Below are 72,089 nucleotides of genomic sequence, written 5' to 3' on the forward strand. Positions count from 1 at the left end.
TTCAATCCATGATATCACTTGAAATGGGCCACTATAATACTTTCCTCTATCGAATGGAATTATTATTGGGCCTTCTTGTTTCTTCCACCAATGATTCTTTAAGGATGTAGTTATGGGCCTTGTGATGAGCCCACTATAGACCCTTATTGGACTCCATGTGTACTGGTTCTTATTATTCTCCACTTCTTCAAAAGGATTCGTCCTCGAATCCAAATCTTCAATGAAAGACAAAGTAGGAAGCTCACTTTCTGTTTTATCACGCTCACGGAACTCATTGAACTTCTTCTTGGGATGCTTGACACGAGTTGCTCCAATCTTCATCCTAAAATAAACAAGTAAGGAGATTAAGTCTAATGACACAACATGGAATTTAAACATTCTGAATGGTAATAGTTCAACAAAATTAGACATATTAAATTTAGCCATTTTGTTTGAATTATCAACAAGCACAACATCTTTCCTCCGAGAGCTTAAGGCTAAACCAAACACAAAATCCATGGAAATATCAAGTACTGATTTAGGTGCATTGTGGTGGTAAGTAGCACAATTATGAACATAAGATTCTACATCTTTTTTCTTCTTTGGCCAATGAAAATATCCATGCAAAACATCATCATTCTTTGGAAACAAAATTGTCCCTTATGTGAACCAATAATTAAACCAATGCTCAAACGAAATTGTCCCTTAAACGAAAACCCCTTGAGCAAGTAGTATTTCACATAAAAAGTTTTCAAATGTGCCTTATAACTTCCCAGTGATTCCTTATCTCTATCAAATAAAGTTTTAGAAAAATCAAAATTAAGGAATCTCGGATGTATGGATGCAAACAAATTTCTAACACATCTAGCAAGTAGGTCATTAATAGAAACATGGCAAACAAATCTAGAGAATTTTAATGCATGCTTTTGAAATAAAAGTGAGTAAATAGTTACTCCCCTTCTTTTCTCTTGCTTAATATCCTTTGTAGTTACCAAGAGAAGTTGCACTTTGACACCTTGGGCTGGTCCTTTCCACTGTATCACTGATTGTGGTCCCTTTGTTTGGCTACAAACTGAGTCAGAGGATTGGAGTGGTGATTGCAATTCCAAACATGGAGGTTCCACTTTTCTCTGTTTGATTTCTTCCTTCTTTGATGCTGGTTTGAGAGCTTGCATCAATTTCAATTGAATTTCTTCTACTTGTTTAGGATACAAACGAGGCAAGACATACGTAACTCCATTCATGTGAAACACATAAGTGTTCCTCATTCCATCATAACTTATTTTTCTGTCAAATTGCCATGGTCTACCTAACAAGATATGAGCAGCCTGCATTGAGATATTATCACACAAGATTTCATCAGAGTAACTGTTAATAGATAAAGGAATAATAACCTGTTTGGTTACTCTAGCTTCTCCTGCATCAGTTAACCATTGCAAACAATAAGGATTTGGATGATTAAGCAAAGGTAACTGGAGAGATTTAACCATAGCTGCACTAGCCACATTTGTGCAACTTCTAGAATCTATTACCATAGCACAAGCATTCTCTCTAATTGACCCTTTAGCACAAAATATATTTTCTCTTTGAGACTCATCTTCTTTTAAAGGGTGAACACTCAAAACCTCCTTAACAACAAGAGTATGACTAGACTCACTATCAGCATATTTAGAATCAAAATCTAAAGGTATGAATGGTTCACCATCAACATGTTCATTAGGGGTTTCAAAATGGTCACATACCTCATCATCAGATTTATTTTCAAGACAAGAAGTAAATTTTTCAGATTGTATTGTTATCTTAACTACCCTTTTGTTAGGGCAATCACGAGCTATGTGGCTTCTCTCATTACATCTATAACAAATCAATTCTCTATCATGTTGAGGCCTCGCTGCCTCACTTACCTTTTCCTTACCTTTGTCTCGTGAATCATCTCTTGGAGGAGGATGTTCATCACGCCTTTGAGGGGTGGAACAAGTGTTGTTCCATCTTGATGCAACGTTGTTGGCTTGTACATTTTCATCTCTTTGATTTTTGCCTTAGATTCACGTGCAGCATACAAGGCATCAGAAAGGGTGTCATATCTCTGAATACTCATTCCACATCGAATTTCTAAGTTCAATCCATGTACGAAGCGAGCAACAGTTTTTATCTCTTCTTCCTGTATGTTTCCCTGTTTAAGCAAAATATTTATTGTTTGGTAGTACTCATCAAATGACTTTGTTCCTTGCACCGTTCCCTGCAATTTTCTTTCAAGATCATACCAAAAAGATTTAGGAAGAAAGGTTAGGCGCATATCTTCCCTCACTTGAACCCAAGATTCATAGGGAATAAAATTAGCAACTCTATCTCTATTTCATTTTCGCCACCAAGATAATGCATACCCCTTAAAAGATGTAGCAACTAGCCTAATTTTTGTAAGATCAGAATAGTTCTTTAAAAAAAAAAAGAGTTTCAATAGCATTCTCCCATTCTATGTATTCGGTAGGTCCTTTCTCACCGGTGAAGTTAGGAATTTCAAGTTTAATTTTTCCTAACTCCGCATTATGCTGTTGGATCCTTTGACATCTAGGATCCACTATTTCTACTGGTGGCAGGTGTCGCTCATCATTGTGTGGTGGTTGCACTTGCTGTGAGTGTTGCTCCAAATTAGTCACTCGTTTGAGTAACCTGTCTATTTTTTGTTCTAATCTCTTACGTGTGTTTGGAACCTCTTCAGCCATCTATAGATGAGAAACAAAATCTAAAAACAAGAAGATATGTGAGTATTCATGTTAGTGAAACCAAAAAGTTCGCTCGCTCCCTCACTATTCTCAGCTCACGGGTAAGAGATGGATCATATGGCTCTGGGGGATCACTACACACTCTTACAAACACACACTCCACTCGTGTATCACTCCAGGTGGCAAATACTCTCATAAGCCTTTTTCCAAAAAGAAAAATTTTAGTCCGGAACTCAAGTTGATTTGGATTCAACCTCAAAGTTCAAGAAAACGTACCTTGGAAAACTTCACAAGCCTTTGAGAGTAAGGGTGTATCGCGAGATAGGTAATAAAATTGAGAGCAAGAAGCAAAGAAAAAGGACAATACAAGCAAAGAAACTAAATAAGATTTGAAAGAAAAAGGAAACAAAAGAAGGAAGTATGGCAGAAAGATATGCAAGACCAATATCAAAAGATAGAGACAAATAGAATATAAAATGGGTTCACGTGTACCACAACAAATTAGGAATCATTAAAGAACTCCTTCCAACCTTCATTGTCCTCCAAAATTCTTTTCCCCTTCATTGTCCTCCAAAATTCTCCTACCAGCCAAATTCTTTCCCCAACCTTATTCTTCTTCTTTATTGCTTTCTCTTTTTTGCTTTTTTTTTTTCAAATTTCTTGATTTCTTTGATTTTTTTTTATAAGTAACCTCCAAATAATTACTGTAAATATCAAAAAAAATTTCGGACCAAGAGGATCCACACAACCCCTTCAAAATAGAACCAAGAATTTCAAGAATCACGCAGAAAAATAGAAACGCTGCCCTTACTTCAAAGATCAATATCTCAATGACCGTAAGGAATTAGTAAGTGTGTAATATATCAATAGAACGCCCCAGAAGAGATCTAAAACATATAAAAATTTCAGATAACAATAATCACTGGATCTCGAGATATAGGTCATTCTTTGAAACTGGTCACAGAACACGAAAATCTGGACAGGGTGTGATTGCTACGTGATTGCGCGTAAATGCGCTTTGGATATTGGTAAGGGTGAGATGGGGTTGTTTTCTTGACAGAATGTGTGGTAATATGGTGCTTGGGAGGTGTGAGGTATCATTGATATAGGATGGGAAAAAGGGAAAACTCTTTCGGGATTGTTTTTCAAGAAACTGGAGAACATGTATCAAGATTCAAGAACACAGTCAAGAATGCAAAGAAAATTTTTTTTAGGGTTTTTTCAATGAATAAGACAAGAAAAAAAAATAGTATGTAAGATAAGAACGAGATTAACCTAGGGAACCAAAAAAAATCAAATTTCTAATGATAATGAGATAAACCAAGGCTCTGAATACCAAATTGATATGAACCTAGTCCAAGATTCAAATAAATATGGAATATTGTCCCAAGAATGCTCTCAAAACTAAAGATAGAGATGGATCAAAATACCTCAAACCTCACGAGAAACCCTTTGTCTCGAATCCTCAAAGACTTCGAAGAATCCCATTGTAGCTTCAAGTACTTCGATGAAGCAATCTTCAATCAACTGGAGTCGGATCTAGTTTCCTTCGATTCAAGAACGAGTCCACGAACCTAAATCTAAGGTTGAAGAAAGTAAGATTGATTCGAGTCCACGAATCAATTTGCTAGTTGAGTCCACGACTAGCCACTAATTGAGTCCACAATTAGCTATAAGGTTTCTTACACAAGTGTAAAGAAAAACTTAAGAATTTTATTGAATTGAAGCCTCCTTCAAACTGATATGGATGTGCCCTATTTAAGGTATAGGGCAGCTGTAACAGCCCAGATTTTCAAGACTTTTTAAACTTATAATAAAGGTAGAATCTCATTAAATCCCAAGAAATAAATACAAGCGTATGGGGTGCTATGCCACACCTGGGCTAGAGAACCCAAGTGCACAGGCTAACTAACTACTATCCTCAAAGCGTAATTACGTAGCCGTGGCACGCAGGCCAAAAAGGAAAACTATCTACTTCTATATTCCAAGTTCTAGCGCGCTCCAGTGACTTAATCTTCTGTGCCTGAAAGCCAAATATATCTGTTCAGCGAGAGATGCTGGTAACCCACTCCAACGCGTCGAAATACAATACAAATAGAGATATATATAGGTATACGAAAACCATTTTGAGCATGAAGATATATCCTACGAACTCTAGCTTTAAAACCGGGAATGACTCGACAGATAAGGCCAGACACAAGCAACAGTTATAACGAGCATATGCAGTTTACCACAGATAAGGCAGATAAGGCAAAGCATAAACAATGATCATAACCCAACATGAACAATCCCCAATATAAGTCCCATAGTCACATCTCCCAAGACACTCGTAATCACAACTCGTCCCAGTCACAACACATAACACACTTTGTTGGCGCCACAGGACCAATCGCATGCCCATACATGAGGGTCAGCGCATATAGCTCTGACACGGCCCCGCAGCACCCTGCCCCGTATCGCAACACGGAGGGGTCGATCGCAACCGACCGATGAACCGCAGCTCATCATAGTGTTTGATCGCAACCAAACAGTGGACCGCAGCCCAAGAGAATGTCATCTGACCGCAGCCAGGAAAAAGGACGAACCGCAGCTCGTATAGAAACGTTTGATCGCAACCAAACGGTGGACCGCAGCCCAAGAGTATCAATCTGACCGCAGCCAGCTTCTGAACCGCAGCTCAGGATAACCAATCCGATCGCAACTGAATTGGGGTAGCACACACATAACACATAGCAAGCACATGCAACCCACATTACACATTAGGAAGGGGGAGAAAACGTATAACAAAACCTATGCGTGATCCATCACTTACTAAGAATAGTCCTAAGGGTTTTTGATACTTCTTCCACCTAGGTCAACGGGATACCAGTTCAACTAGCATGCAATATAATAGAATCATAAACCTACGAACGGTACCCGAAACATCACACTAGACATAGGCACGATAAACGGAGTCCGTTGGGACACCACGGGGAACGGGGAACATCAAACGGGGAAGCCGGGATCCCAAGTTGGGGGAATTTCCAGCGGGTAGTCGGTGGGTGGGGGGCCACCCGCCGGCTGCCCGCCGGTTTTTACTGTTCCGGGCAGCTGCCCGCCCGCCGGCCACCCGCTGCCAGGCGGTGATTCTCGGCACCGGGTAGGTGGCGGGTCCCCTACCCCCCACCTACCCCCCACTGACTCTTTTTCATCAATTGCGCCCCGGGAACCGTTGTGGAACCCGAAACCATGCTTAGACACTTCGTAACGCAATACGTAGACAATTAACGGATCAAATACGAGAAACGTACGGCACATAACCTATCATGCTTTTCTAAACATAATCGACACCCAAACATGCGATTTCCCCACCCGATACACCAAGAATAATATCATACGATACAACCTAGGGTTCTAATTACTTTTATAACATCAAGAATACGATTCGTCTTCTAATTACAAGATTCGGTACAAATAACACATAAGCATCAAGAATGCCAAACAATTATCAAGAACGACATATAAACATCAAGAACGTCATATAATCATCAAGAACATCATAATTATCAAGAACCTCTCCTCATCAAGATCACCCATGGAATCATCCCACCAATCATCAATAATAATATCACAAATAATCAATACACAATAATATGGGGAAATTCTAAGAGGGGAATCATAGCTATGAAAATAGGTTTTGTTGAGACATGGGTTACCTCTTAGCCTTAATTTATTCCTTGGCTATGAAGGATCTTTCTTTAAGCTTCCTTGCTTTCTTGATTTCTCCTAAGGGGATTCTTGGAGCTCTTTTGGGGTGGTGGGGCGTTAGACTTGTGGGAGGAGTTCTATGTGCTTCCTAAGTTCCCTATTTATAGATCTAGGGATCTTATTTAGGGTCTAATCCTATTGGGATTAGGGGTTGGGTTTATATAGGAGGGCCCATTGGCTACGGTGGGCCTTTTTCCCTAATTAATCATTATAATTTATTCTTTCTCTTGGGCTATTAATTAATTAATTAATTGGTTTTAGGACTCGTAACACGGGGTGTTACAGCAGCATTGTAATCTAAATACAATGGGAAAAAGAGTCCTAAACCTAATCTAGAAAACAAGTAAATAGAGTTTTATTTAGAAAAGGATTTAAGGAATCCTTTCTAAATACAACTAGTGTTTTCTCTTTTATGCCAAACAATTTAAATTAATGATGACAAAAAATAATAGGGCTGATTTGGGCCTAATTTAATCACCAAAATCAGCACTTAAACAATTATAAAGAGCCTAGAAATCTTCTTAATCTTTTGCAAATGGGCTTGACTTGGATTTCCACCATCTTTGAATATCACCAATGAAGATTTGTCTTAATCGTTTGGACTTGGGCCTTGTGATTGGCCCAGTTGGTACTCTTGATGGATCTTCATTATGTTGGGCCGCATCACGAAGCCTCAAAGAAACATTATTTCGCCTAAGCAGTATATAAAAAGACAAAAGTTTGCTCCTAAATGGAAATACACCAATGAGTCTAGTGCACAAAGCCCTCATAGAAGAATGGGAAGGAATCCAAGAATGGAGGCAGGGAGATTTTATCCCTCCAAACAAGATTGGTTTGATAATATTAAACCATGGACTAAGTCCAGATTTAATGCCTATCATAGGCTCAAACAATCTTGTAACAGCCCAGATTTTCAAGACATTTAAAACTTATAAAATAAAGGTGAAATCTCATTAAATCCCAAAACATAATACAAGAGTACGGGGTGCTATGCCACACCTGAGCTAGAGAACTCAGGTGCACAGGCTAACTAACGAATATCCTCAATAATGTAAATGCATAACCAAGGCACGCAGGCCGAAAGGGAAACTATCTACTTCTACGCTCCAAGTTCTAGCGCGCTCCAGTGACTTATTCTTCTGTGCCTGAAAGCCAAATATATCTGTTCATTGAGAGATACTGGTAACCCCACTCTAACGCGTTGAAATACAATACATATATATATATATATATATATATATATATATATATATATATATATATATATATATATATATATATATATATATATATATATATATATATATATATATATATATATATATATATATACGAAAAGTCATTTCGAAGCATGAAGATATATCCTAAGAGACTCTAGCTTTCAAATCAGGGGACCAACTCGACAAATAGGGGTACACACAATCTACAGTCATAACCAAGTATATACGTTTCTTGACATAGGGCACAGTTATAGATAAACACAACCAATAATCACAATTAAACATGTGTAGTTTACTAGCAAGAATCCTACGGTCACGTTTTCCATAACAGTCACAATGTCAATCCTTCTTATCTCATCATATAGTACACTTTGTTGGCGCCACAGGACCAATCGCATGCCCATACATGAGGGTCAGCGCATATAGCTCTGACACGGCCCCGTAGCACCCTGCCCCGTCTCACAATACGGAGGGGCCGATCGCAACCGATCGATGAACCGCAGCTCTATATAATATTTATATACCTGACCGGTCTTTACCAGCCTGGTTAACAGTTGGGATGGTTCTCAACCCATTCAACTGCCCGTATAGTGGACCTTTGTCCTATATAATATTTATATACCTGACCGGTCTCTACCAGCCTGCTTAACAGTTGGGATGGTTCTCAACCCATTCAACTGCCCGTATAGTGGACCTTAGTCCTATATAATATTTATATACCTGACCGGTCTCTACCAGCCTGGTTAACAACCGGTATGGTTCTCAGCCCATCCGACTGCCCGTATAGCCCGATTGATCTCAACCAAATCGGGGTAACATGCACACATAACACATAACAAGCACATGCAACCCACATTAACACATTGGGAAGGGGGAGAAAACGTATAACAAAACCTATGCGTGATCCTTCACATACTAAGAATAGTCATAAGGGGTTCATACTTCATTCACCTAGGTCAACAGGATACCAATTCAACTAGCATGCAATATATAAGACTCATACGACCTACGAATGGTACCCAAAAATCAAACTAGACATAGGCACGATAGACGGAGTCCGTTGGGACACCACAGGGGTCGGGGGAACATCAAACGGTGAAGCCGGGATCCCGAAGTGGGGTACAAACCAGCGGGTAGCCGGTGCGTGAGGGGTCACCCGCCGGCTGCCCGCCGGCGTTTTACTATTCCGGGCAGCGTGTGCCCGGTGGGCAGCTGCCCGCCCGCCGGCTGCCCGCTGCCGGCGTTGCCCGACTAGGCCGCGGGTAGGTGGCGGGTCCCTTACCCCCACCTACCCCCCACTGACTCTTTTTCACCAAAAAAAACGCCCCGGGAACCTTTGTGGAACCCGAAACCATGCTTAGACACTTTCAAACGCAATTGATAGCACACATAGACAATTAATGGATCAAAATCAAGAAACATACGGCACATAACCTATCGTGCTTTTATAATCAACACCCAATCATGTGAATTCCCACTCAATATACCAAGAATAATACCATACGAATTCCACGATATAACCTAGGGTTCTAATTATTTTTAAATCAACAAGAACACAATTCACCTTCCAAAATCAAGATTCGGTAGGAATATCATATAACTATCAAGAACCTCATATAATCATTAAGAACATCAAGAACACCATATCATTATCAAGAACGTCATATAATCATCAAGAACATCATAATTATCAAGAACCTCTCCTCATCAAGATCACCCATGGAATCATCCCACCAATCATCAATAATAATATCACAATTAATCAATACACAATAATATGGGGAAATCCTAAGAGGGGAATCATAGCTATGAAAATAGGTTTTGTTGAGACATGGGTTACCTCTTAGCCTTAATTTATTCCTTGGCTATGAAGGGTCTTTCTTTAAGCTTTCTTCTTTCTTGATTTCTCCTAAGGGGATTCTTGGAACTTCTTGTGTGGTGAGAGATTATTGTGGTGAAAGATCTAGGTGCCTTCTATATCCCTATTTATATATTTAAGACTCCTAATTAGGGCCTGAATGGTATGGGTTTACTAATTCTATTCCTTATAGGACTAAGGACTTGTTTTAGGGATATGGGTCCATGGTCCATAGTGGACCATATTAATTAATTAAAGAGAATCCTAATCATAATCTGAATAGTAAAAGGCCTACTTCCTTTATTCCTAATAGGCCTAAGACTCTCATTTAGGCAAGGGTCCACGGTTCATGGTGGACCTCATTAATTAATTAAAGGGAAACCTAACCGAATTAAATCATATTTAATTATTATTAACGGGATTAATTAAATAATTAATCCGGGATTGAAGGCCGTAACACGGGGTGTTACACTCTCCCCCCTTACGAGAATCTTCGTCCCCGAAGCTTAGAAATCATTGCGGGGGTAACGAGTCAAAGGTAGTACGGTGGTCCTATAGAGAAAGTATTCTGTGGGGAAACTGTATAATTGTATGTCTATGTGTGCTGGGTTTTTGGGAACGATTAGGTTTAAAGGGCTAAGAGAGTGGGTTTCAAACCTAGGGACAAAGTGAGTTTAGGAATTAGGATCAAAGTTTTCAAGGTTGCAACTTAGGGTGTGAGGTTGCCACCTTGTATGGAATTGTTAAAATAGGGAATCAAGAATGTGGTTTGAAGGGTAGAAAGGGTTTTGAAATAAGGAGGGGGCCGATTTCCCGAGGGAGGGAAAGGAATTCGGCTAGGATGGGTTAAGGGTTCTCGATTTTAAGTGACTATTCTGGTTTGATGCTTTGATCCCGACGTATTGACGAATTGATGATCCTTCTTCCTTGGTGTTGGCACTTGCTTGACTTTAAGATCCTTGTTAGAACTTGCTTCCCAGGCTAAAGTTTCATCCTTCTCTCCTATCTTGAGGGAATCTCCCGTGATGATTTAACACTTACTTCGTTAATGCGTCCAAGGTCTTGACCAAGTTTGGTCAACCAAGCCGATCTCTTAGGGCGCACTTCCCAAATTCTTCCCAAAGTCTCTTGGGAGTCGATAAGCTTTGGGTTGACTTTTTCTTATTGAATTTCATCTCTTCTTTAGTGAGTGAAATTCTTAGTAAGACTTCATGTCTTTTCCGAGGTTCGGCTTGTTGTGCCCTTTTGTGTTACTTTTAATGATGAAGGTGTCCTTGCCTGCTCTTTTTCTTCTTGAAGCGCAGTTGGTTACCTAATCTCGTTGTGGAATGGCTCGGTGAGTTTACGAGTCATCTCATTTCCTTGTGGGTCCTTAATGACCCTTGAGATCTTGGCACAAATGTGCTCTTTACTTTTTTCCTAGCACCACGGGCTACGTCGTTCTTGATTCCATAGAACTTGTAAGGAGTCCTCTGATTTGCTTGAACGATATCCATGGTTTGGAGGAGTCCCGATCCATCCTTAGCATTTTGACTTTTAAGGCCTTTGTGAGTCCTTAGCACGAGTTCCCAACTCGTCTCCTTGGTCTGCACAATCCTTTATGCTAATCATCCCTAGTCGGTTGCATCGTAGAATCCAACTTCAACTCCACGTGTAATGCAATTGGTTATGCTTTTCCGACGGTGTCTTGCGTGTCAAGGTCTTTTACCGATGACACCATGTTTGGGCGACCCATGGTTCCTTACCCAAGACTCGCGTTCATCAATCGAGGCACACAAGTGCGCCACGAATCAATAAAATGAGGGGTTAAGAAATCAGCACATTGTACCAGTGGGCGCGAGGTGGGCGGTCGTCCGCCTGCCAAGCTCCTGTCAGGGACCCGTCAAGGTCCCGCCAAGGTCCTGTCCAAGACCCGTTAGGGTCCCATCAAGGTCCCGTTCGGAACCCGCGGGAAGGTGACTATGAAGAGTGAATTTCTTCGGGAAAAATCCCAAGAATGCACCGATTCAAGTCCCGACAAGCCCCATGCCCATGTGCACAATAAAAAGGTACTTGAATACATAGGATGACCCATCGTATAGTTTTATTGATCCTTAAGTACGAGTTATAGATGAGTCAAGACTCTCGCATGTTCTTTCTGTTCAGTAGGTCGGGTCCGGTTTCCAATTAGCAACCTCGTCACCTTCACCGGGAAGTTGGTTATAAGCCAACTTTGTCTTTTCCTTGCTTGATTGATGACAAGCCTTCTTGGTTTTTCTTGGAGTTCGGCTTGTCGCTCGTTCTTTGTTCAATCCTTTGGTGACCAAGTGCTTGGTGATGCGTTTCTCTTCCTTGGAATGCATTTGATTGACTGCCCTTTGACGTCGCATGGTGTTTTGGCGATTTTGTGTGTTACACGTACTTCTTACGGTGCCTTAAAACCATCAAGGTCCTTGTTCCAAGGTAAGGCCCTTATTGCCAGGAGGCTCTAGTTGTATGATACTTTCTATGCGTCTATGTAAATCTTGCATTGCACTCCGTATAGGTAATGCCTCCAAATTTTCAGTGCGAATACGATGACGGCTTGCTCAAGGTCGTGGGTGGGGTATTTTCTTCGTGGGTTTTTAGTTGCCTAGATGTGTATGCTATTACCTTGCCTTTTTGCATTAGCACGCACCCCAACCCCTTTTTGGACGCGTCACTGAAGACCTCGAACCCTTCCACCCCGGAGGGGATGGCTAGTACGGGTGCCGTGGTTAACTTATCCTTCACTTCCTGAAAGGCTGCGACGCAGTTGTCGTCCCATCGGAAAGGGGTCTCCTTTTTCATGAGTTTAATGAGAGGTTGGGCTATCTTGGTAAAGTCAGGTACAAACCTCCTGTAGTAGCCAGCCAAGCCCAGGAAGCTTCGGACCTCTGAAAGTGAGTTCGGTGTGGACCATTCCTTAACGGCCTGGGCTTTGATGGGGTCCACCTTAATTCCTTCTTTGGTTATTACGTGGCCCAGGAAGGTCACGCTGTCTTTCAAGAATTCGCATTTGGAGAACTTAGCGTATAGCTGGTGCTCTCTTAGAGTTTGTAAGGTTATGCGGAGGTGCCTTTCATGTCCTTCCTTGTTTCGGGAATAGCCTAGGATGTCGTCAATGAATACAATGACGAAGTCATCCAGGTGGGGTCGGAATACACGGTTCATGAGGTCCATGAGTATGGCGGGTGCATGGTAGAGTCGTCCTTGTAGCTGTGCCCCTAGGTACTCTTAGTTGAACCCCCGGTTGTTGCCCATAAGTTCTTTGTGGACCTATCAAAGATCAACCTCGTGTCTTGAAGTAGAACGAGGCTATCTCTACGTGGCGTTCCTCTGGGCATTCTCCTAACCCGAGGATTTTGTTGAAGGTTCGGATTCATTCTTCGAGGAGTGTGGGATCCTTGACTGTCTTCTTATTGGCGCCATGCTGCTGGTTTTCAGGGTCAATATTTATTGTAATGATGAGTCAATGTGTTGCACCCTTACCTTGGTGTGGTAAGCGTTGGGGGAGTTCTTTTAGAGAGGGATAAAGTGAGGGGAGGTTATGTGTAGGTTTCACAATCTCACCGCGCGTCCTAAGATTCCTGAATCCTATGTTCCTTAATACATAGAGTTCAAGCCTAATGTCCTAAAGTCCGGTCTTAAGATTCTTATCCTAGGGTCAAACTTAGGCTCTGATACCAACTGTAACACCCCAGATTTTCAAGACATTTAAAACTTATAAAATAAAGGTGAAATCTCATTAAATCCCAAAACATAATACAAGAGTACGGGGTTCTATGCCACACCTGAGCTAGAGAACTCAGGTGCATAGGCTAACTATCAAATATCCTCAATAATGTAAATGCATAAGCGTGGCATGCAGGCCGAAAGGGAAACTATCTACTTCTACGCTCCAAGTTCTAGCGCGCTCCAGTGACTTATTCTTCTGTGCCTGAAAGCCAAATATATCTCACCGCGCGTCCTAAGATTCCTGAATCCTATGTACCTTAATACCTAGAGTTCAAGCCTATTTTCCTAAAGTCCGGTCTTAAGATTCTTATCCTAGGGTCAAACTTAGGCTCTGATACCAACTGTAACACCCCAGATTTTCAAGACATTTAAAACTTATAAAATAAAGGTGAAATCTCATTAAATCCCAAAACATAATACAAGAGTACGGGGTTCTATGCCACACCTGAGCTAGAGAACTCAGGTGCATAGGCTAACTAACTAATATCCTCAATAATGTAAATGCATAAGCGTGGCATGCAGGCCGAAAGGGAAACTATCTACTTCTACGCTCCAAGTTCTAGCGCGCTCCAGTGACTTATTCTTCTGTGCCTGAAAGCCAAATATATCTGTTCAGCGAGAGATGTTGGTAAGCCACTCCAACGCGTTGAAATACAATACATATATATATATATATATATACACATAGATATACGAAAAGTCATTTCAAAGTATGAAGATATATCCTAAGAGACTCTAGCTTTCAAATCAGGGGACCAACTCGACAAATAGGGGTACACACAATCTACAGTCACAACCAAGTATATACGTTTCTTGACATAGGGCACAGTTATAGATAAACACAACCAATAATCACAATTAAACATGTATAGTTTACTAGCAAGAATCCTACGGTCATGTTTTCCATATCAGTCACAATATCAATCCTTCTTATCTCATCATATAGCACACTTTGTTGGCGCCACAGGATGAATCGCATGCCCATACATGAGGGTCTGCGCATATAGCTCTGACACGGCCCCGCAGCACCCTGCCCCGTCTCGGAATACGGAGGGGTCGATCGCAACCGACCGATGAACCGCAGCTCTATATAATATTTATATACCTGACCGGTCTTTACCAGCCTGGTTAACAGTTGGGATGGTTCTCAACCCTTTCAACTGCCCATATAGTGGACCTTTGTCCTATATAATATTTATATACCTGACCGGTCTCTACCAGCCTGGTTAACAGTTGGGATGGTTCTCAACCCATTCAACTGCCCGTATAGTGGACCTCAGTCCTATATAATATTTATATACCTGACCGGTCTCTACCAGCCTTGTTAACAGCCGGTATGGTTCTCAGCCCATCCGACTGCCCGTATAGCCCGATTGATCTCAACCAAATCGGGGTAACATGCACACATAACACATAGCAAGCACATGCAACCCACATTAACACATTGGGAAGGGGGAGAAAACGTATAACAAAACCTATGCGTGATCCTTCACATACTAAGAATAGTCCTAAGGGGTTCATACTTCTTTCACCTAGGTCAACGGGATACCAATTCAACTAGCATGCAATATATAAGACTCATACGACTTACGAATGGTACCCGAAAATCAAACTAGACATAGGCACGATAGACAGAGTCCGTTGGGACACCACGGGGGTCGGGGGAACATCAAACGGGGAAGCCGGGATCCCGAAGTGGGGTACAAACCAGCAGGTAGCCGGTGCGTGAGGGGTCACCCGCCGGCTGCCCGCCGGCGTTTTACTATTCCGGGCAGCGGGTGCCCGGTGGGCAGCTGCCCGCCCGCCGGCTGCCCGCTGCCGGCGTTGCCCAACTAGGCCGCGGGTAGGTGGCGGGTCCCTTACCCCCACCTACCCCCCACTGATTCTTTTTCACCAAAAAAAACGCCCCGGGAACCTTTGTGGAACCCGAAACCATGCTTAGACACTTTCAAACGCAATTGATAGCACACGTAGACAATTAATGGATCAAAATCAAGAAACATACGGCACATAGCCTATCATGCTTTTATAATCAACACCCAATCATGCGAATTGCCACCCAATATACCAAGAATAATACCATACGAATTCCACGATATAACCTAGGGTTCTAATTATTTTTAAATCAACAAGAACACAATTCACCTTCCAAAATCAAGATTCGGTAGGAATATCATATAACTATCAAGAACCTCATATAATCATTAAGAACATCAAGAACACCATATCATTATCAAGAACGTCATATAATCATCAAGAACATCATAATTATCAAGAACCTCTCCTCATCAAGATCACCCATGAAATCATCCCACCAATCATCAATAATAATATCACAAATAATCAATACACAATAATATGGGGAAATCCTAAGAGGGGAATCAAAGCTATGAAAATAGGTTTTTTTGAGACATGGGTTACCTCTTAGCCTTAATTAATTCCTTGGCTATGAAGGGTCTTTCTTTAAGCTTTGTTCTTTCTTGATTTCTCCTAAGGGGATTCTTGGAACTTCTTGTGTGGTGAGAGATTATTATGGTGAAAGATCTAGGTGCCTTCTATATCCCTATTTATATATTTAAGACTCCTAATTAGGGCCTGAAGGGTATGGGTTTACTAATTCTATTCCTTATAGGACTAAGGACTTGTTTTAGGGATAAGGGTCCATGGTCCATAGTGGACCATATTAATTAATTAAAGAGAATCCTAATCATAATCTGAATAGTAAAAGGCCTACTTCCTTTATTCCTAATAGGCTTAAGACTCTCATTTAGGCAAGGGTCCACGGTTCATGGTGGACCTCATTAATTAATTAATGGGAAACCTAACCGAATTAAATCATATTTAATTATTATTAACGGGATTAATTAAATAATTAATCCAGGATTGAAGGCCGTAACACGTGGTGTTACAAATCTACCTCCCACGTGCCAAAAAATCGAGTAAATTTTTAAAAACCGGCACAAAAAATGTTTTCAAAAATTAAATATGATTATAATGTGTTTAATGGTTACCAATCACCTAGACTTAGATCAGTGAGTACAAGGTGGATTTGGGTACCAAAAATGACTAACACCCAAGGACCCAAATCAAGTTGGGTACCTAAAAATGTGTAATTTATTTGCAGGAAGTTTGGTACTTCGATAGTGGATACTCTAGACACATGACTGCAAAATAAATCAAGTCTTGTGAATCTTTAAAATATCGAAGGACCAAAAGTCGTATTCGGTGGAAATGAACGATACGGCATAACCAAAGGAATTGGTACAATATTTCGCAATGGTTTGAAAATCGAAAATGTATCCTTTGTTGAAGGTCTAACATTCAACTTGTTGAGTACAAGTCAATTTTGTGACAAAGGATATCTAGTAGAGTTCTTCAAAGATAAATGCCAAGTGAAGAATAATTCCTTAGGAGAAGTTGTGCTCGAAGGAATAAGGAAGAAAAATATGTATGTGGTGGACTGGAACACAACAAAAGAATCAGTGTGCCTACTAGCAAATAACTCACACGCAATAAGTTGGGAATGGCATAAGAAGTTGAATCATCTAAACTTCAAGACTATCAACAAGCTAGCAAGAAACAAACTCGTTGAAGGTCTACCCGACATTGTCTACAAGAAAGATCAAATATGTGATGCTTGCCAAAGAGGAAAGCAAGTCAACTCATCTTTCAAATCCAAAGCTCAAGAATCTACAACAAGACCGCTAAGTCTACTACACATGGATCTATTCGGTCCAGTAGACCCAGCAAGTCTAAGTGGTAAGAAATATACACTAGTTGTTGATGATTTTTCCAGGTACACATGGACGATATTTCTCAAGAAGAAAAATGAAGTTGAGCAAAAGTTGCCAGAATTACATAAGCTACTACAAAATGAGAAAGACTTAAAAATTGCAAAAATCCGAACTGATCGTGGAACTGAGTTCGTGAATCAAGTAATTGAAGGCTACTGCAATTCTCAAGGAATTCTACATCAATTATCTGCCGCACGTACACCTCAACAAAATGGTATAGCCGAAAGAAGAAATAGAACACTAAAAGAAGCCGCACGAGTGATGATTACGTCAGCCGAACTACCTAAAAGATATTGGGCTGAAGCAATCAACACCGCTTGCTATACGCAAAATCGAAGCTTGATACACAAGTCTTACAATAAGACTCCGTACGAATTATGGAAAGGGAAAAAACCTAAACTCCACTATTTCCATACTTTTGGCATCAAATGTTTTATTCTTAATAATGGTAAAACATATCTAAAGACTTTTGATGAGCGTGCAGATGAAGGAATATTTTTGGGATATTCATCTACCAGCAAAGCATTCAGAGTATTGAACAAGAAATCAATAGTGGTAGAAGAATCAATTCATGTTACATTTGATGAAGCCCATAAGAAGGAAACCCAGAGCAACAAAAATGATCAGGAAAGTTGTCAAGTTGAAAAGTCATTTAATGATACTAACATATCTTTTAAAGATCAAATTGTACAGGGTATGGAGCAATTGGAAATTGATTGCAATAGTGAAGGACACGTGGAAGCAAATGAAGATCCCCACGTGAAAAACCAAAATTCTCAAGTTGAAACACAAGTTGGAGAACAACCTGATGAGCAAAATGTGCCTACCTCCAACTTACCTACTAAGCAAAGAAACGTGGAAAGCCCATGCAACCTACAACCTGACTTGAGATGGCTCAAAAATCACCCTCCAGAGCTAGTGATTGGAGATCCACGAGAAGGAGTAAAAACAAGGTCCTCAAATATACATACTTTATTTTCTTGTTTTCTTTCTCAGGTGAGCCCACAAGCATTGAAGAAACTCTAAGTGATCCAGATTAGATTAATGCAATGCAAGAAGTGCTTGATCAATTTAAAAGAAATGACGTATGGGAATTGGTTCCAAGACCCGAAAATTACAATGTAATTGTAACAAAATGGGTCTTTCAGAATAAGGCAAATGATGATGGAATTGTCGTTCGAAACAAAGCACGATTAGTGGCAAAAGGATATTCACAAGAAGAAGGCATAGACTTCGATGAAACATTTGCACCAGTTGCAAGACTAGAAGCCATCAGAATATTTCCAGCTTATGTCGTGTACAAGAATTTCACTGTCTATCAAATGGACGTGAAAAGTGCATTTCTAAATGGCTTACTTGAAGAAGAAGTCTACGTTGATCAACCACGTGTTTTCGAGGTAAAAGGTGATATTAATAAGGTCTACAAATTAAAGAAGGCTTTATATGGGTTAAATCAAGCACCGAGAGCTTGATATGATACCCTATCAACTTTCCTAATTAACTGTGGTTTCACAAAAGGCCTTGTTGATAAAACCTTGTTTAGAATTCAAGAAAATGATCACATTTTATTGGTACAAATTTATGTTGATGATATTATCTTTGGTAGTACTAATAAAACTTTATGTGAGAAATTTTCCAAGCTAATGCAGAATAAGTTCGAGATGAGCATGATGGGAGAGTTGAATTACTTTCTTGGCTTACAAGTAAAGCAACTCAACGAAGGAATATTCATCAATCAGGCCAAATACACAAAAGATCTTATAAAGAAATTCGGTCAAGATGGAAACTCCTCAATCAAGATCCCGATGAGCACATCTTTAAGATTAGATAAAGATGATGAAGGCAAGGACGTTGATGAAACAAAATATCGAGGAATGATTGGATCATTACTATACCTCACTGCAAGCCGACCAGATATATCTTATTCAGTGGGAGTATGTGCTAGGTTCCAGTCAAAGCCAAAAGAAAGCCATTTTCTAGCTACCAAGAAAATCATCTGATACCTAAAAGGAACAGTCAATGTGGGATTATGGTATCCCAAAGAAGGTAATTTTACACTAACTGGTTTCTCGGATGCAGATTTTGCAGGATGTAAAATCGATCGAAAAAGTACCTCAGGGACATGCCAGTTCTTAGGGGGAAGATTGGTATCATGGTTTAGCAAAAAGCAAAACTCCATAGCTACAAGTACAGCCAAAGCTGAATATATAGCCGCTGGGAGTTATTGTGCGCAAATTCTTTGGATGAAACAACAACTGAAAGATTATGGCGTGAATTGTGAAAATGTCAACATATTGTGTGACAATACAAGTGCCATAGCCATAACACACAATCCCGTGTTACATTCCAGAACAAAACACATTGATGTGAGACATCATTTTATCCGGGATCATGTCGAAAAGAAGGAATTGTCAATTTAATACATCCCGACCAAGAATCAATTAGCTGATATTCTCACAAAGCCTTTGTGTGAATCAAGATTTTCAAAATTAAGACACGAGATGGGAATGATTGAATTGAGCTAAGTTTCTAAACTCTTTTTAAATTAAAAAAGCTCAATTTTTCATCTGAAAAATTCGTTACTTTATATGATTTAATTAGTTTCGTGCTTATGTGTCTCTCATGCAAAAATGTCACATCTTAACATTTAAGTCTACCTATCTCAATTAAATATTGAAAAAGCACATATTACATGCATGTCTTTCTAACCGTGTATCTATTTATTTATATATGCACAAATAAAAATTCATTTGGATTTACAAAATCTTACCATTTAAGAGTTGACAAGATGGTATGATGATGAGTTTTCTTAAATGAGAACATCTTTTTATGGTAGTTGCACATAATAAATGGTCTAAAAAGAATCAATTTCTTTTTCTTTCTCCCAACTACATTAAACGTGTATATATACATGCACATATTATTTTCAGAACAGATTTAGTGCTCTATGAATTTTATTTCAGGTAAAATCAGTCCGAGTATCTAAATTTTTGGCGCCACATCAGCAGACAAATTGGATGGAGAATATATAACCTAAACCAACTATCAGTTAGGTCAAAGGTTGGAAATCATTGAAATATCAAAAATACCTCTCACTTATTAAAGTCAAAATTCAATTGTGAGGATATTTTTGTAAAGGCACCTCCTTTTTCACCCAATCGGTCGAAAAGCCACCTTTCCACACAAAATTCTCCAAAACCTTTACACCTTCCATAGCCGAAACCTCTCAAGCTTCATCTCTCTCAATCTCAATCCAAAAATAACAAACACATTATGGCTGCCATTGGAGATTCAAGCTCTCAACAGAATGAAGAACATTTTACACAACTCAATCTTGCCAAGATAGCAGTTGGAATCAAGGCCGGAGGAAGTTTTGACCCCCACGGATATCTCAAGGAGGCCAAGAACTCCGAACTAGCACAAAGAATCATCCATGCACTTCAACAAAGCAATCTTATGAGGTTATGTTCTTATTCATACTCAGGATTTTATGATGAAGATGTAGCAGATTTTTATGTGAATGCCAAAGTTGTTGGATGGACCATTGAGTCCACCGTAAATGGAACTCTCATCACCATTGATGAACAAGAGTTGCATCCAACTTTTGGACTTCCTATATCTAGTCCAGAACAACCACTATTGGACTTAGATATACACACATATGATCACACGGAAGTTTGGGCAGAAATTCAAAATGAGAATGCTTCTCTCGAACCAAACCTTTCCGGTCACAAATCTGATTTGAAGCTAGAGTATGAAATGCTAGTCAAAATCTTCTACAAATGTGTATTATGCAAACTGAATAGTATGGATGATATATCACCTGTGAGAATTGGATATTTGCATGCCTTGATGAATGATGTTAGGGGTGACTGGACTAAGCTTATTTTGAGCCACATTGCACATTTTGTGAAAAGTGCAAAGATTAGGAATGGCAAGTTCAACCACATTCTAGGGTTCGGTTTACTTATTGGAGAAATTATCAAAAGGAAAGGATTGCCAATGAGGTCTAGAAAGCCATTTGGAAACAACCGGATTTTATTTAAAGATCATGAAGTGTCAACCGAGTTGAATTCCAAAAGAAAGAGAAAACCGAGAGGTATTCCTACTAGGAAAAGGCCAGTAGCAGAAATCCTTGGCTTAAACCCTCAACCCTCAATCCAACCTCTTAAAAACCCAATCTCTAGCCACGAACCAAACTCAAGCCAAAATCCAAACTCAAGCCAAAATCCTACCACAAGCCAAAATCACACCATGAGTCACAATCCCACATCAAACTTTAATCCCAACACAAGCCAAAGTATCTTGAACCCTTTTTCCCGAATAGCCGAATTGGAGGCATTGATGAATGAGGAGATATACCAAGTTGATGGACTTGATTTGACTTTGGTGAATGAATATCAAAGAGTTCTAAATTGGAGAAATTGGAGAATTAGCTCTTATCAATAATTGATGACAAGAGGACCGAGTATGAAGGAAGAAGAAGTATTTTCTTTGAATTGGATTGGCAGTTTAGATGTTGGCCATGCAACATTGATTTCTACAGTAAATGGAGCATTTGTGAGTAAATTAAAAGCCAAGTTGGCCGAGACTTTTCATGACAACACAGTCCAAGGAAACATGCCAACTGAAGATGATTTAGTTGACATTGATGAGTTTGTTCAACCTATTGAGGTTACAAGAAATGAAGAAGAAGAAAATGTCACACATGCTGTACATTTGATGAAAAGTGGTCTATATGATGTTAGTGTGTTGAATCAAACAGAAATTAGCCAAGAACATCATGCCATGCAAGTCAGCCACCATACGGAGGAAATTCAATCAATTCATGCAGAAAGTATGCAAGGTGACACACGTGTTACACACGCCAGAAAGAGAAGGGAATTTACTAGAAAATCAAGCACAATCTCACATGCTTGGAGATAATTCTGCTCAAGACGGAGCAAGGTGTATTCTCGCAACCCAAGAAGAAAAAAACCTTGATGGCAGAACCTCAAATGAAAGACTGAAAAAATCTGGAAAATGTTGTACTAAGCCTTGTTGACCGAATGGAGAGTATGATTCAAGGTATCTACACTCATGTGGATAATGTTGTCAATACTCAAGGAGGAAAATTCAAAACTTCATTTGATGAAAACCGAAGGAGTCAACAACACTGGATTGACACACATCAAGCACATGAGAGACAAGTTGGTGGATTGAATACAAATGTCAAAGGGCAACTCAATGAGTTCTACATCCAACTATCTCAAATCCTCAAAAATGCTGGAAAAGCAAATGAAGCAATTGCCGTGAATCAAAGTCAAGGAATTCTCAATGTGGTTCATCGACATGAGAAGCAGATTAGTGATGTTCACACAGATCTCATCTCCATCAATACCAAAGTAGGCTGCCTTTGAGGTTCATATGAAAACATATCTGAATCTGTTTCATCTCTTCGTGAGTTAGTTTATACACTCATTGATTACGCCAAAAAGGGGGAAGAGAGATTCAGTCATTTGGAAGGCATGCTTGAAATGATTATGACTGCCATGGCTACAAGAAATGTTGGTACAAGCAGTAGTAGAGGAGGAGGCAGATCTGTTGGCAGAAATGTTGCTAGAAGAGGAGGATTGGAATATTGATTCAGTGGTGTGAGGCTGGCAGTCCAGGAGGATCAAGCAGCACAAATACCACTAACCGTTCATTTTGTGATATTGTTTGTGTAGGTGGAAATGTTGAGCAAATCAATTGGTATAACAAAGTAGCTCTCTATTTGGAATCCACACCAAGAGATGGTAGAGTTGAAATGCCAAGATTGGCAACCTTGAATGACCTACCAAAGGGAATGAAGAAAAGTGGTCCAAGTGACCAAAACTTGTGGGTTTCTAATGAGAACTTCAGGAGGATCAAAAGCTATGCTAGAGCTTTGATGATCATGGTTCTTAAAGACTATATCAAAGTCAATGATGCCGAGCTTCAAGGTGATAAAAGTCTACAAGAGTGCATCATATGGTATGAAAGAAGGACTATTGCCCGGGGACAACATCATTGAAGCATTCAACTATTGTGTGATTGGGCAGGTATGCAACAATTATTCCATTAGTGATAATTTCATTGAAGTTCAAAATCATATTAATCATGTGCTTGAAGAGAGGAGAAACAGAATCATCAAGTGATTTGTTTGATTGTCACAATTGTTTTGTGTATCGTCCATGAACTTGAACTCATGATCATGGAACAATTTGAAATGATTCGAATTATCTGTTTATGATGCTATTAAGTTTTCCTTTTTATTGTTATTTGTCTTGAAAGGTAATGATTTTTAGCTTAGATTGTATCAAATCGCATAAATTGGAAAAATTACAAAATTTCGTTATCATTAAGTCCAAAAATGCGAATAGGAACATAGTTGCTAAAAATACCTTTCCTAGAGTCAAAATCAAATGTTAAACTCATCATGGCTATGTCAAAAATTAATAAAATATTTTGAAAAATAATTGTTTTTAAAAGACAAGCCAAATGACTGAGTATAGGTTTTGGCGTCATCAAAAAGGGGGAAAATTGATAGGAATATTTTTGTAAGTTTTGATGAGCCAAATGTACTATAGATCCCCTTAGTTTTTAGGTCTCTAGTATAAGCATCATAAATCAGAATATCGAGTCAAAGGAAATCTACCACATGAAGAACAAAATTAATTTGGGAAATTAATTCATTCGAGAAAGAAGCATAAAGGAATGGCGTTGCAAGAAATGATTGGATGAGCCTAATGGTGAAATGATAAAAGTCCTTACTCAAAATGATCATACCCGAGATCGATTCCCCCCCAAGGACTTATTTTTTACAAGTCAAGAATTCAGACAAGCACAATGTTCTTAAAGGAACACGATGCGAACAAGCACAATGTCCTTAAGGAGCACAATGTGTACAAGCAAGATGTGCCAAAGGAGCACAATGTCTGAAAGGAGTACGATGTGTCCAAAGGAGCACAATGTGAACAAGCACGATGTGTCCAAAGGAGCACAATGTGACCGAATCAGAAGCACAATGTTCAAGTCAAACAAGTAAGAAGTGCCAAAGTCAAAGGAGCACAATGTGGCAAAGAAGCAAGATGTTCAGAAAATGAATAAATTCGAAGGAATTTATTTTGGATCAGCCCACATGCCACAAGAATCCAAAATTGCCTGAAGATATTTGATCAGAACGGAAAAATATTTATGAAGACATGAATATAAAAACTTATCCTAGAAATAAATTCTATTAGAAGAATTTATTTCAAATATTCGTTGGATATTCAAATTGACAACAAAAATAATATTTTAAGAAACAACTTGAAAATCAAGTTGAGATAAAATATTATTTTGTCAGGCAAGTTGACAATCAAATCAAAATTGATGATCTATTACTGTCAACAATATCAGGCTATGAAGATTCAAATTTCAAATTGTAACACCCCAGATTTTCAAGATATTTAAAACTTATAAATTAAGGGTGCAATCTCATTAAATCCCAACAGAGTACGAGTGTACGGGGTGTTATGCCACACCTGAGCTATAGAACTCAGGTGCACAGGCTAACTAACTAATGTCTCAAAGATATGAATGCATAAACGTGGCACGCAGGCCTAAAGGGAAACTAACTACTTCTATGATCCAAGCTCTAGCGCACTCCAGTGACTTAACCTTCTGTGCCTGAAAGCCAAATATATCTGTTCAGCGAGAGATGCTGGTAACCCACTCCAACGTGTTGAAATACATTACATATAGAGGTATATATAGATATACGAAAACCATTTTGAACATGAAGATATATCCTACGAACTCTAGCTTTTAAAACCGGGAATGACTCGACAGATAAGGCTAGACACAAGCAACAGTTATAACAAGCGTATACAATCTACAACAAGCAAGACAGATAAAGCTGAGCACAATTAATAATCATAACCCAACATAATCAATCCCCAGCATAAATCCCATAGTCCCATCCCTCAAGATACTCATAACCACAACTCATCCATATCTCATCACATAGCACACTTTGTTGGCGCCACAGGACCAATCGCATGCCCATACATGAGGGTCAGCGCATATAGCTCTGACACGGCCCCGCAGCACCATGCCCCGTCTCACATTAAGGAGGAGCCGATCGCAACCGACTGATGGACCTTTGTCCTACATAATATTTATATACCTGACCGGTCTTTACCAGCCTGGTTAACAGTTGGGATGGTTCTCAGCCCATTCAACTGCCCGTATAGTGGACCTTTGTCCTATATAATATTTATATACCTGACCGGTCTCTACCAGCCTGGTTAACATCCGGTATGGTTCTCAGCCCATCCGACTGCCCGTATAGTGGAACTTAGTCCTATATAATATTTATATACCTGACCGGTCTCTACCAGCCTGGTTAACAGCCGGTATGGTTCTCAGCCCACCCGACTGCCCGTATAGCCCGATTGATCTTAACCAACTCGGGGTTACATGCACACATAACACATAGCAAGTACATGCAACCCACATTAACACATTGGGAAGGGGGAGAAAACGTATAACAAAACCTATGCGTGATCCATCACATACTAAGAATAGTCCTAAGGGGTTCATACTGCTTCTACCTAGGTCAACGGGATACCAATTCAACTAGCATGCAATATAATAGACTCATAAACCTACGAACAGTACCCGAAATATCAAACTAGACAAAGGCACGATTAACGGAGTCCGTTGGGGCACCACGGGGGACGGGGAAACATTAAACGGGGAAGGCGAGATCCCGAGGGGGGTGATTTTCCAGCGGGTAGCCGGTGGGTGGGGGGCCACCCGCCGGCTGCCCGCCGGGCATTACTGTTCCGGGTAGCGGGTCGCCGGCAGGCAGCTGCCCGCCGGCCGGCCGCCCGCTGCCGGAGGTGTGTTTTCCGGCCGTGGGTAGGTGGCGGGTCCCCTACCCCCCACCTACCCCCCACTGACTCTTATCACACAATTTCGCCCCGGGAACCATTGTGGAACCCGAAACCATGCTTAGACACTTTACAACGCAATTAACAACAACACGCAGACAATTAACGGATCAAATACGAGGAACAAACGACACATAACCTATCATGCTTTTCTAAACATAATCAACACCCAAACATGCGATTACCCCACCCGATAACCCAAGAATAACATCATACGATACAACCTAGGGTTCTAATCACTTTTATATCAACAGGAATACGATTCGCCTTCTAATTGCAAGATTCGGTAAGAATAACACATAAGCATCAAGCGCATCATACAATTATCAAGAACAACACATAATCATCAAGAACTCCATATAATCATCAAGAACATCGTAATTATCAAGAATCTCCCAATATCAAAATTATCAAGATCCCTCATGGGATCATCACATCAATCATCAATAATAATCATCACAAGTCATTAATACACAATAATATGGGGAAACCCTAAGGGGAAATCATAACTATGAAAATAGGTTTTGTTGAGACATGGGTTACCTCTTAGCCTTTATTTAATTCCTTGGCTATGAAGGGTCTTTCTCTAAGCTTTCTTGCTTTCTTGATTTCTTCTAGGGGATTCTTGGAGCTCTTTGGGGTGGTGGGCGTTTATTGTGGTGGGGGGTTTCTAGGTGCCTCTTAAGTCCCCTATTTATATATTTAGGAGTCCTAGTTAGGAACTAGTATTATGGGCTTGCTAATTCTATTTCTTTTGGGACTAGGGATTGGGTTTAGGGATAAGGGCCCGTGGACTATGGTGGGCCTCCTAATTAATTATTGTGATTTAATTCTTTCTTTTGGGTAATTGATTAAATGATTTAATTGATCTTAGGGGTCGTAACACGGGGTGTTACACTCTCCCCCCCTTATGAGGGGCTTCGTCCCCGAAGCCCGGTGTGTTAATCCACTCTTTCACCCCCAGGCATCCCGCATTTTGGCCTCCTGGTTAGGAATGTGGCCCCACGTTTTGCCTTAGCTGGGGTAGACTGGATTTCTGGTGGTGTTGCGATAGAAAGGGTTTAAGGCCTACCTCGGTCTCCTGCTCCTGAGCTGGGTGCCCCGCGAGTGCCCAAGGTGGCCTCGATTGCTGCCACCCTTTGATCTAGTGCGCGTGTCGTACGGATCAGGGATGAGAATCCTTCCTCCATGATTTGGTTTTGTCGGTTGAGCTGCGCGAGTATGCGTTCATGGATTGAGTCCTCGTCTTGCTCCCTTGGATTTCCTCCTGATCGTGGTTGCACTGTTGGGTTGGGTTCGTCTTCCTCCTCCTGGTCCTCATGTCCCTCCGAACCTCCGCAGTCTTGCATGGCTCGTTTGAGCTTTTTGTTGGAGATGTCCAGTCGGTCGACCAATTCCCTTCGCTCTTCCTCGGGTTTTTGGCAAATTTCTTCGAGGGTGAGGTAATGTCCCCCTCCGGTGTAGTAGATGTCGTTGCGGTGGAGGTTCTGGGCGTTAAAAACCATGCCATTTGCGGTCTTGACCTCGGTGTGGCTTAGGTCTACCCCCTTTTTCTCCATGATCCAACTTAGGATCATCCCGTAGGGTAGGCTAAGCCGGTTGTTTGACTTGCAGAATTCCATGTGTTTTAACATGAGTGCCGGCAGGTTGAACTTGATTTTATGTTTCAGGAGGTAAGCAAAGGTGCACTCCAAGCTTCCCACATCCTTGCTTTTGTTATTGGTGGGCAAGAGGCTATCGGTTACAATCATAACCAATATCTTTTGCTCTGCCGATAGCCACTTTCGGTTTGGTCGAGTGGCCGAGGTGAACCCGTCCTCCTTCCCGAGTAGGTACCCGAGGTAGTCCTTGTATCCCGTAGTTTGGGTATCAATCCACCCCTTTCGGTCATAGTTAGACACACCCGTGGTGGTCAATTTCAAGGGCTTGGCCAAACGGCCTTCGGAAAGCACAATTTCCTTGCCACGGACCTTGGTGGTGATTTCTACCTTGTCACCCCGTTTGGTGGCTACAAGGTGTTGATAGAACTCCTTCACCAATTCGGGGTACGTATCCCCTTTGATGGTGAGATACGTATCTAAAAGCCCTTGATGTTTGAGCATATCAACCAATTCCGGAGAGAATTGGTCGGGTTCAAGTGCTTTACCTCCGATCACGGTGTAATCAGCGTTGCTCCACTCCGGAGTGCGGGTTCCAAGGGGTTTCTTTGGCATCGTGGTGCTTCGGTTGATGGCGACGTTTTCCGGCGATTTTCCGGCGAGGCGGCGGCGGGGCTCCGGCGTGTTTTTCCGGCGAGGTGAATGGCGCTCCGGCGCGTTTTTCCGGCGAGCTTCTAGGCGGCGTGGTTTCTTATTTTCGAGGGGGACGGCGGCGAGGTGGAGGTTCGGCGTTGGTGCGGTGGGGGTGAGATGGTGGGGTGGCGTCGTTCAGGTGGAGGAGCAGCGGGTCGCCGCTGGGGAGCCTCCGGGTGGCAGGTTGTGGCCGGCTGGGACGGCGGCGTGGCGGTGTGGCATTGGTGGGTGGTGTTCGGCCGGCGGCGGCGGTCGATCGGCGGTGATGATGGGTGGTTGTTGGTTTCTTTGGGGTGGGGCGGTGAGGTGTGCGAGAAGGAGAAGGGGAAGAGTGGGGAAGAAGAAGGGGAGGAAGAAGAAGAACGGTTTTTGATTTGGGGGTTTTGTGGGTTTTAGGGATTTGGAGGGGTTTAACAAGGGCGTATTCCCTTGAGGTTTTCAAGAAACACTCATGGTTTAGTGGTTAGGGGCTTGGACTTGTAAATAGGAGGTCTAGAGTTCAATTTTTATTGGTAACACTAGGCTCTTTGATGATGGGGCTTTTGCCTTTTTCCTTATTCCGGCTTCTAGTGGTGAGGTTTGGCTAGTTTGCAAGTAGAACCGAATTATGAACTAATCTTTTATTTATAATATTTCCAAGTAATTAAGCTAAGCAAGTAACTCTATCACGAAGGTGATTACAAGAAATTGCCAACCTAACCTAGGCAGAATTCGTCTTCTTGGCTTTCTCCCACGGGATTTGCGTGGCCCTCGTCTTCTGGGCCTTGGTTCCCTTCCTCGAGATCGCCCTCGTTCCCGAGGTCGGCTTGAGTGCGGCTCATGACGAATATTTTCCCGGGAGTGCCGTAGTTTCCTTGATGAGTGGTGCCCCCATGTTGTCCCATGGTGGTAGTGCGTGGCCTTTGGGGTTGGATGCAAAGGAAGGCCTTGTGTCCTTCTTCTCCGCAGTTGAAGCATCGCAAGGGTTTGCCCATGCAATCCTTGCCTCTATGTCTCTTGTTGCATTTCGGGCAAGGGAAGCCCCTGGCGCTGGCGTCGTTGTTTTCCCGAGGTGGCCTTTAGTTGGTCGGGTTGCCGGGTCTCGTGTTGGTGTCGTTCCTTGTTCTTTTTACTGGTGGCGCCCCTCCTCCTGGGTTCCTCTTCCGCATTTGCTCCTGAACCCCGCGTTGGAGTAGTTGGATTCGGTAGAGATTGGCGGCACTGGAGTAAGCCTCGTTGAGAGTCCGGGGTCTGCTTACCACTAGTGCTTTTCGGGCTTCAAAGTTGAGGCCCGATACGAATCTCTCTATTTTAGTTACCTCGGTGGGGACGAGTTCGGGTGCGAAGCGTGCTAGTTCAAGGAATCGTTTGTGGTATTCCATAACGGTCGCTGTCCCTTGTTTCAGATGGAGAAACTCCTCGTACATGGACGCTCTCACGTGTGTCGGGTAGAACCTCTCTCGTAGTCGTGTTTTGAGGTTCTCCCAATTGAACCCCGGTTCTTGTTGATAAGTGGGCCCCTCGTGGATCCACCAGAGATCGGCCTCGTGCCCGAAGTAGAACGAGGCTATCTCTATGCGGCGTCATCCCGGGCATTCTACTACTCCAAAAATCTTATCAAGAGTCCGGATCCATTCTTCCAGGACCGCGGGATCCTCTTCTCCCGAAAACGTGGGTGGTCGGTGATTCGAAACTTGTCGGGCGACGTCCGAGTTTGCGTTTGACGGAGGCAGTGGGGGCCTGTTGTTGCGAAGGGCCGCGTCACTTAGTGCCTGTGCGACTTGTGTTAGTTGCTGTAGGGTCTGGGTCAAGGGGTTGTCTGTGGCGGGCTCTGGAGTTCTGGATTGCCTTCTGTTCGGTGCCATGCTATCGTCTTTCTGGTCAGCGTTTATAAGAATGTTAAGTTAGAGTTCGACGCCCATCTGGTGAAGTGATAAGTGGGGGAGGGTTTTAGAATGGGGAAGGGTAAAGTGTAGGGAAGTTATGTGTAGGTTTCACAATCTCACTGCGCGTCCTAAGATTCCCGAATCCTATGCTCCTAGGCACCTAGAGTTCAAGCCTAATGTCCTAAAGTCTGGTCTTTAAGAGTCTTTTCCTAGGGTCAAACTTAGGCTCTGATACCAACTGTAACACCCCAGATTTTCAAGATATTTAAAACTTATAAATTAAGGGTGCAATCTCATAAAATCCCAACAGAGTACGAGTGTACGGGGTGTTATGCCACACCTGAGCTAGAGAACTCAGGTGCACAGGCTAACTAACTAATGTCTCAAAGATATGAATGCATAAACGTGGCACGCAGGCCGAAAGGGAAACTAACTACTTCTATGATCCAAGCTCTAGCGCACTCCAGTGACTTAACCTTCTGTGCCTGAAAGCCAAATATATCTGTTCAGCGAGAGATGCTGGTAACCCACTCCAACGTGTTGAAATACATTACATATAGAGGTATATATAGATATACGAAAACCATTTTGAACATGAAGATATATCCTACGAACTCTAGCTTTTAAAACCGGGAATGACTCGACAGATAAGGCTAGACACAAGTAACAGTTATAACAAGCGTATACAATCTACAACAAGCAAGACAGATAAAGCTGAGCACAATTAATAATCATAACCCAACATAATCAATCCCCAGCATAAATCCCATAGTCCCATCCCTCAAGATACTCATAACCACAACTCATCCATATCTCATCACATAGCACACTTTGTTGGCGCCACAGGACCAATCGCATGCCCATACATGAGGGTCAGCGCATATAGCTCTGACACGGCCCCGTAGCACCATGCCCCGTCTCACATTAAGGAGGAGCCGATCGCAACCGACTGATGGACCTTTGTCCTACATAATATTTATATACCTGACCGGTCTTTACCAGCCTGGTTAACAGTTGGGATGGTTCTCAGCCCATTCAACTGCCCGTATAGTGGGCCTTTGTCCTATATAATATTTATATACCTGACCGGTCTCTACCAGCCTGGTTAACAGCCGGTATGGTTCTCAGCCCATCCGACTGCCCGTATAGTGGAACTTAGTCCTATATAATATTTATATACCTAACCGGTCTCTACCAGCCTGGTTAACAGCCGGTATGGTTCTCAGCCCACCCGACTGTCCGTATAGCCCGATTGATCTTAACCAACTCGGGGTTACATGCACACATAACACATAGCAAGTACATGCAACCCACATTAACACATTGGGAAGGGGGAGAAAACGTATAACAAAACCTATGCGTGATCCATCACATACTAAGAATAGTCCTAAGGGGTTCATACTGCTTCTACCTAGGTCAACGGGATACCAATTCAACTAGCATGCAATATAATAGACTCATAAACCTATGAACGGTACCCGAAATATCAAACTAGACAAAGGCACGATTAACGGAGTCCGTTGGGACACCACGGGGGACGGGGAAACATCAAACGGGGAAGCCGAGATCCCAAGGGGGGTGATTTTCCAGCGGGTAGCCGGTGGGTGGGGGGCCACCCGCCGGGCATTACTGTTCCGGGCAGCGGGTCGCCGGCGGGCAGCTGCCCGCCCGCCGGCCGCCCGCTGCCGGAGATGTGTTTTCCGGCCGTGGGTAGGTGGCGGGTCCCCTACCCCCCACTGACTCTTATCACACAATTTCGCCCCGGGAACCATTGTGGAACCCGAAACCATGCTTAGACACTTTACAACGCAATTAACGACAACATGTAGACAATTAACGGATCAAATACGAGGAACGAACGGCACATAACCTATCATGCTTTTCTAAACATAATCAACACCCAAACATGTGATTACCCCACCCGATAACCCAAGAATAACATCATACGATACAACCTAGGGTTCTAATCACTTTTATATCAACAAGAATACGATTCGCCTTCTAATTGCAAGATTAGGTAAAAATAACACATAAGCATCAAGGGCATCATACAATTATCAAGAACAACACATAATCATCAAGAACTCCATATAATCATCAAGAACATCATAATTATCAAGAATCTCCCAATATCAAGATTATCAAGATCCATCATGGGATCATCACATCAATCATCAATAATAATCATCACAAGTCATTAATACACAATAATATGGGGAAACCCTAAGGGGGAATAATAACTATGAAAATAGGTATTGTTGAGACAAGGGTTACCTCTTAGCCTTTATTTAATTCCTTGGCTATGAAGGGTCTTTCTCTAAGCTTTCTTGCTTTCTTGATTTCTTCTAGAGGATTCTTGGAGCTCTTTGGGGTGGTGGGCGTTTATTGTGGTGGGGGGTTTCTAGGTGCCTCTTAAGTCCCCTATTTATATATTTCGGAGTCCTAGTTAGGAACTAGTATTATGGGCTTGCTAATTCTATTTCTTTTGGGACTAGGGATTGGGTTTAGGGATAAGGGCCCGTGGACTATGGTGGGCCTCCTAATTAATTATTGTGATTTAATTCTTTCTTTTGGGTAATTGATTAAATGATTTAATTGATCTTAGGGGTCGTAACACGGGGTGTTACACAAATATCAAATTATCCCACTCCAACGGATATATTTGATTGCCTATAAAAAGCCATGAAGACTTGAAGACAATAAGATAGAGGTGAATACAAAAAATACGAACAAGTGAATACACACGAGATAAGAAGTGCAAGTGCATAAATATTCTTAGAGACTTTGTCTGAATAGTCTCAAAACTAGTTGGAGAGAGATACAATTACCTTTGTATTTGTAATTGTTAGAAGAGTATAGATGTGTTCAAAATACTCTAGTGAGTGTAGCTGTGTGCAAAACACTCGTAGTTACTAAGTGTAGCTGTGTGCAAGACACTTAGTTGGCGTTGAGTATAGCTGTGTGCGAAATACTCGGAGTTGAGTGTAGCTGTGTGCGAGACACTCGGAGTTGGGTGTAGCTGTGTGCAAGACATCCGGAAGAAGTGCTTGTGTAGCGCTTATTCGCTGTTGTACCTGTGTGTGGAAAATAGTAAATTACTCCTAGAAGTGAATGGGGTAAAGTGGACTAGGAAGATTACGCCACTTCCGAACCACTATAAATTGCCTCTCTCATTTACATACCGCACTTACATAATTTGCTCTATTTATCTATCTTATCCGACTAACCCGTTTACTATTCACAGTTAATCTTAATATTTTGGGTTTAGTGTGATTTCACGTATGCATGTGACTTAAACTTCTCGAGCTTAAATATTGAATTATTCTAAGAAAGTTTGATGTGTTGCATGTAACGTTCGTTACACGACTGACGTGACACGATATTTATTTACAATCTTGAATATTATTGTTATATATTGAGTGCACCATCTCCTTTACATATTCAAGATACCCCTGTCACTTTACATATCATCTGTACCCATCTTACATGCGCATTTAAATTATTGGTTGGGCATAACTCTTTATATACTATTATTCCGCTGTGCAGTTCAAACTTACTCTATTTACTTGTTACTTAGAGTTGAAGTTACCAAAGAGTTATTTATTTTGAAAAAGCTTGAAAGTCTATTCACCCCCCCCCCCCCTCTAGACTTTCACCACCCTATCGGGACCAACATATTGCTTAGCTGGTGAGGTTGATTGTTCTTTTATTGTTGATCTTGATGATTTGTTAATTCACTCATGTTTCTAGTCCTTTTGTTAGCTGCTATTTCTTTACATCAATTGTTTTTTTCAGCCTTTATTTTCTGCCTTACAATTTCATTTAGTTAATCCATTTCGATTTTAAATTATGCTTCATTGACTTCAGATTATTATATTTTCCTAAGTTATTTTCATTTGGTTTAATTTACTACAATTGAAGCTTTATTTTGAATTCTCTCTTTTACCTTTAAATTGTTAGTTTATAAATTAAATTTCTTAGTATCAATTCTCTTGGGTTCGACCCTTGCTTTTGCACCTTATTACTACAGTGACTCGTGCACTTGCGAGGACATTATATTAACATTGTCCATCAATTTTTGGCGCCGTTGTCGGGGAATTGTTTATTTTGCAATTTAATTTTCTGTTCTTTTTCTTTTCTTAATTGCTTGATTTTTATTTTTTTTTCGTATCACTTTATTATTGTCATTTACTTTTTTTTTTTTTCCTTCACTTTAATCTTGCTATTTATTTAATTCATTAGTCCATTTTGTAATACTGCTTGATTTTTTTCTCCTATCTCTTTATTATTATTGTCATTTGTTTTTCCCTTGCTTATTTAATTGATTCATTAGTCTATTTTACTATTTGATTTTTTTCCTCACAAATCCAAATTTTTAAAATTTGTACTCTCTGAAAAAATCTATGAAGTTAATTCCAATATGGATTTGGCTTTTCAGATGTCTGAGTTAGCAAAACAAATGGAAAATATGTGGTCTATGTTAAGTATGCATCAAGATAATTCATTTACAAATAATAATGGTTTTGGACAGGCTAATTCAATGAATGCTTTTAATCGAACGCCTGTGCATGACCCATTTTATAATTTTCATAATTCAGGTTGGGAAAATCACCCTAATTTTTGGGATGATAATCAAAATGAGTTTCAACTAAACCATCCTAATTTTTCTTGGGATGATAATCAAAATGATTTTCAACCAAGTCATCCCAATTTTTATTGTGATTATAATCAAAATGATTTTTAATCAAGTCATCCTAATTTTTATTGGGATAATAATCAAAATGACTTTCAACTAATTGACTCACGCCAACCCGAACAACCATCTTTGGAAGATTCCCTACAGGATTATATACAAGTTTGCAATAGGCAACAAGAAGCATATGATCAATGGTTCCAGAAGCAACAAGAATCTTATGAGCACCAACTGCAGCAAGAAGCAGATGAACAACGATTCCAAGAAAATGAGGCTTGCTTTAAAAGAATAGAAGCACATTTAGAGCAAATTGTTAAATTTGTGCAAGGGCACGTGCCAGGTAAGTTACTAGTCAACCTGAAGAGGCTACGACTATGAGAAGTGGTGAAATGATTGAAAACAAGTTAAACGATAATACCACTTCTAAACAAACTGAAATAATTGAAAAATTGCATAATGATGTTGATATTATTGTTGAAAATGATGAGCCTCAATTGCATAAATCTGATAATTCTTATCTCCCTCCCATGCATTATGTGCCCCCAATCTCTATCCCTGTTGATGAAAGCTTTGAAAACACCAAACCGGTGCAAAATGAATATTTTGAGGTAGAGAAGCCTTATGTACCACCCAAGTCTTATGTGTCCCCAGTTCCATTTCCAAATAGGCTCAAAAGTTGTGTGCCTGAAATGATAGGTACAGAGCTACAAAAAGAATTGCCCCCAATCCCAACTGATGTTCAAGCTGGCAAATTGACCAAAAGTGTGCTTAATGAAACTGCTGAGGTTCCCATTTTTACATCTATTCATTTGCCTACTAATCATGTTTTTGCAGTTACGGTGTTGGATCTTGCACAGAAAAACCAATTGGAGTTTGATAAACTTCAAAAAGAAAATCTTTTGATTGGCGTTGATAAATCTTATTCTTATTGTTATTCTAAAATTGTAGGGCTAAATGAGAATTACACAAATAAAAAATCTAATAAAGGAGGAATCTCTTTGTCTTATTTTCTTTCCTCTCACAACATTGGGGACAATGTTGAAAATAAGTGTGGGGAAGGAGTTCTAGCCAAAAAACTAAAAAATTTCAACATTTTTAATTTTCTTGTGTTTATTTTCTTAAACCTTTTTATTTTAAAATTCTAGCATTAGTTGAGCTTTACCCTTAATGAGTCTTTTGAATACTTAGTGATAGAAATAATGCTGATTTTTGTCAACTCTTAGTGTGTATATTGCATGCAAGTAGTTGTTAAATTTTTTATTTTTATATTGTGAATAACTTTGTCAAAAAATCAAAAAAATAAAAAAAAATAAAAAATAAAAATAAAAATAACAAAAAAAAAATTATGAAAATCACAAATACCCTTATATGTTTTATGCATTTCCTTCGATAGTTTATATGTTGCTTTCACTTTATTTTACCTTTTTCAAATTCTTAAACAATTCTTGAATGCTATGAATTGTGGTGTAGTGTGTTGGTTCAAGGATCATTTTTGCGGCATAAGTGAGGTGAAAATATATGAAAAAATAAAAATGAGTGTTTTATTTATTAATTTATTTATTTTGTTTGCAATATTTTAGACATTCCACTTCGCTTAATCAACCACCTATACACATGTACCATAAATAAATAAATAAGTATTGTGGTCTGATTTATGAGTACACAGAAAATTGAAAATCCAAACAAGTCTGGCGTAAAATGACGAGGTTTTTGGGGAAGTTCTCTTTGGAAAAAGTCAAAATAGAAAAATAATGAGTGAACTTTGGAAGAGACAAGCATTTGCATTTTAATTTTTAATAAATGCCTTAGATCCTTGTTTCCTTCATATTTTGCACCTGCACTATGATAAGAATGTTTCTGAATTTGGCTTAGGTTATATTTTGTGAAATTTTCATATTTATTTTATTGAGTTTTTGTATAGCTCATATAAGGGGGTATTAGCACACTTGCACATCTTTCCTTATTTTTATAGCATGATATATAATAAAAAAGTTCTAGTCAACTGTTTTATGCATTCTTTGAGTTGGCACTAACCCTGCATTGTTGGGAATAAATTTGAAAGGCTATTTGGGTAAAGCTCGGTCTAATACTTGGTTTTGTTTTTAATTTCTTAGTCATTTCTGTTTGTTTAATAATGTCTTTGCTTGAGGACAAGCAAATAAATAAGTGTGGGGAGATTTGATAAACATTATTTTTAGTGTTATTTTTAATGATATTTTTATAATTAATTTACAATAATTGATTAATTTTTATCTATTTTTATTTGTTATTGCTATAAGCAGTGTTTATTAATATTGTTTAATTTTGGGTTGTTTTTGTTATTAAGTTAGTTTATGATTAAAAATGTCAGTCCAATAATTTATTGACTCTAGTTTATTATTATTATTATTATTATTATTATTATTATTATTATTATTATTATTATTATTATTATTATTTTTATTATTATTATTATTATTATTATTATTATTATTATTTTTGAGAGGAGAGACGCAGCTTGGTCAATTAAGCGAACCAGACGGAAAAGCGGAGTCTTCGACAAATTCTGGGAGATCCGATTGAAGCGTTGAACGACCGGAGCAATTCTTAGAAATCGTTAAGCACGAACATTATAAAAAGGAGGCGATTCTGAAGAGGAAGATCATCAATCGTCCCGGACCAATTCCGGTGTCGTTACAGGTACGGCAATTACTCTGGACCAATTCCGGAGAGTTTGTTGGGCTATGGCAGCTTTTGGATTCAACAACATATCACAACATTCTGGTTATTCCCTTTCTTAATTTGCGTAGCTATTGATATATATATTCCTTCAATTTCAATTTAGATTTGAGCACTGTATTGCAATTCCTTAATTACAATGCTAAGTACTGTGATTAGCGACATCTCCAAATCAACTCCTCAAAGTGGCAGTTCCTTAAATTCAAATTGTTTACTTGTGAAAGTATTAAGCTTGATCACGTTGTTTAATGCTCAGTTTTAAGTTTTAAATGTTGAGTTATATTGTTTAGTTGGTGAGGTTGATTGTTTTTTTATTGTTGATCTTGATGATTTGTTAATTCACTCACGTTTCTAGTCCTTTTGTTAGCTGCAATTTCTTTACGTCAATTGTTTTTTTCAGCCTTTATTTTCTGCATTGCAATTTCATTTAGTTAATCCATTTCGATTTTCAATTATGTTTCATTGACTTCAGATTATTATATTTTCCTAAGTTATTTTCATTTGGTTTAATTTACTGCAATTGAAGCTTTATTTTGAATTCTCTCTTTTACCTTTAAATTGTTAGTTCAAGTTTATAAATTAAATTGCTTAGTATCAATTCCCTGTGGGTTCGACCCTTGCTTTTGCACCTTATTACTAGACTGACTCGTCCACTTGCGAGGACATTATATTAAAATTGTCCATCACTCGAGTATCAAAATGGCACCGTACGAGGCTCTTTATGGACAGAAATGTAGGAGTCCCTTGTGTTGGGAAGATTCTGTCGAGAAGGTAGTGCTTGGGCCTCAGTATATGCAAGAAACAATGGAGAAAGTCAAGTTAATACGGGAAATGATTAAGGCTGCCCAAGATAGACAGAGATCGTATGCCGATCAAGGGCGACGACCAATCGAGTTCCAAGTGGGAGACAAGGTAATTCTCCAATCTTTGACCTTGTTTTTGAGTAAACATTAAGTACATATGATCTTAACCTGGTGTTGATGCTAGGTGTTGCTAAAAGTATCCCCCACTAAGGGAGTGATGAGATTCGGAAGGAAAGGAAAGCTAAGTCCTCGTTTTATCGGACCTTATGATATAGTAGAGAAGATTGGAACGATGGTTTATCGTTTAGCCTTGCCAATGGAGTTGGAAAAGGTAAATTTTTAACCCTCCAGTTGGATTTGAGTTCTATAGTAACTTTTCTTAGAAGTGACCTTGAAATTAAGTTAATTGTAGGTTCACGATGTGTTCCATGTTTCACAACTCAAGAAGTATATCCTAGACAGTTCTCATGTGATCCAACCCGATGAAGTTGAGATAGACGAATCACTAACTTACGAGGAAAAGCCAGTACAGATCCTCGATCATAAGACGAGAGATACAAAAAGGAAAAAGGTGAAACTAGTCAGTGTCTTGTGGTCCAACCAGTTATCGGAGGATGCCACTTGGGAGACCGAAGAAGCTATGAGAAGTCGTTATCCGGCTCTCTTTGATCAAGGTAATCAGTTAAGCTTTAATGTCCAGTTAGTAGTTATGTTTGCGTAAGCTAGTGAGGACTAAGGTTTTAGTTAAAATAACTGGGAACTCAGAGAATCCTAATCCTCCAAAGTGTTCCAAAAGAAATTCTTAAGCCAAATCTCGAAATTCTTAGCATCTTTCTGAAACTTCCATACCAAAAGAACCTTTCGTTTACCTTAAGTTTCGAGACGAAACTTCTTTAAGGAGGGTAGAATGTGACAACCCAAATTTTAATTTTATAGATCCCGTTTTAAAGAAATTCAAAATAGCCAATTTTCACTCCTACAAAATTTTTGCGATAAGAACGGTGATTAATAAATTAATTCAAGTGACTTTTTAAATAAAATTCAACACCAAGAAGTTTTAATTCCAGAATCCAAAATTTTCGGGTACTTCGCGTACAAGGTTTTTAACTGAGAAACCTATCTGAGTGAAATCGGGAGAAACCTGAGAACTCTAAATAAAGAGTTTATCAAGGAAACCTCTTTGGGAAAATTCCATTTCAACCCCAAACTATTTTAATTATTAATTCTAGCTCTTGGTCCATGAAGCTTGGTGAACCACTAGATTGAACTTTGTCTGATATCTCCTTTGAAAACCAATCAGAAATCCTCTTTCTCACCAACCAATCATAAGGAGATCTCCAAGGGTTTTGTACCCTACAAAACCCACATCTTTCACCCATAGTTCCCTGATCTCAAACCTTGCCTCTCCATTTTGTCTGATAAAGAAAACAAACACAGTAAGTTTTCCCCTTCCATTTTCTTCACTCTGCTCTTTCTATAGCTTTCCTATCTATGGAGTTCTTAGGCTTAGTGTTGTGAATGCTCTGGTGTTAGGTGGTGAAGGAAGTGGAGATTCTTGAAGGGAGAGGAGGCTGATATCCACTATAGAAGGAGGAATCTACAAAGGTATAACCCATGGACTCCCAAAGCTATTTTCTTAGACTCTGTGAAGTCTATTTTGTGGTAGAAATGAGTAGAAATGCTTGATTATTGAAGGGTTTAAGCTATTAAGTGATCTATTGTTGATCTATGATGTGTTGTTGAGGTTTTGGAAGTGTTAGTTTCTCTGGAATAATTTTTTACATGTGAAAGAAGACATCTAGTGCACAAGACAGCGTGCACCAGATTGTTCACGCGCCTAGCCAACGACCCTAGGAGGGAGACGTTGGCCAGCCCCGTGAACGGCCGGCTCTAGGGAACGGCCCTTGGAGAGTTCCGTTACCCTGAGCCGCGATAAAGCGAAGCCAAGAGACGGGGCACGCCAAGTCCCACCGAGTGCTCTGCCAAGTTCCAGTGGTGCAGTGGTCGTGCCCTTGTGGCTCAGCTACGTGTCATTTCAGACCGTGAATCACGGGCCCTTGTGTCTCGGAACCTCGGGGCTGTCATGACGCACGTTTAGACTTTGATTTCATCAAATTTGGAGTAGAAATGAGTTTTTTGTGCTAGAATTTGTGAAGATTGTTATTACAGAAGTTGTCTGATTAATTTTACAGTGAATAGAAATTTAGAAGCTTCAGACTTAGATTATCTACATGAAGAGCATGTCTTTATTTGAGTGTTAAATTAAGAAGCATGAACTCTATTTGTTAAGTTTTGCTAGAAAAGCATGCCTAAAATGCCTATTGTGACTTATTGAGAATTTTGCCGAGCTTATCAAATGATGAAGAGCACAGAGTATGTTTTCCTTGAATGCTAGATTATAGTAAATGAGATTACATTAAGTATTTTTGAGTTCAAGTGCATGTTGACTACTTGCTAATAAGTGTTTGTCAAAGAAGATTTGCTAAATTATGATTTGCAAGCACAATTAGATAGTTGTTGAGATTTCACAGTGAAAGGAAGTTTGAAGCATATTATCCAGTAAAGTGTATATTTTGAGCATACCATGTTTTGCAAATGCATAAGTGGCCAACATGAGCCAAACTATTATTTTCCAAAAACTCATATTTATTATGGAGAGTCATTATCTTGTTGTATTGCGAATTTGTTGAGAAGTTATGTGCATAAATTGCATAAGTAAAGTATCGCATGAGCTATATCTATACGTATCTAGTGTGAGTAAACCGTGGTTTTGGAGGACCCGTTGGGACTATGTCCTTTCCGAAGAACAGAGAAAGAAACGGATATTGCGATCCGATATGAAGTAACGAGGTCGATATTCCCGAGTTAATAGGTTGGAAACTGCCCGCCAGTCTTGGAATCCTGGTCAGGGGGTGTGCATACTGATAGTTCGATACCTGATTCCACAGAGTTTGAGATATGGAACCAAGAGAGTGGTTCTGTGGACAAGATGAGTATTAGGCCGGCTAGATGCCGAGCCCAGATAGGTCCATTCACGCTTCGGTGAAGTTCCTACCTCGCCCACGAGTAAAGAAAGCGAGTCATTGAGACTCTAAGAAAAGAAGAGCAAAGCGAGTCATTGTGACTCTAAGAAACCTCCACAGAAAAAGTATTCTTTTTACAAAAGAGTGTATATGTATATCTATCTATACTTATACTAAAGCATCATGTTCATTTTATTACATGATTAAGTTAAAGTGCACGAGATTGCATGTTAAGTATATGATTGCACGAGATTGCATGTTAAATATATGATTGGACGTGATTGCATGATTAGTAGTTGATAGCATGAGATTGCTTATGAGTTATATGTCTTGCGTGAGATTGCATGATGACTATATGATAGCATGAGATTGATTTGAGATTATATGATAGCACAAGATTTCTTATTGAGTTATGTGTTAGCATGAGATTGCTACAGAGATGTTAGACTTGAGATTATTGATAAGTTAAGCATATGAAAGTATGAGCTTGATGATAAGTTAGATAATTGTGAAAACATGCCTATTTGATAGTTAGGTTTCAAGCATTTAGAAACCTTGTTGACCATGATTAATTGTTGTTGAGAGATTGAGAATGCTTGATCTAAGTATGTGAACCAAATGTTTTCCAAAAGTATATATTGTAGTACTTTACAGGGTTGAGTGACGTTACAGTTAGCCTCGTGCTAACGTGTTTGTTATCTACTTGTTGTTTGTTAACCCCTTTCAGGTGGACCCAGTTCATGAGAGAATACGAGTTAGACTAGATTAGCATAGATAGCTAGTTGTAGTTTAAACTCTTGTTGATTACTTTTTGAGATTTGTAGTTGACTACCTGTGTTTTGATGGTGCTGGACACCGGGGTCTCATCCCCTATTTTGATGGATGTTAGTAGATTTTGATGTTTAGTTTGACTTTATCTTTAGCCTATGCAATCACCTTGAAGGGTGGTTATGGCAGTGACACCTCTATTAAGTTGCTTAGTAAGTTTATTCGACTGCTTTAGTTTATCTTTAAAGGTTTAGTCGTTAATTAAGTATAAGAAAAGTGGGGTGTTACATAGTAACTTGGGAATATCGATCTCGTTACTTCATATCAGATCACAATGTTTGTTTCTTTCTTTACTTTCTCTTTTCCTCTGTAAGGACATAATCCTAATGGCCTCCAAACATCGGAATACTCACACTAAACACATATAGATATAACTCATGCAATTCAATCTTACGCAACAACTTTTCTTTTCTCATAAAATGGAAATCAAATATCATGCAACTCTTCAATGCAATTAGATAATGATTTTCTAAAATAGATATAAGTTTTTGAAAAGATACTTAGGTTTACATTAAGTCACTTATGCACTTTGAATCAAATTATGCTCAAGTATACACTTTATTGTAAAATATGCTTCCAATCTCCTTTCACTGTGAACTTTCAACAATTGTCTAATCATGCTTATAAATCATAATGTTAGTGTTTTATTTCTTTAAGAAAAACCTAAACATATAATTGGCAATATTATTATGGGCAAATTAATATAGGGTTTAGCTTGGTGTCTGACCGTCCCTGAAGAAGACTGACTGATCACTTAAATCAACAGACGCATCTCTGGATCAAGCCACCAAATGACTGATAAAGGAAAGTTTCTAAAAGCTGGCAGACGCAGTTATGAGATGATTGTTTTGGAAAGAATATCAGTGAATCATATTTTGAGGTATGCACCGAATTTCCTTGACGATACAAGATCTTTTCCTTCACAAAAGTCTTACCTTTTACAACCAGAGTTATATTTGGAGAGTGTCAAAAATCAAGAAGTATATATACACATATACTCTCAGAAGTTAGGGTTGGATTGATTGAAGCCGCAACACTCTATACTAAACAGATACACATCTCTGGTTTTTATGCCTCTTCTCAAGACAATGAGTTCATGGTGATTACGAAGATGAACTTGAGAAGAATCAACACTGCTTAAACAATTGGACGCGAAGATCACTCAGTTTTGGGAACAACGTGGGACTGCGCCATTGAAGCGGATTACATCAGAGTTAGCTCTCCATTGAAGGGATTTCATTGGACTTTTGAATGCGTGACTCTCCGACTTCAACAATCCACTGAACCTTTGTAGACTGGGTACTGACCTTGTGTGGGGCACTTGGGTGAGATTTTTCTTCTGTACCTTTGTACATTGAATTCTGAGTTAGTGGATTGGACGCATCAGTGATCGTCCCCCCAGATGTAGATACACATTGTATCGAACTGGGTAAATAAACATATGTGTTGATTTACTTTCTGCCTTAGTTTTCCGCATTACGCTATATCTATTTATCTATCTGAATGACTGTCTGATCGAGAATCTGTGTTGATCAGTCCACTATTCAGTTTGCAAGAAAATAAATCAATAATCCTAGATTAAGAGAATATGCAAAATTACATGTGGTATCAGAGATTTTAAGTCTACATAATGACTTGATGCATACGGGAAAAGTTTTTTGCATATTTTCTTTAAGAAGCTGTTTGCTTATCTGCTGTGATATCTGGTCTATTCTCAGCCTGTGTGTTCTGGCTGGTCTTCTGACATAAACATGATGGATGCAAATATTTAACCACCGAAATTGGATGGTCGCAACTATTCATTCTGGAAAGCTCGAATGTAGATTTATCTCTAAGCTCAAGGCACCAGGGTTTACCGTACTATCCTCACTGGATGGACTTCTCCAACAATCCAGAATGATGATGGAACCACTGAGGTCAAACCGATAGAAACTTGGACTGAAGATGAGATAACGGCCCCAGATCTGAATAATAAAGTATTGAATTCAATTGTAGGATCTCTACATGAATCAGTTTTGACTTTACACGAATAAAAGAGGCTAAATGTGCGTGGGGAATTCTTGAAACCAGATATGAGGGTGTAACACCCCGAAATTTTTAAAACTTTTAAATCTTATAATATGAAAGAAATTCTATTAATCAAACCCAAACAGAGCATTCTAAACATAAGGGTCTGGGGTGTAATGCCACATCTGAGCTGGAGAATTCAGATGCACAGGCTACATTAACTAATCATCCTCAAACAACGTCATTATATCATCAAGGCATGCAGGCCGAAAGGAAAGACTAACTATCTAAGCCGCGGTCATCTAGCGCACTCCGGTAGCTAATCATTTCTGTCTGAAAGCCAAATATATCTGTTTAGCGAATAATGCTGGTAACCCACTCTAACGCGTTAAAATACAATATAGGTAAATATATATACATAGATATAGGAAAAGTCATTTTGAAGCAGGAAGATATATATTTAGGAGACTCTATCTTTAAAACAAGGATTAGAGTCGACAGATAGGGATAAGCACATTCAACAATGATAATCAATTATATAGAGACAACATCATATATATATATATCTATATATATATATATATATATATATATATATATATATATATATATATATATATATATATATATATATATATATATATATATATATATATATATATATATATATATATGTATGTATCTAAGGTCACAGATTACTTTCATGTCATTCACATCATCATTCAATCAATATCTTTGTCACACAAGCATACTTTGGTGGCGCCACGGGACCAATCGCATGCCCATACATGAGGGTTAGCGCATATAGCGCTAACATGGCCCCGCAGCACCCTACCTCATACTGCAACATGAAGGAATTGACCGCAGCCAATTGTATAGACCGTCGATGAATTCAACAGCGGACCACAATCCTACACACCGCTGACGCGTTCAGTCGGTGGACTGTGATCCTCTTTTGGGGACTACGATCCTACACACCGCTGACGAGCTCAGTCGGTGGATCGTAGCCGATCATAGCCCAACACACCGCTGATGAGCTCAGTCGGTCGACTATGATATTCTTTTGGGGACTGCGATCCTACACACCGCTGGCATGTTCAGTTGGTGGATCAGAGCCGACCATAGCCCTACACACCGCTGACGAGCTCAGTCGATGGACTATGGCCTTTCTCTTGGCCTGTAGCCCTACACACCGCTGACGTGTTCAGTCGGTGGACTATAGCACATGAGGCCCACTTGGTGGACTGCAGCCCTACACACCGCTGACGAGCTCAGTCGGTGGACTGCAGCCTATGTAAACCAACTTGACCGCAGCTAAGAGTCATGCACATATATCACGTAGCAGGCACATGCAATTCACCTTAACATACTGGGAAAAGGGAGAAAACGTATAAAGAAACTTATGTATGGTCATCCACGTACTAGGAAATATCTTAAGGGTTCATGCATCTTTCACCTAGGTCAACGGGGTACCAATTCAACTAGCATGCAATACACAAGACTCTTTTATCCTACGAACGACACCCGAAACATCAAACTAGACTTAGGCACGATAAACGGAGTCCGTCGGGACACTACGAGGGTCGGGGAAGCCAAAATTCCAAGGTGGGAGAAAATCCAGCGGGTGGCCGGCGGGTGGAGGACCACCTGCCGGTTGCCCGCTGCCGGCGTGGCCAATTGGGGCAGCGGGTAGGTGGCGGGTCCCCCTACCCCCACCTACTCCCCACTGACTCTTTTTCAATATTTTGGTCCCGGGATTTACCGTGGAACCCGAAACAATATTTAGACACTTTTAAACATAAACGACAACACCACGTATTCAAATAACGGAATTAATTAAATAATTAATCCGGGATTGAAGGCCGTAAGACAGGGTGTTACAGAGGGTACGAGTGAAGTCAAACAGTCAAAGCTCCAGATGGTCCTGTCCGAATTTGAAGCTCTCAGAATGAATGAAGAAGAAACTATATCTAACTTCCAAAGTCGTGTTCAGGATCTGATGAACAGAGCATTAGTTCTTGGGGAACCGTTTACTGAGGAAACGGTTGTCAAAAAGATCCTCCGTTTTCTACCCAAAAGATTCAGGATGAAAGTAACTGCAATTCAGGAAAACACAGGCTGGGAAAAGAAGATTGTAGGTGCGTTTATGGGGAATCTGCATACCTATGAACTTCAGGTGCTGGCTGATGACGACTCTGTATCCAACAGAAAAGAGAAGTTAGTGGATTTTGTGGCTGAGGCTGATCGAGAATCTAACACAGATGATATAGATGATGAAGCCTTAGCTTTATTAACAAAAAAATTCAAGAAAATCCTGAAAGGATTTAATCAAAGGAATCAAGGACAGCCTAACAGGACTCAATCCAAAGGTGGAAACCTCTCATATCAGAAATTAGGACTGTCATCTTTCAAAAGGCTGATCAGTCCCAGACTGGATGAGCAGAGCAATTCAGAACTACATCCACAGACACAGCTAAAACCCTAAATCGGTCAGTTCAATGCCGAGAGTGTGAATGGTTAGGACATATACAGTTTGAATGTGCAACTTACCTCAAAAGAAATAAATCCATGTCTGTGTCTACCCTAAGTGATGATGAAGAGGAAACAACTAACGACCCGTCTGATGAAAATGTTGGAAACTTTGTTGCTTTCTTCACAGTAACAAAGATTCGCTCAGAAGAAGATAAAACGGATGATGAGTCCTACATATCATCGGATGATTTTGAAGAACGACATTGAAACACCCCGAAATTTTAGAAAACTTTTTAATCTTATAGTATGAAAGCAATTCTATTAATCAATCCCAAACAGAGCATTCTAAACATAAGGTGTTGGTCCCGATAGGGTGGTAAAAAGTCTAGAGGGGGGGGGGGGTGAATAGACTTTTTAAACTTTTTCACAATAAATAACTCTTTGGTAATTCCAACTCTAAGTAACAAGAAAATAGAGAAGTAATTAAAGTGAAATGCACAGCGGAATAAATAGGTGTAAAGAGTTATGCCAACCATGCACGTATGGAATTAATGCTCAGATGAGGTGTAAGGATGACATGAATATCTTGAATATTTAAAGGAGATGGTTCACTCAATATTTAACAATAATATTCAAGACTATAGATAAGATTTTCGTGTCACGTCGATCGTGTGATAAATGTTACATGCAACACGTCAAACTTGCTTAAAATAATTCAAATGTTAAGCATGGAAAGTTTGAGTTACATGCATACGTGAAAACATGCTAAACCCGAAAGATTAAGATAGACTGTGAATAGTAACCGGGTTAGTCGGATAAGATAGATAAATAAAGCGAATTATGTAAGTGCGGTATGTAAATGAGAGAGGCTATTTATAGTGGTTCGGAAGTGGCGTAATCTTCCTAGTCCACTTTACTCCATTCACTTCTAGGAGTAATTCACTATTTTCCACACACAGTTACAATAGTGAATAAGCGCTACACAAGCACTTCTTCCGGATGTCTTGCACACAGCTACACCCAACTCCGAGTGTGTCGCACACAGCTACACTCAACTTCCAGTATTTCGCACACAGCTATACTCAACGCCAACCAAGTGTTTTGCACACAGCTACACTCACAAGAGTATTTTGCACACAACTATACTCTTCTAACAATTACAAATACAAAGGTAATTGTATCTCTCTCCAACTATTTTTGAGACTATTCAGACTAAGTCTCTAAAGAATATTTTAGCACTTGCACTTGTCTTTCTCGTGTATATTCATATCTCCTTTTTGTATTCACCTCTATACTTTCTTCAAGTCTTCATGACTTTTTTATAGATAACCAAATATATCCTTTGAAGTGGGATAATTTGATATTTGAAATTTGAATCTTCATAGCCTGATATTGTTGACAACAGTAGATCTTCAATTTTGATTTGATTGTCAACTTGCCTGACAAAATAATATTTTATCTCAACTTGATTTTCATGTTGTTTCTTAAAATATTATTTTTGTTGTCAATTTGAATTTCCAACGAATCTTTGAAATAAATCCTTATGATAGAATTTATTTCTAGGATAAGTTTTTATATTCATGTCTTCATAAATATTTTTTCGTTCTAATCAAAATCTTTAGGCAATTTTGGATTCTTGTGACATGTGGGCTGATTCAAAATAAATTCATTCGAATTTATCCATTTTCAGATCATCTTGCTTCTTTGCTACATTGTGCTCCTTTGTCTTTGGTACTTCTTGCTTGTTGACTTGAACATTGTGTTTTTCTGATTTGGTCATATTGTGCTCCTTTGGACACATCGTGCTTGTTCACATTGTGCTTCTTTTGACACATCGTGCTCCTTTCAGACATTGTGCTCTTTAGGAACATTGTGCTCCTTGGGCACATCTTGCTTGTACACATCGTGCTCCTAAAGAACATTGTGCTCCTTGGGCACATCTTGCTTGTACACATCGTGCTCCTTAAGAACATTGTGCTTGTCCGAATTCTTGACTTGTAAAAAATAAGTCCTTGGGGAGGGGGGGGGGAGTCAATCTCAAGTATGATCATTTTATGTAAAGGCTTCTACCATTTCGCCGTTAGGCACATTCGGTCATTTTTTGTAACGCCATTCCTTTATGCTTCTTTCTCGGATGAATACTTTTAGGACAAAAATTAATTTTTCAAATTAATTTTGTTCTTCATATGGTAGATTTCTTTTGACTCGATACTCTGATTTATGATGCTTGTACTAGAGACCTAAAATCTAAGGGGATCTATAGTACATTTGGCTCATCAAAACTTACAAAAATATTCCTATCAATTTTCCCCCTTTTTGATGACGCCAAAACCTATACTCAGTTATTTGGCTTTGTCTTTTAAAAAAGAATTATTTTTCAAAAGATATTATTATTCTAGACATAGCCATGACGAGTTTAACATTTGATTTTAACTCTAGGAAAGGTATTTTTAGTAACAAAAGTTCCTATTCGCATTTTTGGATTTTAATGGTAACAAATTTTTGCAATTTTCCAGTTTATGCGGTTTTAATACAATCTAAGCTAAAAATGTTACCATTCAAGACAAATAAAAATATCAATAGAAAAAAAAAACTTAAAAGCATCATAAACAGATAATCGAAGAACATCATTGCAAATTGTCTTATGGTCATACTCCAAGTTCGTAGACCATACAAAACATTGTGACATCAATCATACAAATCATTTGATTATTCTATTTCTCCTTTCTTCTAGCACAGGATTTATATGATTCTTAACTTCAATGAAATTGTCACAAATGGCATAATCGTTGCATACCTGCCCAATCACGTAGTAGTTAAATGCTTCAATAATGTTGTTCCCGGGCAGTACACTTTCTTCATACCATATGATGCATTCTTCTATGTTTCTGTCTCATTGAAGCTCGGCATCATCGACTTTGATGTAGTCTCTAAGCACCATGATCATCAAAGATCTTGCATAGCTCTTGATTCTCCTGAAATTCTCATTCGAAACCCACAAGTTTTGGTCACTTGGACCACTCTTCTTCATTCCTTTTGGTAGATCATTCAAGGTTGCCAATCTTGGCAATTCAACTCTACCATCTCTTGGTGTGGATTCCAAATAAAGAGCTGCTTTGTTGTACCAATTTATTTGTTCTTGATTGCCTCCTGCATAAACAATTTCACGAAATAAACGGTGAGTGGTATTTGTACTGCTTGATCCACCTGGACTGCCTGCATCACCACCGAATCAATATTCCATTCCTCCTCTTCTTGCAACATTGGATCTGCCAGCAGATCTGCCTCCTCCTCTACTACTGCTTGTACCAACATTTCTGGTAGCCATGGCAGTCATGATCATTTCCAGCATGCCTTCCAAATGACTGAATCTCTCTTCCCCCTTTTTGGCGTAATCAATCAGTGTATGTACCGATTCACGAAGAGATGAAACAGATTCGGAGATGTTTTCATATGAACCTCGAAGGCAGCCTACTTTGGTGTTGATGGAGATGAGATCTATGTGGACATCACCAATTTGCTTCTCATGTTGATGTACCACATTGAGAATTCCCTGACTTTGATTCACGGCAATTGCTTCATTGGCTTTTCCAGCATTTTTGAGGATTTGAGACAGTTGGATGTAGAACTCATTGAGTTGTCCTTTGACATTTGTATTTAATCCGCCAACTTGTCTCTCAAGTGCTTGATGTGTATCAATCAAGTTTTGTTGACTCCTTCGGATTTCATCAAATGAGGTTTGAAATTTTCCTCCTTGAGTATTGACAACATGATCCACATGAGTGTAGATACCTTGAATCATGCTCTCCATTCGGTCAACTAGACTTAGTACAACATTTTCGAGATTTTTCAATTGTGCATTTGATGTAGTGCTATCAAGATTTTGCTCTTCTTGGGTTGCGGGAATACATCTTGCTCCTTCTTGAGCATAATTATCTCCAAGCATGTGAGATTGTGCTTGAGTTTCCAACACATTTCTTTCTTCCTCCGGCATGTGTTCTTCTAACACGTGTGTGTCACCTTGGACACTTTCTGCATGTGTAGACTGATTTTCTTCCGTGTGGTGGCTGTCATGCATGGCTTGATCTTCATGGCTAATTTCAGTCTGATTTAACACACTAACATCATATAATTCGATGTCCATCAAAAGTGGATTCACACCATGTTGATCAAAAAGTTGAGTATGTGTGGCATTGTCTCCTTCTTCGTGTCTAGTAAGCTCAATGGGTTGATCAAAATCATCAATATCAACAAAAAAAAATCATCTTCAGTTGGCATGTTCTCTTGTACTGTGTTAACATGAGAAGTCTCGGCCAATTTGGCTTTTAGCTTACTCACAAATGCTCTATTTACGGTTGAGATCAAAGTTGCATGGCGAATATCAAAACTGCCAATCCAATGCAAAGAGAATACTTCTTCTTCTTTCATACTTAGTCCTCTTGTCATCAATTCGTGATAAGAGCCAAGTCTCCAATGTCTCCAATTTAGAACTCTTTGATATTCATTCACCAAGATCGAATCAAGTCCATCAACTTGATATATCTCCTCATTCATCACTGCTTCCAGTTCGGCTATCTGTATGAAAAGGTTCATGATGTTTTGGCTTGTGTTGGGATCAAGATTTGAGGTAGGGTTATGACTTAGGGTTGGATTTTGGCTTGTGTTTGTGGTAGGATTTTGGCTTGAATTTGGTTCATGACTGGAGGTAGGATTTTCAAGAGGTTGGGGTGTGGGTTGAGGGTTTAAACCAAGGATTTCTGGTACTAGCCTTTTTCTAGCTGGAATTCCTCTTGGTTTTCTTTTTCTTTTGGAATTTAACTCGGTTGAGACCTCCTGGTCTTTGAAGAGTATTCGGTTATTCCCAAATGGTTTTCTAGCCCTCATTGGCAATCCTTTTCTCTTGATAATTTCTCCACTGAGTAACCCGAAACCTAGGATGTGGTTGAACCTGCCATTCCTAATCTTTGCACCTTTCACAAAATGTGCAATCTGGCTCAATACAAGGTTGTTCCAGTCTCCCCTAACATCATTCACCAAAGCATGCAAATATCCAATTCTTGTAGCTGATATGTCCTCCATACTATTTAGTTTGCATAGAATACATTTGTAGATGATTTTTACTAGCATTTCATATTCTAGCTTCAAATCAGATTTGTGACCGCAAAGGTTGGGTTCAAAAGATGCATTCTCATTTCGAATTTCTGCCCAAACTTCAGTGTGATCATATGTATGTATATCTAGGACCAACAGTAGTTGTTTTGGACTAGATATAGGAAGTCCAAAAGTTGAGTGTAACTCTTGTTCATCAATGGTGATGAGAGTTCCATATACGGTGGACTCAATGGTCCAACCAACAACTTTGGCATTCACATAAAAATCTGCTACATCTTCATCATAAAATCTAGAGTACGGATAGGAACATAACCTCATTAGATTGCTACTTTGAAGTGCATGGATGATTCCTTGTGCTAGTTCGAGGTTCTTGGCTTCTTTGAGAAATCCGTGGGGGTCAAAGCTTCCTCCGGCTTTGATTCCAACTGCTAGCTTGGTGAGATTGAGTTGTGTAGGTTGTTCCTCAATAGGTTGAGAGATCGAATCTCCAATGGTTGCCATAATGTGTTTGGTATTTTTTTGATTGAGATTGAGAGAGATGAAGCTTGAGAGTAATTTCGGCTATGGAAGATGTAAAGTTTTGGAGAATGTTGATTGGAAAGGTGGCTTTTCGACCGGTTGGGTGGAAAGGGGGTGTCTTTACAAAAATATCCTCAAAATTTAATTTTTGACTTTAAGAGGTGAGGGTTATTTTTGAGATTCCAAGGGTTTCCAACCTTTGACCTAACTGATAGTTAGTTTAGGTTATATATTCTCCATCCAATTTGTCTGCTGATGTGACGCCAAAAATTTAGATACTCGGACTGATTTTACCTGAAATAAAATTCATAGAGCACTAATTCTATTTCGAAAATAATATATGCATGTACATATATACACGTTTATGTAGTTGGAAGAAAAAGAAAATTGATTCTTTTTAGAAAATTTATTATGTGCAACTACCATAAAAAGGTGTTCTCATTTAAGATAAAATCATCATCATACTATCTTGTCACTCTTAAATGGTAGAGATATTGTAAACCTAACCAAATTTTATTTGTGCATATATATATATATATATATATATATATATATATATATATATATATATATATATATATATATATATATATATATATATATATATATATATTGATACGCTGTTAGAGAGGCATGCATGCATTATGTGCTTTATCAACATGCAATTAAGATAGGTAGGCATAAATCCTAAGATGTGACATATTTTGCATGTGGGTCACATAGGCACGAAAATAAATTAATTAAATCAGATAAAGTAACATATATTTAGATGAAAAAAAAATTGAGCTTTTAATTTAAATAGAGTTTAGAAACTTAGCTCAATTCAATCATGCCCATTTCGTGTCTCAATTTCGAAAATCTTGATTCACACAAAGGCTTTGTGAGAATATCAGCTATTTGATTTTCGGTCGGAATGTATTGTATTGTCAGTTCCTTCTTTTCAACATTATCCCGGATAAAATGGTGTCTCACATCAATATGTTTTGTTCTTGAATGTAACACGGGATTGTGTGTTATGGCTATGGCACTTGTATTGTCACACAGTATGTTGACATTTTCACAATTCACGCCATAATCCTTCAGTTGTTGTTTCATCCAAAGAATTTGTGCACAACAACTCCCAGCAGCTATATATTCAGCTTCGGTCGTGCTTGTAGCTATGGAGTTTTGCGTTTTGCTAAACCATGATACCAATCTTCCTCCTAAGAACTGGCATGTCCCTGAGGTACTTTTTCGATCGATTTTACATCCTGCAAAATCTGCATCTGAGAAACCAGTTAGTGTAAAATTACCTTCTTTGGGATACCATAATCCCACATTGACTGTTCCTTTTAGGTATCGAATGATTTTCTTGGTAGCAAGAAGATGACTTTCTTTCGGCTTTGATTGGAACCTGGCACATACTCCCACTGAATAGGATATGTCTGGTCGACTTGCAGTGAGGTATAGTAATGATCCAATCATTCCTTGATATTTCGTTTCGTCAACGTCCTTGCCTTCATCATCTTTATCCAATCTTAAAGACGTGCTCATCAGGTTGTTGATTGAGGATTTTCCATCTGGACCAACTTTCTTTATAAGTTCTTTTGTGTATTTGGCCTGATTGATGAATATTCCTTCGTTGAGTTGCTTTACTTGTAAACCAAGAATGTAGTTCAACTCTCCCATCATGCTCATCTCAAACTTATTCTGCATTACCTTGGAAAATTTCTCACATAAAGTTTTATTAGTCTACCAAAAATAATATCATCGACATAAATTTGTACTAATAAAATGTGATCATTTTCTTGAATTCTAAACAAGGTTTTATCAACAAGGCCTTTTGTGAAACCACAGTTAATTAGGAACGTTGATAAGGTGGCATACCAAGCTCTCGGTGCTTGTTTTAAACCATATAACGCCTTCTTTAATCTGTAGACCTTATTAATATCACCTTTTACCTCGAAACCGGGTGGTTGTTCAACATAGACTTCTTCTTCTAGTAAACCATTTAGAAATGCACTTTTCACGTCCATTTGGTAGACCGTGAAATTCTTGTATGCGGCATATGCTAGAAATATTCTGATGGCTTCAAGTCTTGCAACGGGTGCAAATGTTTCATCGAAGTCTATTCCTTCTTCTTGTGAATATCCTTTTGCAACTAATCTTTCTTTATTTCTAACAACAATCCCTTCTTCATTGGCTTTGTTCCGGAAGACCCATTTGGTTCCAATTACATTGTAATTTTCGGGTCTTGGAACTAATTCCCATATGTCATTTCTTTTAAATTGATCAAGCTCTTCTTGCATTGCATTAATCCAGTCTGGATCACTTAGAGCTTCTTCAATGCTTGTGGGCTCCACCTGAGAAAGAAAACAAGAAAATAAAGCATCTATATTTGAGGACCTTGTTTTTAATCATTCTCGTGGATCTCCAATTACTAGCTCTCGACGGTGATTTTTGAGCCATCTCATGTCAGGTTGTAGATTGCATGGGTTTTCCACGTTTCCTTGCTCAGTAGGTAGGTTGGAGGTAGACACATTTTGCTCATCAGATTGTTCTCCAACTTGTGCTTCTGCTTGAGAATTTTGATTTCCCACGTTTGGATCTTCATTTGCTTCCACGTGTCCTTCACTATTGCAATCAATGCCCAATTGCTCTATTCCTTGCACAATATGATCTTTAAAAGATATGTCAGTATCATTAAATGATTTTTCAACTTTACAACTTTTCTGATCATTTTTGTTGCTCTGGGTTTCCTTCTTGTGGACTTCATCAAATGTAACATGGATTGATTCTTCCACCACCATTGATCTTTTGTTCAATACCCTCAAGGCTTTACTGGAAGATGAATATCCCAAAAATATTCCTTCATCTGCACGCTCATCAAAATTCTTTAGATATGTTTTACCATTATTAAGAATAAAACATTTGATACCAAAAGTATGGAAATAATTAACTTTAGGTTTTATCCCTTTCCATAATTCGTACAGAGTCTTATTGTAAGACTTGTGTATCAAGCTTCGATTTTGCGTATAACATGCGGTGTTGATTGCTTCAGCCCAATATCTTTTAGGTAGCTTGGCTGACGTAATCGTCACACGTGCGGCTTCTTTCAGCGTTCTATTTCTTCTTTCGGCTACACCATTTTGTTGTGGTGTACGTGCGGTAGATAATTGATGTAGAATTCCTTGAGAATTGCAGTAGGCTTCAATTACTTGATTCACGAACTCTGTTCCACGATCAGTTCGGATTTTTGCAATCTTCAAGTCTTTCTCGTTTTGTAGTAGCTTAAGTAGTTCTTGCAACTTTTGCTCTACTTCATTTTTCTTTTTGAGAAATATCATCCATGTGTACCTGGAAAAATCATCAACAACAACTAGTGTATATTTCTTACCACTTAGACTTACTGGGTCTACTGGACCAAATAGATCCATGTGTAGTAGACTTAGCGGTCTTGTTGAAGATTCTTGAGCTTTGGATTTGAATGATGACTTGATCTGCTTTCTTCTTTGGCAAGCATCACATATTTGATCTTTCTTGTAAATAATGTCGGGTAGACCTTCAACGAGTTTGTTTCTTGCTAGCTTGTTGATGGTCTTGAAGTTTAGATGGTTCAACTTTTTGTGCCATTCCCAACTTGTTGCGTGTGCGTTGTTTGCTAGTAGACATACTGAATCTTTTGTCGTGTTCCAATCAACCACATACATATTTTTCTTCCTTTTTCCTTCGAGCACAACTTCTCTCGAGGAATTATTCTTCACTTGACATTTGTCTTTGAAGAATTCTACTAGATATCCTTTGTCACAAAAATGGCTTGTACTTAAGAAGTTGAATTTTAGACCTTCAACAAGGATACATCTTCAATTCTTAAACCATTACGAAATATTGTACCAATTCCTTTGGTTGTGCTGTATCGTTCATTTTCACCGAATACGACTTTTGGTCCTTCGATATTTTTAAAGTCCACAAGACTAGATTTATTTCCAATCATGTGTCTAGAACATCCACTATTGAAGTACCAAACTTCCTGCAAATAAATTACACATTCTTAGGTACCCAACATGATTTGGGTCCTGGGGTGTTAGTTATTTTTGGTACCCAAATCCATCTTGTACTCACTGATCTAAGTCTAGGTGATTGGTAACCATTAAACACATTATAATCATAACTAATTTTAGAAAACATTTTTTGTGCCGGTTTTTGAAAATTTACTCGATTATTTGGCACTTGGGAAGAAGATTGTTTGAGCCTATGGTAGGCATTAAATCTGGACTTAGTCCATGGTTAAATATAATCAAACCAATCTTGATTAGTGGGATAAAATCTCACTGCCCCAATTCTCGGATTTCTTCCCATTTTCCTATGAGGGCTTTGTGCACTAGACTCATTGGTGTATTTCCAATTCGGAGCAAACTTTTGCCTTTTTATATACTGCTTAGGCGAAATATTATTTCTTTGAGGCTTCGGCCTAACAGCATTAATTTTGACATTAGTTTGATAACCAATTCCTTGTCTCACTGTGCTTTCTTGACCTTTTATAAATTTTACTACACGGACTTTATTATTTAAAGTAGTAGTAGAATTGGTCAATTTCTTAGAGGCTTGAGAACACGATGGATCATAACCAATTCCGGTTTTATCACTTGAGGGTTTTTGCATATTTAGCATTTTGTCCATTATTTTGGATGAATGTGTAAATGTTGCTATAACCTCTCTAAGGTTGTGTTCTCTCACTTGCCTTGATTTACACTCTTCTTGAAAACAAATAATTTTATCTTTCAAGTCTTTCACTTCAAGTAGAGCATTTTGCAATTTTTTATTTAATTCATCTTTTTCACGAATTAAAAAATCATTGCGCTCTTTGAGTTGAGAGTGAGTTTCCATTACAGTTTGACATTCTTCCATTAAGTGAAAGAAGGACTCTCTAGAGAATGAAGAATTTACAGAGTCATAAGAGTTAGATGTTACCTCATTTTCTTCATTTTCTTTTGCCATAAGACACATGTCCTCGTAGGATGAGTTGTTGGAGATACTCATGCTAAACATTGCATTGTCATCTTTTGAGGTGTCACTTTCATCACTTGAAGATTCTTCTGACTCACTTGTCTCAAGTGGGTCACTTATAAGTGCTTTTCTTCTCTCCTTTGTAAATCTTTTATCTTTGGTCTTGAATTATTCCTGTTGAGATTTAGAAGTATTTGTGTATTGACTTTTACTTACCTTGGGGTGTGGACAACTTGCTGCAAAATGTCCAGGCTTTCTACAATTGTAACACAAATTTGAATCTTCCTCAACTATTTCTTTCTTCGAATTCTTTGTTGCATTCCACGATTTTCCTTGTGGATTTTTCTTGTAGTTACTTCTCTTCATGAATTTCCTAAATTTCTTGACAAAGAGATCAAATTGATCGTTAGGCAATATTTCAACATTTTGTACTGACCTTGAAGTTGATGGTTGCTCGGCTACGAGTGCGTTGTTCTTCTCGTCATGATCTTCCTCTATTCTTGATTTCATCTCAAATTCATAAGCTTTTAGATCACTAAACAGCTTATCGGTTGATAGGGTTTTTAGATCCCTATGATCTCTCATGGCCGTGACCTTCATATCCCATGTAGATGGTAGAACACATAGAATTTTGAGCGAAATTTCCTTTTGATTAATATCTTTTCCAAGATCATTAATCTCTCCTAAGATTTTAGCAAATCTTATTTCCATGTCAGTAATATTCTCGCTGTTTAGCATTTTGAAATCCTCGAATTTCTTTAATGCTATGGTGAGCTTATTATCCTTTTCTTGCTCGTCTCCTTCACCAATTTGAATGAGCGTTTCCCAAACTTCTTTCGCGGATTGACATTTTCGAACTTTTGGGAATATCGTGTCATCGATAGACTTAAACAAAATATCCTTGGCAATATTGTCCAAGTTATTTCTAGTTCTATCTTCATGAGACCATTCCACTTTCGGTTTTGGAATATATTGCGGAGTCTCACTTGTTTTTTCGGATGAAGTGTTGACTTGCAAAATTTCAATAGGACCACTGGTGATTACTTCCCACATTTCATCATGTAATGCAGATAAATATACCTGCATGCAAATTTTCCAATCATCAAATTTTTATAAGAAAACAATAGATTTTGGGCAAGAGCCATATCTCTTTTCATCATCTTGATTTTTCAAGATCTGTCTAGCAGTCAAAATTGACTCAAATAGACAACCGCTCTGATACCAATTGTTGGTCCCGATAGGGTGGTAAAAAGGCTAGAGGGGGGGGGGGGTGAATAGACTTTTTAAACTTTTTCACAATAAATAACTCTTTGGTAATTTCAACTCTAAGTAACAAGTAAATAGAGAAGTAATTAAAGTGAAATGCACAGCGGAATAAATAGGTGTAAGGAGTTATTCCTAACCAGTAATTTAAATCACATGCACGTGTAGAATTAATGCTCAGATGAGGTGTAAGGATGACATGAATATCTTGAATATTTAAAGGAGATGGTTCACTCAATATTTAACAATAATATTCAAGACAATAGATAAGATTTTCGTGTCACGTCGATCGTGTGATAAATGTTACATGCAACACGTCAAACTTGCTTAGAATAATTCAAATGTTAAGCATGGAAAGTTTGAGTTACATGCATACGTGAAAACATGCTAAAACCAAAAGATTAAGATAGACTTTGAATAGTAAACGGGTTAGTCGGATAAGATAGATAAATAGAGCGAATTATGTAAGTGTGGTATGTAAATGAGAGAGGCTTTTTATAGTGGTTCGGAAGTGGCGTAATCTTCCTAGTCCACTTTACTCCATTCACTTCTAGGAGTAATTCACTATTTTCCACACACAGTTGCAATAGTGAATAAGCGCTACACAAGCACTTCTTCCGGATGTCTTGCACACAGCTACACCCAACTCCGAGTGTGTCGCACATAGCTACACTCAATTTCGAGTATTTCGCACACAGCTATACTCAACGCCAACCCAAGTGTTTTGCACACAGCTACACTTAGCAATCACGAGTGTTTTACACACAGCTACACTCACAAGATTATTTTGCACACAGCTATACTCTTTTAACAATTTCAAATAGAAAGGTAATTGTATCTCTCTCCAACTATTTTTGAGACTATTCAGACTAAGTCTCTAAAGAATATTTTGCACTTGCACTTGTCTTTCTCGTGTATATTCACGTCTCCTTTTTGTATTCACCTCTATACTTTCTTCAAGTCTTCATGGCCTTTTTATAGATAACCAAATATATCCGTTGGAGTGGGGTAATTTGATATTTCAAATTTGAATCTTCATAGCCTGATATTGTTGACAACAGTAGATCTTCAATTTTGATTTGATTGTCAACTTGCCTGACAAAATAATATTTTATCTCAACTTGATTTTCAAGTTGTTTCTTAAAATATTATTTTTGTTGTCAATTTGAATTTCCAACGAATCTTTGAAATAAATCCTTCTGATAGAATTTATTTCTAGGATAAGTTTTTATATTCATGTCTTCATAAATATTTTTCCGTTCTGATCAATATCTTTAGGCAATGTTGGCTGATTCAAAATAAATTCCTTCCAATTTATCCATTTTCAGATCATCTTGCTTCTTTGCCACATTTTAACACCCCAGATTTTCAAGACTTTTAAAACTTATATAATAAAGATAGAATCTCATTAAATCCCAAATTACGATACAAAGAGTACGGGGTGCTATGCCACACCCGAGCTAGAAAACTCGGGTGCACAGGCTAAATTCTAAAACCTCAATCAGTATCAATACTAAATCATGGCACGCAGGCCGAAAGGGAAAACTATCTAAGCTACGCCTCAAGCTTCTAACGCGCTCCAGTGATCTACTCGTCTGTGCCTGAAAGCCAAATATATCTGTTCAGCGAGAGATGCTGGTAACCCACTCCAACGCGTTGAAATACAATACATATAGACATATATATAGATATACGAAAACCAATTTGAAGCATGAAGATATATCCTACGAGACTCTAGCTTTTAAAACAGGGATCGACTCAACAGATAGGGCTAAGCACAGACAGCAGTTATACCAAGCATATACAGTTTACAACAGGCAAGACAGGTAAGATAAGCACAATTAATAATCATAATCCAACATATACGATTCCCAGTATAAAACCTATAGTCACCTCCCCAAGGTACTCATAACAACAACTCATCTGTATCTCATCACATAGCACACTTTGTTGGCGCCACAGGACCAATCGCATGCCCATACATGAGGGTCAGCGCATATACCTCTGACACGGCCCCACAGCACCCTGCCCCGTATCGCAACACGGAGGGGTCGATCGCAACCGACCGATGAACCGCAGCTCATCATAGTTTGATTGCAACCAAACTGTGGACCACAGCCCAAGAGTATGTCATCTGACCGCAGCCAGGAAATATGAACCGCAGCTCATGTAGAAACGTTTGATCGCAACCAAACGGTGGACCGCAGCCCAAGAGTGTAAATCTGACCGCAGCCAGCTTCTGAACCGCAGCTCAGGAATAACCAATCCGATCGCAACCGAATTGGGGTGACATGCACACATAACACATAACAAGCACATGCAACCCACATTAACACATTGGGAAGGGGGAGAAAACGTATAACAAAACCTATGCGTGATCCTTCACATACTAAGAATAATCCTAAGGGGTTCATACTTCTTTCACCTAGGTCAACGGGATACCAATTCAAGTAGCATGCAATATATAAGACTCATACAACCTACGAACGGTACCCGAAATATCAAACTAGACATAGGCACGATAGACGGAGTCCGTTGGGACACCACGGGGGTCGGGGGAACATCAAACGGGGAAGCCGAAATCCCAAGGTGGGGTACAAACCAGCGGGTAGCTGGTGGGTGAGGGGTCACCCGCCGGCGGCACTGTTCCGGGCAGCGGGTGCCCGGTGGGCAGCTGCCCGCCCGCCGGCTGCCCGCTGCCGGCGTTGCCCAGATAAGCGGCGGGTAGGTGGCGGTTCCCCTACCCCCACCTACCCCCCACTGACTCTTTTTCACCAAAAACGCCCCGGGAACCTTTGTGGAACCGGAAACCATGCTTAGACACTTTCAAACGCAATTGATAACACACGTAGACAATTAACGGATCAAAATCAAGAAACATACGGCACACAACCTATCATGCTTTTCTAAACATAATCAACACCCAATCATGCGAATTCCAACCCAATATACCAAGAATAATACCATATGAATTCCACGATATAACCTAGGGTTCTAATTATTTTTAAATCAATCAAGAACACAATTCATCTTCCAAAATCAAGATTCGGTAGGAATATCATATAAATATCAAGAACCTCATATAATCATTAAGAACATCAAGAACACCATATAACTATCAAGAACGTCATATAATCGTCAAGAACACCATAATTATCAAGAACCTCTCATCATCAAGATCACCCATGGAATCATCCCGCCAATCATCAATAATAATATCACAAATCATCAAGACACAATAATATGGGGAAATCCTAAGAGGGGAATCATAGCTATGAAAATAGGTTTTGTTGAGACATGGGTTACCTTTTAGCCTTAATTAATTCCTTGGCTATGAAGGGTCTTTCTTGAAGCTTTCTTCTTTCTTGATTTCTCCTAGGGGAATTCTTGGAACTTCTTGTGTGGTGAGGGATTATTGTGGTGGGAATTCTAGGTGCCTCCTTATGTTCCCTATTTATATATCTAAGAGTCTTACTTAGGCCTAATTACTATAGGTTCGCTAACTCTTCCTTTTGGGACTAAGGATTGGGTTTAGGGATAAGGGCCCATGGACTATGGTGGGCCTTTCCTAATTAATTATTGTGATTTAATTCTTTCTTTTGGGTAATTGGTTAAATGATTAATTGGTTTTAGGGATAGTAACACGGGGTGTTACACTCTCCCCCCCTTACAAGGGGGCTTCGTCCCCGAAGCCCGGTGTGTTAATCCATTCTTTCACCCCTAGGCATCCCGCGTTTTGGCCTCCTTGTTAGGAATGTGGCCCCACGTTTTGCCATAGCTAGGGTAGACTTGGACTCTGGTGATGTAGTGATAGGAAAGTTTTGGGTCTACCTCGGTCTCCTGCTCCTAAGTTGGACGCCCCGCGAGTGCCCAAGGTGGCCTCGATTGCTCCCACCCTCTGATCTAGTGTGCGTGTCGTACGGATCAAGGATGAGAACCCTTCCTCCATGATTTGGTTTTGCCGGTTGAGTTGTGCGAGTATGCGCTCGTTGATCGAGCCCTCGTTGATCGAGCCCTCGTTTTGCTCAATTGGGTTCCCTCCTGATTGTGGGTGCAACGATGGGTTAGGCACGTCATCCTCCTCCTGATCCTCATTTCCCTCCAGACCCCCGCAATCTTGCATTGCTCGTTTGAGCCTTTTGTTGGAAATGTCCAATCGGTCGACCAATTCCCTTCGTTCTTCCTCGGGTTTGAGGCAAATTTCTTTGAGGGTGAGGTAGTGTCCTCCTTCGGTGTAATAGATATCATTACGGCGGAGGTTCTGGGCGTTAAAGACCATGCCATTTGAGGTTTTAACCTCGGTGTGGCTTAGGTCCACCCCCTTCCTTTCCATGATCCAACTTAGGATCATCCCGTAAGGTAGGCTAAGACGGTTGCTTGTTTTGCAAAACTCCATGTGTTTTAGCATGAGGACCGGCAGGTTGAACTTGATTTTGTGCTTCAAGAGATAGGAAAAGGTACACTCTAAACTCCCCACGTCCTTGCTCTTATTGTTCATGGGCAAGAGGCTATCGGTCACAATCATAACCAATATATTTTGCTCCGCCGATAGCCACTTTCTATTAGGTCGTGTGGCCGAGGTGAATCCTTCCTCCTTCCCAAGTAGGTACCCGAGGTAGTCCTTGTACCCCGTATTTTGGGTATCAATCCACCCCTTTCGGACGTAGTTTGACACACCCGTGGTGGTCAATTTCAAGAGTTTGGCCAAGCGGCCTTCGGAGAGTATAATTTCCTTGCCACGGACCTTGGAGGAGATTTCTAGCTTATCACCCCGTTTTGTGGCCACTAGATGTTGATAGAATTCCTTCACCAATTCGGGGTACGTATCCCCCTTGATGGTGAGATACGTATCCAAAAGCCCTTGGTGGTTAAGCATATCAACCAATTCCGGAGAGAATTGGTCGGGTTCCAGGGCTTTACCTCCTATCACGGTGTAGCCGGCGTTGCTCCATTCTGGGGTACGGGTTCCGAGGGGTTTCTTCGGCATTTTGATGGTTGACACTTTTTCCGGTGGCTTTTTCCGGCGGGTCTCCGGCGTGATTTTCCGGCGAGCGGTTTTCTCCGTTGGCGAGGGCGGTGACGGCTCGGTGGGGGGGATGACGATGTTGTTGTGGCGTTGGGTGGAGTGCAACAGCGGGTAGCGCCCAGGTGGGCGACGGGCGGAGGTTGGCGTCGCGGTTTCCTCCGGTGGCAACGGCGGCATGCGGCGGGTACGACCTGGGCGGCCGGTCGTGGCTTGGTTGCTGGTGGCGGCGGTCTCGGGTTTTCGACGTCAAGGGAGGGCGGCGGTGTGTTTGTGGAAAGGGTGAAGGAGAGAAAGTGGGGGGGGGGGGGGGAAGAAGAAGAAGAGGGTTTTTGATTTGGGGATTTTTGTGGGTTTAGGGACTTGTGGGGGTTTAAGAGGGGAGTGTTCCCTTGAGGTTTTAAGAAACACTCATAGCCTAGTGGTTAAAGCCTTAATTTTATAAGTGAGAGGTCTAAGGTTCCATTCTTATTGGCAACACTAGGCTTTCCTTGGTGATGTGGCCCTTGTCTTTTTCCCTCTTTCGTCTTCTAGTGATGTGAGGCTTGGTTTGTTGTATAATTTTTGGTTTCACGTAAGTAGGATCGAATTTCGATCTAATATTTTATTTATAATAATTTCGAAGTAATTGCTAAGTAAGTAGCTTTACTATGAAAGCGATTACAAGGAATTGCTGGTTTATCCTAGACAGAATTCGTCTTCTTGATTTTCTCCCGCGGGGTCTTTATGGTCCTTGTCTTCTGGGGTTAGGTTCCCCTCCTCGGGGTTGCTCTCGTTCCCGAGGTCGGCTTGAGTGCGGCTCATGACGAATATTTTCCCGGGAGCGCCGTAGTTCCCTTGGTGGGTGGTGCCTCCGTGTTGACCTGTGGTGGTGGGGCGTGGCCTTTGGGGTTGAGTGCACTGGAAGGCTTTGTGCCCTTCTTCTCCGCAGTTGAAGCATCGCCAGGGATTGCCCATGCAATCTTTCCCTCTATGGCTTTTGTTTCATTTTGGGCAAGGGAAGCTCCTTGGGTTTGCTTCATTGTTCCCTAGGAACGGTCTTTGGTTGGTCAGGTTGCTTGGTCTTGTGTTGGTGTCGTTGCTTGTTCTTTTTACCGGTGGTGCTCCCCCTCCGGTGTTCCTCTTTCGTATCTGTTCCTGAACCCCACGCTGGAATAGTTGGATTCGATAGAGATTGGCGGCACTGGAGTAAGCCTCGTTGAGTGTCCGAGGTCTGCTTACCACAAGTGCTTTTCGAGCTTCAAAGTTGAGGCCCGAGACGAATCTTTCTATTTTGGTTGCTTCGGTGGGGACTAGCTCTGGTGCGAAGCGTGCGAGTTCGAGGAATCGCTTGTGGTATTCCATGACGGTGGCTGTCCTTTGTTTTAGGTGGAGGAACTCTTCGTACATGGATGCTTTTACGTGTGTTGGGTAGAATCGTTCTCGTAGTCGTGTTTTGAGGTTTTCCCAGTTGAACCCTGGTTCTTGTTGGTAAGCGGGACCCTCGTGGATCCACCAAAGATCAGCCTCGTGTCCGAAGTAGAAGGAGGCTATCTCCACGCGACGTTCTTCTGGGCATTCCACTAACCCGAGAATTTTGTCGAGGGTCCGGATCCATTCCTCTAGGATCACGGGGTCCTCTTCTCCTGAGAACGTGGGTGGTCGATGGTTTGAAACTTGTCGGGCGACGTCTGAGTTCGTGTTTGATGGAGGAGGCGGGGGCCTGCTGTTGCGAAGAGCTACGTCGCTTAGTGCCTGGGCGACTTGCATTAGTTGTTGTAGCGTTTGGGTCAGGGGGTCGTGTGTGGCGGGTTCTGGAGTTCTTGATTGTCTTCTGTTTGGCGCCATGCTGTCGTCCTTCTGGGTCAATGTTTATAAGAACGTTAAGTTAGAGCTTGGTGCTCTTCCTTCGATGCGGTAAGCGGGGGAAAAAGTTCTCTTTAGATGGGGAAGGGATAAAGTAAGGGGAGGTTATGTGTAGGTTTCACAATCTCACCGCACGTCCTAGGATTCCCGAATCCTATGTCCCTAGAGCTCAAGTCTATGTCCTAAGGTCCGTCTTAATAGTCTTATCCTAGGGTCAAACTTAGGCTCTGATACCAACTGTAACACCCCAGATTTTCAAGACTTTTCAAACTTATATAATAAAGATAGAATCTCATTAAATCCCAAATTACGATACAAAGAGTACGGGGTGCTATGCCACACCCGAGCTAGAGAACTCGGGTGCACAGGCTAAATTCTAAAACCTCAATCAGTATCAATACTAAATCATGGCACGCAGGCCGAAAGGGAAAACTATCTAAGCTACGCCTCAAGCTTCTAACGCGCTCCAGTGATCTACTCGTCTGTGCCTGAAAGCCAAATATATTTGTTCAGCGAGAGATGCTGGTAACCCACTCCAATGCGTTGAAATACAATACATATAGACATATATATAGATATACGAAAACCAATTTGAAGCATGAAGATATATCCTACGAGACTCTAGCTTTTAAATCAGGGATCAACTCAACAGATAGGGCTAAGCACAAACAGCAGTTATACCAAGCATATACAGTTTACAACAGGCAAGACAGGTAAGATAAGCACAATTGATAATCATAATCCAACATATACGATTCCCAGTATAAAACCCATAGTCACCTCCCCAAGGTACTCATAACAACAACTCATCCGTATCTCATCACATAGCACACTTTGTTCGTGCCACAGGACCAATCGCATGCCCATACATGAGGGTCAGCGCATATAGCTCTGACACGGCCCCGCAGCACCCTGCCCCGTATCGCAACACGGAGGGGTCGATCGCAACCGACCGATGAACCGCAGCTCATCATAGTTTGATCGCAACCAAACAGTGGACCGCAACCCAAGAGTATGTCATCTGACCGCAGCAAGGAAATATGATCCGCAACTTATGTAGAAACGTTTGATCGCAACCAAACGGTGGAAAGTATTATAGTGGCCCATTTCACGTGATATCATGGATCGAAGACAATGCTTACAAGATTCGAGGTCGAATCATTTTCAAGAAGGTGAGGATGATGCGGCCCAACATAATGAAGATCCATCAAGAGTACCAATTGGGCCAATCACAAGGCCCAAGTCCAAACGATTAAGACAACTCTTCATTGGTGATATTCAAATATGGTGGAAATCCAAGTTAAGCCCATTTGCAAAAGATGAAGAAGATTTCAAGGCTTTTTATAATTGTTTAAGTGCTGATTTTGGTGATTAAATTAGGCCCAAATCAACCCTATTATTTTTTGTCATCATTAATTTAAATTGTTTGGCATAAAAGAGAAAACACTAGTTGTATTTAGAAAGGATTCCTTAAATCCTTTTCTAAATAAAACTCTATTTCCTTGTTCTCTAGATTAGGTTTAGGACTCTTTTTCCCATTGTATTTAGAATACAATGCTGCCCTATACCTATAAATAGGGCACATCCATATCAGTTTGAAACAGGCTTTAATTCAATAAAATTCCTAAGTTGTTCTTTACACTTGTGTAAGAAACCTTATGGCTAATTGTGGACTCAATTAGTGGCTAGTCGTGGACTCGACTAGAAAATTGATTCGTGGACTCGAATCAATTTTACTTTCTTCAACCTTAGATTTAGGTTCGTGGACTCGTTCTTGAATCGAAGGAAACTAGATCCGACTCTAGTTGATTGAAGATTGCAACATCGAGGTACTTGAAGCTACATGGGATTCTTCTAAGTCTTTGAGGATTCGAGACAAAGGGTTTCTCGTGAGGTTTAAGGTATTTTGATCCACATACTAAGGAATAATCCTAAGGGGTTCCTCTCAATGTAAAGATATATATATACAAAAATCATTTCGAAGCAGGAAGATATATATATATATATATATATATATATATATATATATATATATATATATATATATATATATATATATATATATATATATATATATATATATATAGATATACAAAAATCATTTCGAAGCAGGAAGATATATACTTAAGAGACACTAGTTTTAAAACCAGGAATAGACTCAGCAAATAGGGATAAGCATATTAGACAATAATAACAGCATCATAAGGAATACGCAATTACGGTCACAAACCACTTCTCAATTCCAATCCACATTATCATCCAATCATCATTCATATCACATAATCATCGATGGCGCCACGGGACCAATCGCATGCCCCGAACATGAGGGTTAATGCCTATAGCATTAACACGGCCCCGCAGCACCCTACCTCAGTACCGCAGTACGAGGGGAGTTGATCGCAACCAACCCTTGGAGAACCGCTGACGAACTCAACGTCGGACCACGATCCGACACACCGCTGATGCGCCGAGTCGGTGGACCGTGATCCCCTTTACAAGGGGGCACTTACGACCCTACACACCGTTGGTGCGCACAATCGGCGGGCCGTAGCGGATCAAGCCCGACACACCGCTGAGCTAAACTCAGTCGGTGGGCAAAGATCCTCGGAGACTACGGTCCTACATACCGATGTCCCATCACTCAGTGGATCGCAGCCAGTTGTAGCCCTACACACCGCCTGATTACTCAAGTCGGTGGACTGCAACCTTCCTCGGCTTGTTGGCCCCATACCGCCTGGCGCATCCCGGTCGGTGAGTCATATCACCGAGGCCCATGTGGACCTTCAGTCCTATACATAATCTTTATATACCGGTCTCTACCAACCTGGTTAACAGTTGGGATGGTTCTCAACCCATTCAACTGCCCGTATAGTGGACCTCAGTCCTATATCATATCAATATCCCTGACCGATCTTAACCGCCCTGGTTAACAGTTGGGATGGTTCTCAGCCCATTCAACTGCCTGTATAGCCCAATTGGTCTTAACCAAGTTGGGGTCATGCATCACGTAACACACAATAGCACATAATGACACATAATTCACATAGGGAAGGGGGAACATATAATTAAGCTTACATGTGATCATTCACGCACTAAGAATAGTTCCTAAGGTCACATATAACTTCCACCTAGGTCCACGTGTTACCAATTCAACTAGCATGCAATTCCTAAGACTCGTTTAACCTACGAACGGTACCCGAAATTCCAAACTAGACTCAGCACGACAAACGGGGCCCGTTGGGACACCATGGGAAACGGGGAAAATCAAACGGGGAAGCCGGGGGCCCGGGGTGGTGTGTGGACCAGCGGGTAGCCGGTGGGTGGGGGTCACCCGCCGGCTGCCCGCCGGTGGGCGCTGTTCCAGGCAGCGGGTAGCCGACTGCCCGCTGCCGGGCAGCACCCTTCTAGGCAGCGGGTAGGTGGTGGGTTCCCCCACCCCCACCTACCCCCCACTGACTCTTTTCTCAATTATTCGTCCCGGGGACCTTTGTGGTACCCGAAACCCTGCTTAGGCACTTTTAAACGCAAATAACGACACCACGTAAGCAATTAACGGATCAAAAGTAAGAATCATGTAGGACTTATCCTATTATGACTCCTAAATGTAAAAAACACCCGAAAATGCGAATTCCCTCCCAAATACAAATCGAGAACATCATAATACAAATTCCCAATCCAACCTAGGGCTCTAATCCCACCCAAATCATCAAGAACATGTTTAATCTTTAACATCAAGAAAATATCAAGATTCGTCAAGAATTATCACATCATAATCAAGAACTTCTTCTCAACCTTAAGACTATCAAGATTATCAAGAAAGCATATAAATCATCTTATCAATCATCAAGAACATAACATAATTATCATAGAAGAATTCAATCAAGACACAAGAATATAGAGGGAGGCCAAGGAAGGAGATTATAGCGAAGAAAATAGGTTTTGTTTAGACATGGGATACCTCTTAGCCTTAATTAGTTTCCTTGGCTACGAAGGGTCTTTCTTTAAGATTCCTCCTTTCTTGATTTCTCTTAAGGGAGTTCTTGGAACTTTCTTGTGTGGTGAGGGATTATTTGTGGTCGGATTTCTAGGTGCCTTCTATGTCCCTATTTATATAATTAAGAGTCCTAATTATGGTCTAAGTGGCATGGGTTCACTAATCCTATTCCTTATAGGACTAAGGGGTTGGCTTTAGGGATAAGGGCCCATGGACCACGGTGGACCCCCTTTTTGGATAATTAATGGGTTTTAATTCCCTTTTTAGGGTGAGTGATAATTTAATTCATTTTAATTTAGGGGCCGTAACACGGGGTGTTACACTAGTGGTTAGGGACTTGGTCTTGTAAGTGGGAAGTCTAGGGTTCAATCACCATTGGTAGCATTAGTTTTCTTTATTGTGCACCCTTTGGATCTTTTCTTCTTATTATTATTTTTTTCCTTTGTCTTCTAGTGGTAAGAGGTTTGACCGATCTTCCTTGTTGGACTTTTTGACTTTGGTGGATGTTGACCTTTGGCGACTCATGGGTTCTCGGGGCTATTTAGTCCTTCTTTCCATGCTAATTTATTTTGACTTCGTCTTTTATTTATAATAATTCTGAAGTAACTAAACTAAAGAAGTGACTTTACTACGAGGGTGGTTTACAGGGGGTTTACTGATCATCCTAAACAGAATTCGTCTCTCTGGTTTTCTCCTGATTGATTTGCGGGGTCTTCGTCTCTTGGGGCCACGTTTTCTTCGTTGAAGTTGCTCTCGTTTTCAAGTCTGGCCTGGGTGCGGCTCATGACGAACACCTTCCCGGGAGAACCGTGATTTCCTTGATTGTTCGAGCCCCCGCGTTGTCCCATGATTGTAGGGCACAAGTTCGGGGGTTGAGTGCAGTGAAAGGACCTGTGTCCTTCTTCCCCGCAGTTGAAACATCGCCAGGGGTTTCCCATGCAGTCTTTGCCTCTGTGATCTTTGTTGCATCTCCGGCAAAGTGAGGGCCTCGTATTAGATTCGTTGTTTCTTAGAGGCGGCCCTTGGCCAGCTGGGTTGCTTGGCCTTGTGCGAGTATCGTTTCTTGTTCATTTTACTGGTGGCGCTCCACCTCCCGTGTTCCTCTTACGAATCTGTTCCTAGACCCCACGTTTTAGTAGTTGGATTCGATAGAGGTTGGCGGCACTGGAGTAAGCCTCGTTGAGGGTCCGGGGTCCGCTCACGATTAGTGCCTTCCGGGCTTCGAAGTTGAGGCCCGATATAAATTTTTCTGTCTTGGTTGTCTCTGTAGGGACCAATTCTGGTGCGAAACGGGCTAGTTCGAGGAACCGTTTGTGGTACTACATGACGGTGGTCATTCCTTGTTTCAGGTGGAGGAACTCTTTGTACATGGATGCTCTCACGTGTGCTGGGTAGAACCGTTCTCGTAGTAGTGTCTTTAGGTTCTCCCAGTTGAACCCTGGTTCCTATCTGTAAGTGGGTCCCCCGTGGATCCACCAAAGATCAGCCTCGTGTCCGAAGTAGAACGAGGCTATCTCTACACGTCGTTCTTCTGGGCATTCTACCAATCCAAGGATTTTGTCGAAGGTTCGAATCCATTCTTCGAGGATTGCGGGGTCTTCTTCCCCCGAGAAGATGGGTGGCCGGTGATTTGAAACTTGCCGGGTGATTTTTGAGTTTGTGTTTGGCGGTGGTGGTGGTCGATTGTTGTTGCGGAGTGCTACGTCGCTTAGTGTTTGAGCGACCTGTTTCAGTTGCTGTAGAATCTGAGCCAGGGGATCGTGTGTGGTGGGCTCCGGGGTCCTTGAGTGTCTTCTGTTTGGTGCCATGTCGTTGGTCTACAGGGCCAATGTTTATAGGTAACGATGAGTTAGAGTGTTGCACCCTTACCTTGATGCGATAAGCGAATGGGGGGGGGGGGGGGTTCTTTAAATTAATTAAAGATAAAGTGAGGGAAGGTTATGTGATGATAGGTAGGCTCCTAAATACTTAGAGTTCAAGCCTAGTGTCCTAAAGCCTGGTCTTAAGAGTCTTATCCTAGGGTCAAACTTAGGCTTTGATACCATCTGTAACACCCAGAAATTTTTTAAAACTTTTTAATCTTATAGTATGAAAGCAATTCTATTAATAAATCCCAAACAGAGCATTCTAAACATAAGGGTCTGGGATGTTATGTCACAACTGAGCTGGAGAACTCAAATGCACAGGCTACGCTAACTAATTATCCTCAAACAATGTCATTACATCATCAAGGCACGCAGGATGAAAGGAAAGACTATCTATCTAAGCCGAGGTCCTCTAGCACGCTCCGGTAGCTAATCATCTGTGCCTGAAAGCCAAATATATCTGTTCAGCGAGTAATACTGGAAACCAACTCCAACGCGTTAAAATACAATATAGGTATATATATGTATAGATATAGGAAAACCATTTTGAATCAGGAAGATATATACTTAGGTGACTCTAGCTTTAAAACCAGGAATAGACTCGATAAATAGGGATAAGCACTTTCAACAGTATTAATCAAGCATATAAAGACATTATCACATATCTTAAGGTCACAGGTTAATTTCACATCATTCACCTCATCTCTCAATCAACATCTTTATCACATAAGCACACTTTGGCGGCGCCAGAAGACCAATCGCATGCCTATACATGAGGGTCAGCGCA

Source organism: Ipomoea nil, unplaced genomic scaffold (assembly GCF_001879475.1).
Source record: "Ipomoea nil cultivar Tokyo-kokei standard unplaced genomic scaffold, Asagao_1.1 scaffold3377, whole genome shotgun sequence".
NCBI lineage: Eukaryota > Viridiplantae > Streptophyta > Magnoliopsida > Solanales > Convolvulaceae > Ipomoea > Ipomoea nil.